Source organism: Colletes gigas, unplaced genomic scaffold, assembly GCF_013123115.1.
Source record: "Colletes gigas isolate AHSC1104 unplaced genomic scaffold, ASM1312311v1 Colletes_gigas_Sc00016, whole genome shotgun sequence".
Lineage (NCBI taxonomy): Eukaryota > Metazoa > Arthropoda > Insecta > Hymenoptera > Colletidae > Colletes > Colletes gigas.
Genome location: NW_025106645.1, coordinates 150,279 through 216,522, shown reverse-complemented (window position 1 = coordinate 216,522; position 66,244 = coordinate 150,279). Strand labels below are relative to the sequence as shown.

The window sequence follows — 66,244 nt, the reverse complement described above, 5'->3', positions numbered from 1 at the left end:
ACAGGCGTACTAATTGGAATTGGAAAGTAAGTAAATAATATTTCGTATCGCTGTGCCCGATAGCAATGCTTTTACGACCTTCAAGGTTGGTGATTACGGCGTTAGGCGACGATTCGATGGACTTCTATGCGATATACGCTCGCGTCGAAACGAGGATCAGGAACGCGCATCCAATGAAAGACAGTCGAACGTCAACGTGACAGTTTGGCAACAGCAACGTCCTTGGCTCCGCCCATTAACCCACCGCGAAAGGAGTGGACCGCTGGCAGATGGAGGTGGAGCGGCTCGAACGACGTTTTTCCGTTCATGTGCACGCAACGACGCTGCTAATCGCTTGGATTTATTTTTCAAAACGGAACTTTTCGACCGATTCAACGAAATAACTTCGAGCTCTTTACAAAGAGACGAGATACATTCCTTCGTTTTATAAAGACATTTACAATCTACCAGTTGTTGGTAACAAGTAGAATAGCAATAGTTCCCCATTAGGATCTTTCGTATAAATTTGATTTTTGTACCACATAAATTACATACTTAACACGTTCACTGCCAGATCAAAATCGTATAATATTCTGCTAAAGTAAAATTTTTATTTTAGACCATTTTAAGGTACATAACCTAAAATTTATTTCAGTACTTATATTTGTAACCTTGTTAAAATTCTATCCAAATTTACTTTCCTCAACGTCTTAACTTGAGAATTAATTTTTCTATTATCATAGTGGTAAATCCTGTCACCCATATATGTGTGACGTGGCAGTCAAAGTGTTAAATCTAGTTTTCAACTCCTAACTATTAGCCGAGATAGATCCTCAAAAAATTGTCTTACGTTAAATATTTCCATTTTCGTTCCTTGTTTTTGCTCCGTACGTTATTTACAGCTTTCTCAGAGGGCAGTTTCGAAACAAGCTGAAAATTGCATACCGCGAAAGGGTGTACGGCGCGACGCAGCGCGACCTAAATTTTCTTCGAAAGATGCCAATCTCGTGGGTGGTTGTATTATAGGTAATAGAATTTTTTATCGGAACAATTTCGCGGTTGGTATAGGAGTCTGGTAGCACGGACGCCGGAGAAAATTTACGAAGGAAATTTTGTAGCGTCGCGACAGGCGGTTTCGCTGATCGTATCTTCGAATGCAGCACGGTAGACAGGTGAAGGCGCGGAAAGGATCAGATCCCGTTCGCGGATAATCTGAAGCTTACCAGCCGTTCTCGTTCGCCCACCAACAACCTTTGTCTTCCAGCGAACGATTAATTTAATGTAAATAATTTCGCGTCTATCCCCCTGCAATTTCGCTGCTCGGACGAATGACTTCTGTGTACGCCACGGAGCAACCATGCTTCGTTCGCTATTATATTGTTCACCGATAGGGTGAACGTCCCAATTTCTACTCGTGTCTTGATTTTTACCAGTTTCGCTTTCTATAATGCTTTTTAAAATATTTTCTAATAATTGATCGCTACCGTTGCAAAAATCACGAGAAAGACTCGGGAGCCGAAGCGTACGCCCGCTGTCAGCGCGACGGGCCGCTCAGTGTGGGGACATTTCTTCGGCCGAATGATAATTACGCCTAATCAGTCGCCGAGCACGATTACCGTCCCCGACCACGGGTATCGTTCGCAATGATACTGGTTGCAGGGATAATATCCCGTTCATTAACATTGCGTCACGTTCCAGCGGCGCACACCTACTCGATGCTTCAATTACACGAATATTTATTCCCGATAGAATCGTCCGAGCACGTGAGATTAATTACACGTCGTTGGACAATGAAAACCACGGAAGAACGATTTCCAAGTAAACAAAGCCACCCGCAGGACTTTACAGCTATTTGGACGCGCGTACAGGGTGACGCAGTACAGGGTAGAATTTTCTAAACGATGTCTAGTTCTTTACTCTTTAGACCTGCACGAAAATAGTCTTGACACCGTACAATAGTACTGATGAATAGTATTGATGGTGTGTACAAACAAAGGGGGTGATCGCCAAGCAACAAGTAAGATTGGATAGGACAACTACTCGACGAATACCTCGATTATTACAGGAATTTTGATTGAAACCTAGACGCGAAATTAAATGAAGACTCGACATTGTACAATAGAATCTCGATAATTGCTCGAGAGCCTCGATCGCTGTAAGGTGTCTACGAACAAAGGGGGTGGTTGCTAAGGAACAAGTAAGATTGAGTAGGTCTACCACTCGTCGAACACCTTCGATTATTGAAGGAATTTTCAGCTCCGATTTCCTGCAAGTCGAAGAGCTGGAAATAATAGGGATGAAATTCAGGTTCAACAATGAGAGTTGTTAAAAAGTAAGGTTAGGGACCGTGCGAGAGAGCAACGAATTTTTACCAGTGGGTCAGAAGCTCGAGGACGACCAGTCCCAGCCGCGGAATCGTTATCCGTCGATGGAGAAAACCGGATGCAAAAATAACTGACGAATCGCCGGCGGTGGAGTACTTAAAATCAAATTTTTCTACGTCTCCCGAAGAAAATCACTTCCCTCTTGGTAATACGGGGGTACAGATGCGCCCTCAGGTACGGCACTAGGCCAAAAGAGCATGGCACGCTCTTACAGCGCGAAATTACATTGGGGGGCTAATTGCACGGCGGCGGTAGCGCAAACACGTGTCATCAGTTGACCACCACTACCGCCACCACCGCCGCCGCCACCACCACCATCGGCAACGGTATGACCATCGCCATGCAGTGTCTATGGTGGGTAGCTGCGCGGTCGGTTGTGTACGGTGAATTACGTAATTGAGGTAAATGGCGGCTATCCAGAGTGCGGGGAACTGTGCTAAATAAAATGCTATTCAATTAGGCGTCGAGAGGGCTCGCGTCGACGTTGCTCGCCGCCGCCTGCGACCAGTCGCCACTGAACTTCCCTAAAGCCGATAGGTCCTCCCTGTACCCGACAAACTTTCTGCTTTAACCCTAGAAAGACTTACAAGGGAAGTTTCGAACGCAGACCTTACCCATTTTAACACCTTTACTGCCATGTCATATATGGGTGATTGGATTTTCCTCTAGGGAACTAGAAAAATTATTTCTCAAATTGAGACGTCGAGGGAAATAAATTTGAACGAAATTTATAAATCTTAATTTAGCAAGATTACAAAAATAAGTACTGAAACAAATTTTAGATTATATAGCTTACAACGGTCTGAAATTTAAATTTTTAGTATTGCAGAATATTGTTTTTTGATCTAGCAACGAATGCATTAAAGAAATTTTACGGGGTGATGGATCTAGCATATCTGCAGTAAACATTAGCAATTTTAAAAAGAAAAAACCTCGAAATTATGGTTTTGTATAAGAAGAAATTAATAAAAAATAGTCAAAAAATCGCTCCTTGAAACGCAAATGATCCGGCCTGGAAAAATTGATGTTTCCTCCAACGATTTCTCAACACTCTTCAGGTGTCTTTTTTACGGTTGAATTTTACATTCTCGTTATCGAGAGGGGAACACGTTAGCGATAGTTCCCCCGACGAAAAGTAGAATATAAACAGGAGCAACGTGGAAACTCGGGGATAAATTGCCCCGGCGAAATGGCGGTTCTGTTCCTAGGCTCTCGTTTCCCGACCAGAACGAGACCGACGTAAAAATATTTCTAAATTACAGCGCGAAGCAACACTTTTATCGCCCGGTGTAATTGCGTTTCGCATCTCGCGAAACAGGGACTTTCTCTCCGCCACTGGATTTCGCAGTTTCCGTGGCCTTTCCCCATTCTTCCTCGACGATCGCATCTCGATCCTTGCATCGAATTTCTCGAAAACAGAGGGTGTGTCGCCCTGTAAAATGCCACGTAGACACGTGTATTTGTCTTTGGATTGCAAACTTGATTAACGCTGTTAGAGAGCTCATGGCTTTCTAATGATGGGGTCAATCAGATAACATACTGATTAGCATCGATATACATATATCGATTTCCAATCATTGTGTTGGACTCTCGAACAGCTAACGTTATTATCGTTCCTGTTAGTACGATACGCCTGTCATTTTTAGTAATATCGATACAATTCAAACATAATGATACTTTTTGAAATCAACGTTCAAAGTTGATAGTTGAAAACTTATTAAATTCGCATAAAAAGATTAGCTACTAAAATTTTGACGGTAATCGATCAATTATTACGCGATTACTTTCGAAATTCATTGACGAAATTAATCACGATTAACTGAAACGGGACCTTTTCAATTTGCAATCGTAAATCAACAATTTGTAATTATCGAACGAATGACCACTTTACCTCTTACCAGCTTCTTTTTAATTTTGTATTATTAAATTATCGATCATAATTAAAAGCGTAATCATTTTGTCATTAATGATTAACGAGTCGACGGCGACTGACGAGTATATTCGCTTCGATTATTGATATTAATCATTAATAATAGTTATCGATTACTCGGTAATCGTAATGATTAATCGCAGGCTTTATTACGTCAGATTAGATTTTGCCCAATGCAGATTGCAAATGTATCTAAACAGGTATCAAACTCGATGTAATTGATAGGTATCGGTTACGATAGTCGCGTGTCTCGATGAAGTCTCGAGTCGTTTAAAGACATTCCGTGGAAATGCTCGATGCGAGAGTATCAATTTACAAACGTAAATGCATCGATGGTATCGAAACGCGTCTCGGGCCCATGCAGTGCGGCTTTCCTTTCGATGGAAACGTTTTCCATCTGTTTAATTTACATTTGTAATGCCACGTCTTCGCAACGCACGCCAGAATTGCGAGGAAACTTTGGGGGGACAGAGGCAGCCCCGATGGCGGATCCTTTTTAGAGAGAGCTCCTCGACGCCCGGAGCAGTGACAAGCTCCGATCATAATTTTCGTTCTTTACTGCTCGGCAGTAAAAGCTGGGGCCAGTATGGGTGGGCGTTGCCCGCAAACAATGTGTTTGACCGTGTTCTACACGGAGTATTACCACGCCGTCCGAAATCGTTTCCTATATTTAGCTCGGACCATGTCCCACCCACCCTATGGGCTCCCAGACAACAAACTCGACGCTCGACGTCGCGAACCTGGCCAAAAACCGCCATAGGCCACTTAAGAATTTTACAAAAAAGTATACTTGTCGCGACTCATTAATTTCAAGTACCTTTTGTCTCCATTAAACAAAGTCTCGGCTATTTTCTCGACTTCGTTCTTACCATTTGTCCTAAGTAAACAAATGCCACAAAAGGTATGGTATAAAGGCAAAATAAAAAGGAATCAGATGTAGATCAATTTTCTAGTATTCGAATGAAATGTCTATTTGCAAAAATTCCACTTTCTGGACGAGTACCAAAAATGGTCATCGAGCATCGTCCTTTACCCGGAGCCTGACGTGGTAACAAATAACGCTCACGAGTTTCATGCTCTTTATACTAGTTTACTCCTCCTTTTTTCACTTCGCTAAGCTACCTGGTGCATGCAGGCATACGGACATATGCGGGTATGAAATTACAGATCAGGTGCACCAGATCGTACGAACATCCGGCTCATTAGAATTTCAGTTTCGTTTAATTTAACGATGGTACGCAGCTTTGCGGCGGATCTCGGGGCAAGAAAAACAAAACAAGTCGCGCAGAGGAGCGCGCAAGCCGCGTGTCAAGGATGACGCGTTTTATCACGGCTAATATTCAATGAGGACGAATACCGCCTTGTCGCGCGACCGTCGATCGTGTTGTCGATACTCTCGATAAAATAGTATTCGAGACCCCATACTCGAAGGAGAATACGATGCACAACAGGTATTTTCCAAGCTTTAAATATACTCTTTGAATATACTTATCGATTGATAAGTTACCTTCCACTCAAAAAAACGTGGACTAATATGAAAAAAATTTTTAATTGCCAATCAAATATTATATCGAAGTTAGCTAAAATTATTTTCCAACAAATTCGCTCGCGGAACGCTTATAAACGTACGACCGTGTTTTCACTGGTCGTCGGTTTTACAACAAAAAAATACTTTAGAAGTAACGTTGCCAAGAATAGCAGAGTAATGGTCTAGGTTCAGCGATTAGTTCGCAACTATTAAACCTAACCCCGAGTTGTGCTATTATCACCGCGATGAATTTTTTTCCACCGTACACGACAACAACCTATCACTTCCTATCTACCATGCATTCAAATACCACAGTTTTACTCCTGCTTCTTCACAAATTACTATAACTCGCTGACCCCTCGATTCGCTCCTTATCAATCTTTAACACCTCCGAGCGTGCAGATATTACGTTCGTTGCTATACATTGCTGATAACTCAATTCTTTCTCTGATTTCACATTTTCTTTCGATTCTTCGTATTGCTTCTGCCTCATAATTTTCGCAAAAGAAAGTAAGACTGCTTTGTATGTCGGAAACGAAGTCTCAGATTATAAAATAGTAAAGGACAGTGCGCCCCAACATTTCAAAACGCCCTGTATATTACAACCTAATATTAGGTCATCCCATATGTTCGAGTTTCGTACTACAACTTGAAGCAATCTATCAAACGTATCATGGAATTACATGAAAAACAGTAAACCCCTTCTCGTTTGGCATCTCTCTTCTTTTTCTTCGACAAAACCCTAATATCGTCGTTACAAAATTTTTTAAATTTTGTATTCAAATTTAGTTCAACGCTGTTCCTTAAAATGTTAACACTTTTTAACTGATGTACAGTATTCCCTTGCTAATGTTCGCTGGCTCGATTCCGCGATACGAACGTTATCAAGGGAGGTACTTGAAAATAGTTCATTGTTATCTCTGTTAAGCTTGATCACATTCTAAACGAAAGTGAGAAATACTGGGAGAAAGTGAAATAAAGAAAAATGTTCAACGTTTATTTATGCTACAGATTCTAAAATCATTCAGAAATAACAAATAAACAATACTTTTATTGGTATTTTTCAGCTTACATATAATAAGAAATATATTAATTATTTTGCATTTCTTTTCTAATTCTTACCAGTGAGAACAAATATAATCTTGTTTGTTATTATTTCCATTAGAAAAGCTTAACAATGCGATTAAAATAACTTCACAGTTGTACATTGGAAAATATATGTATTTTATTTTTGTTCTTTCGGTATTTGATTCATTCGTAGTTGTGTCATTATTACAGTTATAGGAATTGGTGGGGATGATTTCGCGAACAATATCGAGGGAAAAAGTAACGAACAATACCAAGTATATGCTCCATTTCTTATCTCCAGTTATTAAGTTTAGGGAAAATTTCGTTGTGTATGAACCCACACTTCGAACTTTCTTGAAATGTTAACGTTTGGAACTTCGGAAATCCACTGGACCGACAAATTTTATTTGTTTCTTACTAAGTTACAAATTTTATCCTCGTTAATTTGAGAACGTCGAGCGGCACAAACTTGTGGGACGACCTAATACTTAACTCAGTTTCCCGCGCTAGTTTCGAGCGGGAAAAGGAGCAACATCCGCCGGCACCCGTAACCTCTCATTGAAAGGATGCTCGTGGCGGTAGAAGGGCGCGCCACACCCTTCGCGGTAGAGTTCTTTCACCCCCTCCAAGATCGTCACTTTTGACGTAGCCGATGAAACGCGGCGTCCTTTTGTTTCAGCCGTCCATTCACCGTGCGGACGACCACCTTAAGAGTGACTTTCCTTTCCTTTTTCCACGTATTTGGACGAAGAAAGAGAAAAAATACGTACCGATCGGTGGTAGACGGAGGGGGAGCAGATTGGAAGAGGACAAAAGGTACGAGAATGGAAGGGTAGGGGACAGAGAGTAGGAAACGGTCCTGTATAATTACAGAGGCGATCTTACGGGAGACCCGCCGTAGATGAGTGACAGTGGAGTCCACCTTTCTCAATCTAATGGGTCTTCCGCAAAGGAAGTGGCGATCCAAAATTAGCCTGGAAAAATTGGTTTTCTTCGAACCACCGTAAACAAGCTGAATCGAAGTAGAGACGAGGGGTAATTAAACTTGCACGTCGACTTGACTTTTCCTAATATTGCTGCTTCAAAACATACGCAGCGTTTAAAATTACACGGTTGGGCAAATTTTATTTCCACCGAATGAACATTTTAGACTCGTTAGCACCCCCGTTCGCGTTTTATTCACAGACCAACCCTGTGGGTGCTATTCGTTGGAGACGGAATATTCTACTTTAGTGCAAACACTGTTAATAAATAATAAAATTTATTGATAATTCTGTTATGGTATAAGCATATTCAGGCAAAAAGCTACCGTTCTAAGGCTGAGAGGCGGTAAAGTGACCAAAGATTGAAATCGACGACACCTGTTTCGAATGTTTCTATAAAATAATGAACGCGAGGATGGTTTTGGGGCGAAAAATATCGTTTCTGAGAGGTATGTGGGGGGAAAGGGCGAATAGTGGCCAGAGAGGCCGAATGAGTACGATATCATCCGGTAGCCCGATGTCGACTCTACGAGGAAGGGTGGCTTCGCGGCCGCGTACAAAAGCGTGAAGACAATGGGAGGGCGGAAAAGAGTGCGCGCGACCGCGGAGAAGAAGGGGGCGGTCGTGCACGTAGGAGAAGAAGAGAACGCGAGGGAGTGTATCGAGAGAGAACGTCAGCTGGCCGCGTTCTCGCGTGACGACGTTCCCGTACCCGTCGGCTTGGCTCCCTACGTCGCGTCGTGGAGGAAGACCCGCCTCGTATCTCTGTCCTTCATTACTATTCCATGTGTCGTGGCGATGGAGGGGTTCTACCCGCGCCACCGACGTGTGTATAGACAACAACGGGCAACAATCAGGTCGTGTGCGTGCCTAAGCCGTGCGTGCACGCGCTCGCGCACGACCGAGCCTCTAGCTTCGCTCCACGCTTGTTCCCTTTTTCCAGCGAAACGCACGGGGTGTTGCTCGCGTGTGCGTGTTCCAAGCCACGAGGAGAGCACCAGAGCCACGCTAGCCCGCAGCGCTCGATGTCAACTCGTTGCCATGCATCTGCCTAACCGGCCTTCGGTCGTCACGCCATCCTCCGCATCGAGAAACCGACCACCGATTTCTCGCTAAAACTCTCGCTTCGACTATACAAGATGGTGCGATTAGATTCTTAAATACGTTTCGATTTCAAGTGAAAGACGTTTGTTCAATTACAAATTTCGTGACGCACGCTAAGAACGATACAGTTCGAATCTAAACAAAATTTGGTGTCTATGAAGACTGATTATAAACACTAAAAATAAAAATTGTAAGATTACTAGACTACTGATTGTACAGACAATAATGAATAGGATTAAGAAAACATGGACAATTATATAGCTTACTAGATAAACAAAAGTAAACCTGTAAAGCGGAAGTCATCCTAAGCCTACTAGACAGGGATTAAATAGATAAAATAATGTAAAATGTTGCAAAGAAGGATCTGAGGATTCAAGTTCTTACAGTACTATTAAAACTCCTCTGATGGATCCTTGTGTCAATTATGAACTGCACACTGACGAGGGATATGTCAAGTACTGATCTGAAATTTTGCAAGCTTGTAGGCCCACGTGTACAACAATTACCGGAATTACAAACGTAGGTGATCAGTCAATTGTAAATAAGACAAGTGTGAAATTTGAAAAACCTGCTTCATCAGATATGTTCGAATAGTAGTGTTTCCCCAGGATGGTTTGGACAATTTTTAATTAAGAATCTTTTTAGGCATAACATTAAACGTGTACTCCATTTTAGCTTGAGAAACTTGCCTCGCATTCCCTGCTATTCATCCTTCATAGAATTATATCCTTGATGGCATTATATTTAGCAACATGGGGATAGTTTGTACAGACGAAGAAACTTATGACGGATAGTAGACGTGAAGGTACAGAATTCGAAAAAATTACAGAGTTACGAAGGTTCGTCACCTGTATCATCACTTTCTTCAATAGATTGAATGAAATACAGAAAGGAAACTCCCTCGACTCTTTGCATATGTTGTTTTCACTGGAAGATCACATAAGAACTTTGGCATCTATCTAAAGTATCCCCGAGTCTGTCTATTCTAACTCCTTGCATCAAAGAAAAAATAATACTGCTTGGTTTTCACACATCGTTATTTACCCTCAACAATACTTCAAATAAATTTCTAGGAAATTCTTACTCAATAAAGTACGTAAACCATAAGAATAAGTAAATGAAAATGTAATATCAGCTGATTTGACGTAGAAATGAACAGAAAACAGATGCAAAAATTGCTCTCATTGTTTTAATTTAACAAATACTCAGGTAAATAATTACACAGAATAAAAACGTTGCAAAAAATCCTCAATTTTTTACTTAAAGTTCCAAAGGACTCTCTTAATTCTAAATGGTTTGAAAAGTTTTACAAAAATTCTTCCTCCGTTCAGAGACTTTTAACGAATATACGAGTAAGATCGATTTTATTCTAATAATCTTTACTTTACGGCGATCGCCGCCGGCACGAGGCACAATTTATTCTCTTCGTAAACAGCATATTTGAATACAAACAAAATGTTTCTTTTTTATTCTCTATTATTTTTCTTTTAATATAGGCACACGAATACGTACGAGATGTACAATAAGTATCACGAGAAGTAAACACTTAACTCCAATAAATCAAATAAAATTCAAGAAAAATGGCCGATTCGCAAAAAATTTCAAGAACTGGAATAACGAGATTCCCCCCGTCCCTATCTACTTTCTAGCGAAACCACTGCCAAGGGAACAGGCTTGGAAAAAACAACCAAGAGAGAAGAAACGTAAAAGAAAGATGAACGACCTGTCCGAAGCAAGCGAGCGAGCAATTTACAATTAGTTCCCTAGATAGCTACGCGGAGAAGACACGCGGGAAATTAATTTCGCAAAAATCAATCGCGATCGTTCGTTTACAAAGTAACAGAAATTGAAAAAGCAAGGAAGTAGAAGGTGGTCATAGATTTTTGAATCCTAAGTACCGAAGGAAAAGAATCGCGAATATTCGTTGTGTGGAATTCGAGGGTAAAAGGAACCGCGTAGAGGGTTAATCCTGCGGACCCTAACCAAAATCTCTGTGGTGCTTCCTCCTCCTCGTGCCAACATAATTGGCCCTTGCGCGCTCTAGTCTGGTGCTAGAAGGGATTTCTAGGAGTCGATGAGCGAGTCCAATTTCGGCGGCGTTTATATTCCGCTAGAAAACTCAGAGGACGTTTATCGGTGATCTAATAAAAGTCCAATTCAATATCCTCGCTCGTTATAACTACGACTGCTCCATTGTGCATCGATTTAGGAAGCGTAACGAACCGAGGTTAGAAAATGGTAGGCGTGTCAATTTTATTGATCGTACATTTTCCACCGTATCTGTTATAAAATGAAACTGTCGTATCCCCAGTTACGCCTTCTCGACTTATAATGCTTGAAACATACGGACACTTTGAAAACCATCAACATCCACTAAAGGTCTGCCTCTGACATCACAAATAATCCGGTCAATGAAACGACGAATCATTTCGTAGAGACATAAATTCTATCGAATGATAGCGACCAGAGAACAAAGGAGAATTAGTTGGAAGGGACAGAAACGAAGCCGATGAGAGGGTAGCCAAAATAATTAGCGGTAAGCATCAAGAAGGTCGGGCGGAAGGTCGTGGCCAGGAAGCGGCGTGGGGAGTCCTGTGATCTTAGGGAAGTCACGGGTCAGCTATGTGTGCTTTGGCTCGTTTTTGCTGGCGAATATTACCGCGAGCAATTAGCCGAGGCTCATTAGTTACTGTCCAATCAATCAAGCCACCAGACGGAAGGAAGAGACGTTCTTCTGAAACGGCTAGATGGAAATGGACGCGACAAAGGCCAACGATCAACCTAGTTAGGCGATATAGGTCTTCTAAGAAACAACTTTCACATTTTTATTTTCTATTCGCAACATCTTTCTAGCTGTGCATCGCGAGAAGGTCTACCCAAAATGTTCGATTCACCGTAAAAATTAATTCTTTACTCGGACGCGATGCAACGATAACTGTTTTTACTATTCCACGAATGGAACCGTAACGGAATACTGAAAACGGCTAGCATCCATCTTCCTCAACTTCTGCCGGATGGCCCTTTCCACGGAAGTTTAAACGAAAGCCAGGCAATCTGCCGGGTGCTTGGATCCCGCAGGTTCATTAGTCAAGAGACTAAACAGTGTTGCCCCACGCTACTAAGTAAGCTGTAAAGCCCAGGACTATCGGACTCAGCTAAAAGGGACAGTGGCGTGAAACTGGTCTCGATTGATCGTCGCAGGATGATTGTGCGGAAATCGCTGTCACGTGGCCGTTAGATTCCTTCCAGCGCCACTGGCAGGTGTCCTAATGGGGGCCACTTAAAAATCAATTAATTACACCGAGAAAAGAGTGAGAGGAAGCGATGCCCATCGACGACCGATCAATCTCCAATCCCACGCTCGAAAATTAGATACAACATTTTCCTACGTACGAGTCTAACTTATGCATCGCCAGTTTTATAGCTCGCAATTCTTAACGATCGATTTAAAGTACGGATGACGTCTCGTAGTATTTATAAGCCGCGTCGAAGTTGAGTCTACAGCATCAGTTTGGAAGGAATCCCAGATTATAGCAACCGTAGCGTAAGGGCGACTCGTCGTACGCATTGTCATTATTGGCTGAGTCGATCAAAATTGCAATCGTTTGACGAAGGACGCGAACGAAACGTATCGAGCTAGAGCAGGATAGAATCATATTGAACGACATTGGCGTAGCTGTAAGCTCGGAATATTTACGAATAGAACGAAAAACTTTCCCAACATCTACTACTACTATACGACTGCTAAGCTAGAAGTGGGGGTTTGTAGATGCTTAGGCAATGAGTGGTCTCTGGGCGATACACGAGTACCTGAAGGAGCGTAGTACCAACTGAAAAGGTAGCACGTGGTTAGACGCAACACCTAGGGGGCAGAGTACAGGATGGTGATGTGTGACGCGGGCTGACACGATGTCGGGCAAGGTCCCGCTGGTCGGGTGGGTACATCGTGGTCGTACATGATGTATATGGTGCGCGGGAATAGGGGCGGGGCGGAGACAGATGGGCGTGCGGAGGATCCCTTTGAGGCTGCCGCATGCGGCGCCAGTGCCTCTGCCCAGAAACTTCTTCTTTTACCTCTTGCCCCCTTCGAAAACCTGTGGACGACGCTTCGAGGCCTGAAGAAGCTCGAGCACCTTCGAGCCTTTCCCTGGCGCCACTTCGAGAGACCATCGAATCCTTTCGCCGCGAGAATAACGCGTTCATCCGTCATCGCGGATAGCGTCGACGAAATTTGTTTTCGATAACTACATACGGCTTAATAAAAGGGAAGGGTAAACGTTGGCTCTTGCGGTTCCGACGCTCGGTAAAACGGTCGCACCAGCGTTTGTAATGCGAATGTAATTACTCAATTCATCTTGCGCCTCGGTTAATTGCACGATCTACGTGATCGCGATTAGTCGGGCCAGCTTAATTGCTGCGTTTAATTTTATGATTCCGCGCGACTCGCGTGTCCTGTAATCAAACCTCTCAGGCTCGACGAAAACAATGATTACATACGGAATCTCGTTTGCTTTCAGCTCGTGTCCGTTTATTTAATAACGCTCACCAATCTCGGAGCATTAACGCGTGCTGAACACGAACGAACGCGTACGACAATTCGTTCATCTTCCACGGGCCCTTCCGCGTATTTGATAAAATTGTGTTTATCGGTTACGTAATTGTACATCGACGAGCTAAGGATCCAGCGCCCCTTTGATAAATAAAAAAAGAGACTCCGAACGAGGATCAACGTGGATGAGGCACGAGACGAGGATGCTACGCCTAGGGCTACGAGTCGCTTTACCAAGAAGTAGAGGAGCCTGGCTAGAAGAGAGCCAGGAATTTCCCGCGAGGCTCGCGTGTCCCGGATTTCAGGATCGGGCCCCCGTGAATCCTCGGGGCGTCCTCGATCGTCTTGAAAAAAGGCCTCTTCGAGGGGTTGACCGAGCGTCCGCCTAGGATACGTCGAGGATCACGCGAACCCTGGGGCGACTCAGAGGTTAGCACGGAAACGTCAGCTCGCAGATCTTTCTTCTTCTAAGGTTTCTAGACTGGGTCTGCCTCAAAACTGAATTACGACCACTGATTATTGTCGTTGGTTTATTCAGCCGTCGACTGACTCGTTTCATCGGCGCACGGTGGCGTTCAACACAGGTAATACAATTTTTCCGACGCCTCGAACTAAAACTAACTCCGATATCTATAAGACGGCCGCTGACAATTTTACCGGCGAACCTGTCATCCTTCGCCTCTAAAAGAAATCCAGTAGTAAATACGTTCCCAATTTGTTACTCTGTTCGAGTCCTCTGTCATCGGGGGTCCGCCACGAGGACCTGTCTGATTTACAATCCCAGCCGGTGAGCAGGCAACGGGGGCATTGTTGTCGCGTGGCAGATCGCAGGAAAAAAAAAGGAAAGATTCGCCAGGTAGTCCAGCGACCAAACGTCACGAGTGTCTGGCAGAAAAGTGTCGTCTAGACAAACAGACAACCATCACCGCGACGGTGGTACACGCCACACCATCGGTTTAACTGGCGAGCAACCGACTCTGAGGAAGACGGGATCGGTTACCAGGAACGGTCTGAATGGGTTTAGCACCCAATAAAAATGTGTAAATATTTGATGCAAAAAACGTGTCTTCCCTGAAGGCCCATGCCGGATGAGGGCATCGCGCGGGTCAGTCGGTGTCCTTTATAGAAACGAGGTAGGTCTTTTGCTGCGCGTAGCGGCCAACCTTTGTAGTTCGACCTAACCTCGTTTGTGAAACAAGCCGACTACAGGTACGCGAGAGACAAAGACTCCACGGCTTGGCGTCCGAGGGTATTTAGGGACCTGGTTATAATTGCTTCCGAGGTTCCGAGCGCAGTGATACTTCGAGCTGGTGTGTTCTCTTATTATAGTTTCCGTCTTTATCCCTCCACTCCACCCCCATCCCGACCCGTTCAATGAATCAAAATCGACAACCCGGTATAAACGTTCCGAAAGCGAACCTTCGGTCGCCCAGCCAACTTACACGGTAGTTTCGAATTTACGAGGAACAATGTCGATAGAGTCTAAGAACGATTTGAAACCATGTATCTTTCGTACTCTTTCGGCTCGATTTGTTCTAGTAGAGTAACGATTCATAAATTGAACATCGTTCCGGGATTGCTACGTTCATTTTTCAACAGATGTTTATGCACAGCGATATCGTTGAAACAACCGAAGAAAAGGACTGAAACGTTCAACTTACGAATCACGTGAGGAGTTCATTTTACGAATCATTACTAAACCAACGGTGAACCGATCGATTTTCGACGCAGGACTGTCCCGAAACCAACGAGAAATTTCTTACTCGGCGAGCAACAAGCAGAAATCATTGGTTAATCCAGTTTTCACGGTCTTCCTTCGCCCTTTTACCCTTTACGAATTGTCGAACCCTTTTCCTGGCCCCGAGCGCCAGGCGCCAGCGTTTCACGCCTCCTCAACGGCCGACAGAAACTCTTTTTCTTTCTTGCCAGTGTAGTTAAGGATCCTGAAACGTCGTGCCGTTTACTGGAGTTAATGATTTTGAAAGCCAGAGAAAATTATATCCCTCCTCGATGCTTGTCTAACGAAAATTAGTAACAATGGGACCGGTCGAAGGTTTCTGGCTCAATACAGTTCTGAATTTAATATGTAAAACGAAAGAGCTGAAAAATGGTAATTTATAATTTTACTATTTCCTTAGTTTGTACTTTGTATTACTTTCTTTCTTGCCGTTCTCGCGGTTAGAAATTTACAAATTGATAGGAACTTTTGCGATCGACTGTACGCATCTCCGCTAACTATGTAAGAATGTAACGAATCGTGTGGCTGAAAGTATCCAAACAGCAGTTTCGAATTCATATCCGCAAAGCGACGTTAATAAAAATATCGCACCGAAACAAATTATTCCCTCCAATATATTGCCTTTCGATGGTTTACCGTCTTCGCCCATCTCGTCTGTATCTATCTCTCTCTCTTTCTCGCGCGTCTGCTCGTTCGTTTCGAAGCTCGCTCGCTTCGTTCATCCTATTCGCCGACCATTTCGGTGCAAGTCATTCCAGAATAATTTATAACCCAAAGGATCGGCCGAACGGGCCGACTAACTAAACTAAACGCCGTGTTAATTTCATTTAACGCCCGTGCCTGTGTGTTGGCCTACCGCGGGGGGTTGTTTATAGTGTGTCCATCGTGGCTCGTGGCCTCAGCCACCCCCTTGCCGCTCGTTTCGTCGCGCTTACCCCACGCATAGTAGTCGAAAATCTCTAAAGTTGGCCAAACACAATTTTTTGTACTTTGAAATCCGACATCGGAAACGACAGTGGTTCTCAAACTATTTCAAACGCCCCCATCTTCGAAACAAAAATAATATTTAACGGTACAAGAAAAATATATTTCAACAATTTCAAATTTTTCTTTGCGATCCCCTTGAATATCGAGACACCTTCCGCTTTGAAAAACACTGCTCTAGTCTATTAACAATAATTGTACGGTGGAACTTGCTTGTAACGAGTGTTGAAATTTATCGTTGGTGTCGTTTATCCTATTTACCAGTCAACTGTACCACCCTTTTAAACGCAAAAATACTCGCATTCTTTACCCTAAAATACGTATCCTCGTAAATTACGACTAGCAAGATTAGAATTTTGACCATCGCCGGCTCTTCCAGAAACTGGAATTTCTTTATTCGGTTTTGGGCGGTATCCCGATTGGCGCTTGTAGTGCCGGTTCTCGTAAGGAACTGGCGATTAAGAAGGGAAAAAGGGAATCCCGGTGTGGTCCCGATAGGCCCCTTTCGCCACGGCAATGAAAACGAACTCGATGGCCTCGTTAATGTCCGCTTTTATCGATTTGGGTCGAGCGTAAATTCCGCGAAACGACGCGTCCTTCTTTCTGTCACGACCGAAACGCCGTTTTCTGACGGAAACGTGCACGGCTTAACACCTTCTACCTTATGGCACGATCCTATTGAAAATTACGACGATACCGAGGCGCGTCTACATTAAGAAATTTGTTCGGCTTCCGACTTTATCTCGATCCACTGGTAAATTACGAGCCAATTTCTTGCACGCTCCTTTCGCCTCTATAAAGAAGATATTATAGTCTAGCGCTTTCAAAAAATTGATTTTGTTGCATTTCCTGGTAGCTCGAGATCGTTAAAATTTGCTCGAAAAGATTTGATTAAAATTCATAAAAACAACAAAGCAACGAACGTTTAGCTACGCAGGTGTCGGTTAGGATTTACAGAACTTTTCACCCTTGCAAAATAGGCCAAAGGCTTAGTAAGATAAAATGGCCGGAATTAAAATTGTTATATTCTGTAGAGTTTCGAAATAGTAACTGAAACACATGTTTTCTCTATCGTGGACTCTACTTGAATGACAAGGTGAAGAGCAGTTCTATGTTCTATTTCGTGTTTGTCCAGAATTCCTTTTCTAATTACATCGTTAGATGACGTTACTGTCTTCCTAATGATGCCATCGACAAAAATTTGTAGGGATATGGGACTAATAATGGGAAGCTTGGAGAGATAGGTGGGGAAGCAACCATATAGGATCTCCTCGTTTCTTGCGTTCGCAACGGGAAATTGCCCCGACGATGACGTTTCCTATTCACCGGTGACGCACGAGTCGAATATCCTGTCGAGCGTTCGTACCGATTCTCATTGGTGGATTAATTACCGCCGTTCGATAATATCGACACCGGTAGCTTCGTTTTGGCCGACACTTTAATGGCCGACATTGATTCGAAGAACCGAAAGGAACAGAGGGAAGAAAGAAAGGACTAAATAGATACCCCGGAGGACGGTAGCAAGGACGTCCTTTTATTTCCTTCGACTCTCTCGGTACACTACCTGGAAACGGGTCTTTCTCTTCGTTCGTAGGAAGATAAAGGATGGTAATTGTTTTTTTCCTTTCGTTTTCTTCCCCGCCGGTTCTTCTCGTCGAGTTTCTGTTCCACCTCGAGCAGGGCGTCGCGTTGCCTTGCCGTCATTACACGGCATGACAAGGCGCCTCTGTTCCAGGCTCCTCGACTTCTCGCCACTTTTTCTGCTCCCCATTCTCGTACCACCTTTTCACACGCTTCTGAACGGCAGAAAAGTGACTCGAACACGGGAGGAAGCGACGTCTCTCCGTCTTAGCGCGGCACGATAACCTTTCAACCCTCTTCAACAACCGTCTGCGCATTGTGAATGGTGATTGGAGCTACGAGGGCGAAGTCCGAAGCAAGCACCGACGAAATGTTATCTCGCGATTATAATTATGCTTTCGCTGAACGCGATTTCTTTTCGCTCGAATTCTTCCCGCTCGATCTCTCGATGAACAAAAGGCGCCCGGTACTATTTCGCGAATAATCGACGTGGAATTTTTCTGGTCGATGGACGATCACCGGCGATTGATTTCATTCCGAGAAAACCATCCCGGAGAGCCCTCTTACCCCGTCTGCGCTTTTTGCCGGTTCCCGAGGCGCGGATTCGACTTCTTTGTTTTTTCACACGATTCGTATCCCGAGGGAAGTCTGGAGTCGGCGGGTCCCACTGGTTTACGAGGTCCTACACTTGTACATCTCGCCTAATTGATCCGTGGCCGACCGTCTGTTCTACCCGCGGGGATGAGAAGGCGGCACACGGACGGAGACACGGCCTCCTCGAACGTACACACGCAAGAATATCAGAGTGAAAGCCGCGGGTCTCAGGGTGAAGCGGAGCAGGAACCAGGAACAGGCCCTACATTTACTGCCAGCGAATTACCCTTGCTGGAAAAAGCTCACGTTCTGGGAAAGAGGCGGATGGCTCTTCCCCTCTTTTAATCGACGAGTTATTTCGAATACATTCTTAGTATCTACAAATGGTACGCTGCAATAATTTGTTTAGATCTGCGTTCAAAATTGCAATCTTTTCCTTTTTAGTACTTATGCAAATTATTTGCGTACCGCCATTATCAATGATTTCGAAACCTTTCATTTTAAACATTTTCCCATGGAAAAAGAAACCCTGTGCCAGCTATTGAAGATGTTGTAATATGATTACAAAGAAACGATAAGAACCTTTCATCTTACACGATACGGACAAATATATTTCTAGATAACCTTACTGAATCAAATACGCGTGCTTACACCTTGACTTTCGGAACAAGAAGATGGAAGGTTTGCGATCTCCGGAAAGTGAACGTCGGCAACTGCATCGCTTGTTCCACAGATGTCGCGATTACATAATTTATCGATTACAGATTCATCATTACCGATCGAGAGCGTACTAAATTTGTGTGGATAAGACAGACGTTACGCCGATACGTCAGAAACGATCGTCATTCGAGCGTGAGCGATTCCTTTCGTTCTCTGTACTGAAATATGTACATATAATTCAGATTCCTCTACCCGTTTACTACCTTAGATAGCACAGAAGAAAAACCAAAAATAAACATAACGCCTCAAGTTAGTTTCTCAGTAAGTTTTTTCGAGTGACCATGATTTTCACACCCTCCCACTGCACATTAGGCTCGATCCCAATCCCTTGGTTCGTCTCTCTATCGACGATGTTTCGACGATCAATTCGCTCCCATGTCCACGGTGCATGCGAATCTCGGCGCACGAGTGTCTCGCGGTTCCCAGTCGACGATCGTTTCGACAATGAGAGGCCAGTAGGTCGAAATGTTTGACGACTCCGTGGCGAGTGTACGGAGCGAGAAAGAAGAAGAAGGGGGTCGGAGTGGAGCGATTCACAGGATGGCAAACAACGCGCCAACAAGTTGGGCCATAATAGGTCGCCGATCGGGCGGCGGTCTCGCAGAGCACACGGCCGCCAGAGGAGAGAGCGAGCCCGTTGCATGCCACAAATTGGCTCAAATATTTACGCAATTGGCATGATAACCGCATTACGTGATTATGTACGGTCGTTGCGCGCGATCCCGATGCTCACCCTCTCGTCCCATCATCGCCACCGCCACCCCCCTTCCCGTCGCTCGACGATCCGTTTCCCCTCCGTCGTTCTCCATGACCTCCCGTATAAACGGCGAATCAGGGTTATTAAACGACCACTCGCGGGACGCGCGCATTGTTCGCGTTGCCCACGTAACTTCCGCCTCGGAGTTCTTCCTGTTCTTTTCGCTGGTCGCTTCCTATTCATTCCGCGCGTTCCTGGACTTCTCCAGCGTTTTCTCGCGATCTTACCGCCCTCCGGGGTGAGAACCGACAAGATCCGACTCTTATCAGTGAAATACTTGGCGTACCGAGGCTAGGAACCATGAATTCTTCCGATTCGAAGGTCAACAACATCTTTCTACCCCCGTCAACCCTAAAAATATCGTGTCATCGGTCGCTACGCGGAAATATAAGAGAAAGGGAGGCATTTACAACGTTTATTAATTTCCTTAGAATTTTTTACTATTGTAATAGTTTTGTTTTTGCCTAATCATAAAGCCTAATAATTGGATAGTTTTCAAACCATGCGAGACCACAATAGCCACAAAGATGGGTGAACCATATGTTTGTTATTATTATTATTTTATCAGAAGTATAAAACGATCAATGCCTGGAAAATAATAGCTCTATAATCCGAAAACTTCTTTAATCGAACAGCCGTAACTCGCAATTAATTCGAATAATGAATGGAAATGGATGGCGATCTCTGTCGATGGCCGTCGATTCCACGAACGTTGCATTTGCATTTTTCAGCGATTAGATGCTTACAGGGGTATAAAATCTACGCGCAATTCCACGCGAACGAAATGTATTTTCTGCGTTATGTGTGGACGGAAAACGGTAGTTTACCACTACGTTTCCAGATGTGGGAATGACAAAAAACTGATCCTGGCTCTGATACTGTGATTAGAAGCCATTGGAATTCATTATAAAATGCGATCGAAAACGGAGCAACGCGCGGTTAACGTAAAAACGTACTATGTGTTTAGAAGTAATAAAGAAATTATAAGCATCGTTTGGCAAAAAATGTTGTTACGTTTAGTTGCGTCGAGGCTTGATGTTTGTCTTTTATTACGATGTCCTTAGTCAGCTGTACTTATTTCTACCGATCTTTGGTCATTATGAATGGCATGGTCTGGGAATTTCGTAAAAGCAATGGTAAAAGTGATGTTTTACTAGACAAACTAGTTTTTCTATGCGTTTTGTAGGTGTTTGCTTCGGTTTGCTTGACTCCTAACAAGTCGTTAATTAGATTTTAAACGAAGTTATTATTCCATTACTAGCTTCCAAACGGACACGTTTAAAAAATCTGAAAGAAACAGTATCTAATTTATATAATTTTAGTTGACAGTAATTAACGATACAAGCTCCAATAACGAATAAATCACGAGACTCGATCTAATAGCTCTGAATGCATTAAATATAATAAGTTTATTAATGTTTTTAATAAATAACTAGTTCTTCAATTTCAGCGTGGGATGTGACAGGCAATTAAAAATGAAACAAAAAGAAATATTTCTTCAATTAAAAATAAGGAAACCATAATATAATCGAGAAGCTATATTAAAATCCGAAAAATTATGATAGAAACAAGAGCACGGGAAGACTACGGGCTGTAGTTCACACGGAGTGTCTTCAATCTTAAGAATAGCTACAAGTTTATTACAGCAAGACAAATCGCAAATCAGACGGTAGTAGATGAGCCGTGGTAAATCGGAATATTTCGCAGAAGCTTCGAAGGAAACCACGACTAACCAAGAGCCACGTGGAGAATAGAACGAAAAGAAAGACATACAGACTGTTTAAAAACGATAAGATACGCTGGGGCATGCAAATCCATCCAAAGATCGAACAGTTCTTTACCATTTAGCAACCTGAGAGTTCAGTTTCGATATTCTAATAACAATTTATCGGCTACCTGCGCATCGAATTAACGAGGAAAATGTTGATGCACGACACTCGGTAACCGCAAATGACCATTGAACTCTGAAACGTTTAGTTCAAGGAAGGAAACAACGTAACTATCCCATCTTCTAATACCGTGTGTATTCTTTCATCTTTAGCTGAATAAAAACCCTCTATCATCATCAGTGAAACGACAGCGGAGTGGTTTTTCCCCGAACGAAGTCGGTCCGTGCCCCCACCCCCCTGAGCCCGCGACCGTGCAACCGTCGGTCAGACGAGCAAAAAAAGGGGCAAAACAGAAACGAAGAGCGCGCCATCGTCCCGGAGGCGAAGTTCTGCTTCGTGATTTCGCCGCGGCCGCGAAGGAGGGAGGAGGGATCTTCTTCTTCTTCGAAAATACAGTTACTCTGGCCGACGATCTAGCGCCGATCCGTTACGTAACACTCCGTGGAAACGCTAGCTCGTGTCGGACCTCACCGTCTCTCCGCCTCCTCCGCCGCACGGAGAGAACGCGCGTTACGTGCGGTTTCCGTAAATTGCTACGTGCAAACCAGTCAGAGCTCGGGCCAGGCCAGAGGGGGACCCCCAGAGTTCAGCGGCGTAGTAACATCGCACCACGGCAGCGCCGCGTCTTTCTTGACACATCTCGTGAAGATAACACGCTTCATGGCCTGTAACAAACGTGTATGCGCGACTGTGTGTGCACGTTTCCGTGTGTGTACGTTCTCTTCGGCGAGGTTACACGGAAACGCGTGCTCGGGCGAAAGTATCACGGCGAAAAATCGACGGAACCGCCACGGAAAGGAGCAGAACGCGCGTCGTACGTGCGAATTATCCTCCTGCTGGATCGTACCAGCGTGGTATGGAAGAGGGGCGAAAAAAGATGATCGCGCCGCGTGGATGATCACGGATCGAGACGTTTCTCGATTCGGCTCTGTTTGTTACGGCACCCGTTCACCGCGGTAGTCATTACGCGAATTAAATAATACTCGGTATAATCATTTGGAAAGTTTACGGCGAAAGATATGGGGTTGCACGTCCCCGAGGAACACTCGAGGCTTTTAATTACGCGTGGCTGCCAAGCAACGCTTCTCCGGGAAGATTGCGCGCCCGTCGTACGGACCCTCCAGGAGTAATTAACCGATGTTTAGAAAGCCGCTTCTCGTCTATCGATGACGCCTCGCGGTTCGGATGCAGGACGTTTAGGGAAATGGGAATCGTCTCCCATTGTTCGCCCCCGGTTGTGAGTTTGATTGGGAACAGAGATAGCGAACGACCATTCTCCGTTGAACCGGTGATTAATTAAAATTACTGGTTACTCGGCTGCCTCCATGTAAACACGAAGCATTGATTTGAACACCGAGATTATTGTAATTACGACAATTTATTGTTTCGGGAACAACCATTAGGGATCGGTGTCTGCAAGGAGTCGATGGCGTCAACTGACGGAGTGCCCGCCAAGTATGTTTTAGGGCCCAGACAACCAACGCCATCTACTAACCGACTGATTTATGGAACAAAATAATGATATACTTTTTTACGAATACTTTGAAGAAACATCAATTGGAACAGATTTATAAATATTCGCAATCATCTCTATCAAACTATTACATTTAAATTTATTCAAATAACACGGGAAGTTGTAACATTTACATAACTACCAACGAAATTTTATTATTCAGAATGCATCCTGCTCGAAAGGTGCAAGCTTTGGTGCATCAGAACCTGCTTACCGACAGCAAATAAAAGAGACATTCAAGAATTCGAATAAATATATCGACCAATGCATGTTCGTGTTACATAAGTCGGGAAAGTAGGTAACCAATTTAACATTATTCTATCACACGAGTTGTCGAGCCACAGACGAGGATAAGTCACAGACGAGGTATACGAGTAGACCTTTCACCACAGACGAGGTATACGAGTAGATCTTTCACCCAATGCATTTTTTCAGCCCATTTTTCTAGGGCTCTAGAGCCCCATTACCATTTTCGTATCACTCGCAACGTTACCAACAGATTCAGAAATAAACACAAGTGGAAGTGAGACAGAAAATGAAATTACAGAAATTTTAGTATTTTTTAACGGAATGAAAGCTGTACGGCTCAGAATTGAGCATCAATCGATTAATTTCGTTGGAGTAACTAATCGAATAAAATTATTTAAAGATATCAAGATTATTAAAATACGTAAGGGTATGTAAGTACTTCATTGATAAGTACACCGTAAATCCTCTATTTTTTATTTTAAATTGTAATATATCATTTATTTAAAAAATAACTCTGCAGAAACGTATTTGCGACTCGAAATCGGTGTTATCAGACCGCGCACCGGGGCGAAGAACATATGTGAAACCACAGACGAGGTATATGAATAGACCCCTTTCACCTAATGTAATTTTTCGGCCGGAGTTTCTGGGGTCCCGGGACCCCATTACCATTTTCGTATCACTCGCAACGTTGTCAACAGATTCAGAAATTAACACAAGAGGAAGTGAGACAGAAAATAAGATTACATAAATTTTATTATTTTTGAACGGAATTAAAGCTGTAGGGTCCATCATTGGACATAAATCGATTAATTTCATTGGAATAACCAATCGATTAAGATTATTTAAAGATTTCAAAATTATTAAAATACGTAAAGATCTCATTGATAAATACACCGCAAATCCTCTATTTTTTATTTTAAATTGTAATATATTATTTATTTAAAAACTAACTCGGCAAAAACGTATTTGCGACTCGAAATCAGTGTTATTAAACCGCACACCAGGACGAACAAGGTATGTGGAACTATAAGAAGAACGCAGCCATTAGCTCATATTATTTGCTATGTAATTAATAATTATATTAATTACATAGTAAATAATATGACCCGGGTCTCACCGCGTGGAGGTTGCTGCGACTGGAGACCCACCCTAGCCTCGCCTCAACCACCCTTCCTTTGGCGAGAAATTCGAATACCTATCTAAGGTAGAAGCTATCGAAAAGTTAGAAACGAGCTAGAAAAGGAGAGTTCTTAAAAGAACTGCCCAATCAAGAAACGAAGAACCTAACAAAATGTCAATACATGTGAGATGATACACATGTTTTCTAAAAACGAAATTGAAATGTGCAACTGCACGCACGAACTCTGACAGATGAAGAGATGAAAAACCTAACAAAATGTTGATACATGTGAAATAATCCATCACATGTTTTCTAGAAACGAAATTGGAATGTGCAACTGCACGTATGAATCCTGATTACTAAATTATCAATATGTACTTTATTATTAATTGTTCCTTCTTAAATAAATACTTGCATTATGACAGTGCCTAACAAGACACTCGTACAAAACGAAGAATGGATCCTGAAGATCCAACCAGAAATGTGCAACTGCACGTATGGACCTTGCATATTAGAATACTAATATGTATCTTAATATTAATCATTCCCACTTAAATTTACGCACACGTTGCGGTAATATTTAATAAACGGCAGGAGAACGCTTTTTTATCTTATAATCTATATACATTTGTACTTATATTCTAACGCAATCTGTAGAAACATGAAGAAATATGAGGAAATATTTTCTTCTCGGTGTCTTCATCAATCCCACGATGTTTTTCTAAAACATACACTCATGTACAATAAATATAACCGACATGAAACAAAGAAATATGACAAGATATTTTCTTCTTGGTGTCTTCGTCACTACCACGATGTTTTCCTGAAACAAAAACTCATATCCAATAAAATATATAACTCATATAAAACAAATAAATATGAAAAAATATTTCTTCTTGGTGTCTTGATTAATCCCACGATGTTTCTCTGAAACATAAATCAGACAATAAATAAAATTGTATGAAATATTTCTCTAAAAGCGATCAAGATGGAATCCGTGTACCATTTCCAATTCCATTCTTCGATGATATTTTGTAACAAGAACTTGTTCAAAGGATTAAAAGCTGAAACGAAAGTGTATTAATGAACACAGAAAAAAATAATTATATACCGTCAAGATAGACTAATGGTAATCGATCATAGAAAAAATTGATATTATGAAATTAATATTTGAGCTTCCACGAGTAAAAATTGATATTAAAAAGTTTAAAAACATAAATATTACGTGAAATTGAATGAAAATTCGCCTCAGTGTTAAGATAAATACGAAATAGATTGAAAATTTTATTCATTTGTTACCGTAGATTTTATGTTTCAAGAAAAATATTTTCAAGACGTATACATTGCAATAATTATATTTTACTGTATTGAAAACTAAATTACGTTCATACAGAAAAAAGCAATAACGAACGAAAATGTCGATTCTGTGCGGAAATTAATTCTCAATATGAAATATCGAATTGCAATTTGCATACCCTCTTGATGCAAGCATTCTATTTTCCATCAATTAAAACAATGATCGCGAACAAACTTTGATTTATGCAAAAAGTACAGAATATTTATAAAAAATTCGCTATTTATAAATAACAATTGGATTGCAAACGTTATTATATCCCGTAAAAATGACCAACTCTAAGAATGAATAATTAGTGATATAGATATCTATATAGCAATCATAAATTCAATCTACAATAAAATTAATCATAATATAGAATTTTTAAATGCATCACAAATCTGTGATGAAAATACATTCCCATATATTACAGATTTTAACACGTTATGAAGAATAAAACAATTGGTCTATTCGCAACAGTACTTTCAAGCAGTATTTCTTTTGAGAATAAACTCATAATTGGAATAAACGTCCACTCGTCTTAAATTCAAACAACCCGTGAGTGGACCATTCTTTCTTTCGCAACGCTAATTTATAAAATAAAAAACTATACGCGAATGGTGCTCGTTATTCGTAAAATGAACCATACAGGGTTCCTTTATTAATTAAATCGCGTGCACCTATATTCAATCATGCGCAACACTAATTTTAATAATGACGTTGAGCCATTCGAGGCTTTGCAGAATCCCAGCTTGCTTCTCGATGATCCTGGTGCAGTGAGCAGCGTTTTGACCAGCTTTTGGGCATTGGATCGCAACTCTGATTAATAAAAAACGCGACAAGATCGCAACGCTAGGTTATAATAGAAAAATTCCAAACGCGATTTCTAACAATAAAAGCAACCGCGAATGGTGATTATTCGCAACGCTACCCTGAAAAGTAAACGCGAAAAATAGTAATTCGCAACGCTAAGAACAAACCGATCGGTACGTTCGCAACGCTATTCTTAAATAACAATAAAAGCAATCGCGTATGGAATTCGCAACGCTACCCTGAAAAAGAAATGCGAAAAATAGGAATTCGCAACTCTACGAGCAAACGCGATTATTGTATACATATACGCGACTCTATCTTTAATGGAAATACATTTATGTTTCGCAACGCTAATGCAAATCGTGTTGCCCAAAAACGCTGGATCAGGTGCTGGCGTCTTCAGTTGTAGCTATAAACATATATGCACAAAATAAACTAACTACGTCAAGCTACTTCAAACTACAGTAGAGTGGCACATATGGGGATGAAGTTAGACGTTTTAAATATCGCAACACTACGGGGCAACAACGCGATAAATCAACAATCGCAACGCTAATTTATAATAGAAAAATTACAAACGCGATTTATAAGAATAAAAGCAACCGCGAATGGTAATTATTCGTAACACTACCCTGAAAATCAAACGCGAAAAATAGTAATTCGCAACTCTAATTCGCAATCGCGTTTACTAAAAATTCGCAACGCTATTTTTAAAGCAAACGCCCGGTTCCTAGGTTTGCATAAAGACAATCGCGAATCGTATTTATTCGCAACACTGATATATCAACGCGATAAATATTTGTTCGCAATTCTACGAGCAAACGCGAACATTGTATATTATTCGCAACTCTAACTTTAATCAGGGGCTATTGGTACATGTACATAGACATGTACTGGCCACAAAATAAATTAACTACTACTAGTACTACAATTGGGGTAGAATTTGGGCATTGAAAATATCGCAACGCTAAATAAAAAATCGCACGATTAATCAAGATCGCAACGCTAATTTATAACATGAAAATTACAAACGCGGTTGACATCCATTATTATATATATAAAAGAGTAAAAAAGCAACGCGAATCGTGATTGTTCGCAACACTACCCTGAAAAGCAAACGCGAAAAATAGTATTTCGCAACTCTACGAGCAATCACGTTTATCAATAATTCGCAACGCTATTTTTAAGCAAACATTCAGTACCTAAGTTTGCAAAAAACCAATCGCATATCGTGTCAAGGCGCAACACTGCCCTGAAAAGGAAAGTCGAAAAACAGTGATTCGCAACTCTACAAGCAAACGCGATTATTGGATATTCGCAACTCTACGTATATCATAACCGCAAGTTATGGGGAGGGATGGCTGGCATGTATGGTGCAATCATGTACCATCAGGTACATGCATACGTGAGCCAGCCAGAAAAATAAACTAACTACAACTACAGACGAGTTAAGTGACAAAGTAGTAACAGGAATGACTTTCCATTCTCATCCGAGGATGAAGATGAAAAGCCATTTGTTGCAGTCCACTCTTGAGACAGTTTGTCAGGGCCTCTTCAGCTCATTGAGAGCCTTTTCTTTCTTCGGCGGTCCTGCCGATGCCTGAAACTTACGAAAGACCGGGCTCGAGATTTTGTGCAATACGTAGTCTTCCAACAATATACGAATTGTTGCAAGAGCATACGTGGTGAATCTCGAGCGGGACGAACGTTTCGAAAGGGACCTGATCACGATCGCGAGCGCGAGAGAGCGACTTTAAGAGTCGCGCGATTCAAGGAGTCGAAAATAAAGCCGAAACAAACAGCACAAGTGCACCGTTTGAATCAGCAAGGTTTCTACTCTCGAAATCGTAACTACAGAAACAGAACTGCCACGCGAAAACGCGCCTACCCGAATTACTAATGTGGACAGTCCTGCCCTGACCCTACCTACTTAGGTTTAAACACACACACCAGAGAATAAGTTACTTACCTACCTAACCCTATATTTAAAAAATTGCAAAACTCAGTCTCTCAAACAAACACTCCACGGTTCTCATTCTGAATGTCCGGGCGCGACCTAAACTAGAGAGGACTCCCCGGGGTTCCTCCGACACCCGGACACAACCTCATTCATACTCTAATTGTGTACGTACCAGTTTTTGCAGTGGACTGACAAAGCTAGTGCCTATTGCGTACTTTTATTATTTATGTAAAACATTTTAATATATCTGATATAGTCTTTATTAAAATATACTCTATACATATATGATTATATAAGATTGAAAAGCTAATTCATTATGCATTTAACAATATCATTGACGTATATGCAATACGATCAATTGCCAAGTAAATAATAACTATAAGTTTAATATTATTATTACGATTGTTATAAATCTAATGGTAAAAAATTCTGTATCTGAATTGTAATGAACTTTTGATACGATGCACTTCCACAACCTAACCACAAACACACATATGTGGACAGTACATCGTGCACGAGACACTAGTCAGTCGCACGGATAAATTATTATTGTAAATGTTACAAACTAAGTCATCGTGCCCCGTTACCTTCGCTCGTGCAAATAACACTTGGGCATGTGCATGAACTTAGGCAACGAACACGCAAAAGTATCCTGAAAATCCTGACTAGAACAACTGGTTATTAATAATTAACTAAACGGTATCTATTCTCAATTAAAATGACTCGACTTGTTATATGTAATATATCAACGACAGAGTACGTTAATATTGAAAGATATTATTATTCAAGAAAAATTTGTGACTGAAACTTAATTGTTCAAAATGTAAGACTTTAATAAAGATTTCATGATAAAATAAGTTACTTTGCAAATTGAAATAAATTTGTTAAATTATTATTCAAAATATTCAATTAACCTTGGTCGATTCTGTCGTCAAAGTAAATTTAAAAAAAAATAAAATTAACATGAATGTTCCTTTGAGTTGAAAATCGACCAGTCGCGAAACGCCTTCTTGCACATAAAATACATCGTATGATGTATTAATTAATAAAACGAATATTTAATAAATATATTAATGATGTAAGATATTTTACTCAATCATACGATTAATATAATGTTTTCACATTATATTAATTCATATTCTACTGAATTATTTAATTCATATAAAGATAATAAACATATTTCATATATTGTATCAAAATTGTGTAATAATCATATTGTGTAATATTTATTGATAACATTAAAAAACGCGAGTGCAAGAAGACCCTAGCCTGCACTAAAAAAATATAACTCATGGGTATTTTTCATACCCGCGGTCACTTAACTCGTCAAAAATACCAAATATACAACTGGTCACCCGTGTTGATTCGGATCTTTCATCCTACAACATGGTTGGGGACCAGAGGAACACAAGTAGCATGCGACTCACGAATGATGAACTTGTGCCTCTGGGATGACTGCATAATGATGCTGCTGCTGCTGCCCGGTGGAAGTCATCAAAGCCCCCTGCATGGTCCTGCTATAAAGAATAAGAAAGCAATTATAATCTATTGTTAAAATTATAGAGATCTTCAATTAACAAATTTCAAAGTATAAATTTATACTTACGTTGTTTGTTCGTGGTCCACCGCCCGATACTCCCCGAGTACTGCTGCTGGTTCCCAGGATCATGTTCAGAAACTGTAAGAAAACTGTAAGAAAACAATTAGAATCTATTGTTAAAACTGTAGAGATTTTTAATTAAAAATTTCAAAGTATAAATTTATACTTACATTGTTTGCTCGTGGAGCATCGCCCAATATGTAGTCCTCTTCGGTGATGCCCTGACTCTAATTCCGGTAACGGGGAGTTTAAATTTCAAATTGAAAAAATAATTAATTTGATTGGAAAGTATTAAATTAGATTACCGCGGCCGAAGATTGAAATCGGCGAACAAATGATTCTATTATCGCGATTCAGAAAACAGAAAGAGCCACGATGCCCTGGAAATAATTTAATACTGCGTAAGAAACACTGCTTCTATTATCGAGTTTGCCTAATACGTAAACGACTCGGGGTCACTTTGCCCCGAGAAACAAACTTGTTGCTACGTACAATCACTGAACCTACCGGCCGCATTGCGCGCGGCCAACAAATTTCCTGGAAAGAAAAGAGTTGAAAAGAAAGGGACAGGAGACAAGAAACACAACAAGCACACCTGTGCTTTGCCTATCGATTTTCTTTTTTCTTCTTACAAGAGTTCGTCAACAGAAATACTGCTTTACTTAGTACTGTTGTATACATAGTTTGTCCCGTACAAAATCAATGCCACGAAGGCGAAATTTTCTCAATCAATGAGAATTTCAACGATAAAATATTATCTACGAAAATAATTACGTACAAGTAATTATTCAATTTATAAATATTATATCACTAAATTTCATAGTTAGAGTTGTAAGCATGATTATGTTTACTTTCTCGAACGTTAGAATATCCCGTAATTTTTATAAATATTCCGAAATTTGCAAAAATTAAAGTTCGTTAATTATTTATGCTTTAATAGCATATTCCAACTACGTGGTTTCTACGTTTTCTTAAACTTGCATCGAAATATATGTGCAAATTGCAATTACAACAATTCATAAAGAAATATAAACAATCAATTAAATAAATAACACTCGGAAATATTCAATCGCGATCAGAATACAGTTAAATATAAACTATTCCAATTTATCGTCGATATCTACCGACGCCATTTCTGTATACTTCGATATATGTATATCGAAGTGGATAAAAAGTTTGTCAAAGATTTTCATAATTTATCTTAACAATGGCCGATTATAAAATTATGATCATGCTTGCATCGAATAACGTAATAATGAAATAAAAATATATAAATATTGATATGGATATTAATTTTTGTTATAATTGTTTAGAAGTTACCAATATTCCCTCCAAAATTTGTCGACTCGTCTGCCATCTGTTATGGTGTCGTTTACGCGCCAATGAAACTTTCCATAGCGTCGAATTTCAATCCGAGACTGCAACAGAAATGAAATACAAATTAAATCATAATTAAACAATAATTGATAATAATGAAGAAATATTAAAAGGTTAGAAACACGTATGTACCTCGTTGGTCGCGAAACGCCGACACGCTTGGCAGGTTCCAACAAGTCTTATTACATATTTCTTAATTTCGAGTTCCAATAAGAGACTGTAACAGAAACGAAATAACGATGCATTAAAGTACGCAAACGATTATTACAATTAAGTAATGATTAAATCGAAACCGTATTGCAAGAGATCGTAAGTAGTAATACGCGAGTAGTAATAGTGGAAGGATAAACAGGTTAGAAATACGCACCTCGGTCGCGAAACGCCGATACGTCTCGACACGTCTTGCTATGTTTATTTTCAAAGTATAAATGATGGCCGTCCGCTGTGCTCGGCAACGCTCGCGAATTAGGCGGCGGGGTGGGGGAAGCTCCGATGTCTCGCGAAGCTTGTATTACGAACCCGAGGGATGCCTCAAATAGAAACCGCGGATAGACTGATTTTAGCAAATTATTTACAACTTTAACTAGTCAAGGAAACGCGAATAATTCGTACTTTTCAACTCGTATGCATTTACACGCAACTAGTCTGCTGCCTATCACACTAATTTAGTGAGTTTCTCAACTGACCGCCATCCATGAGAAGAGGCCGCTAAAATCACCTCCGAATTTTCAGGTCGGTATGGCAGTCAGATTCGGCCACGAAAGTCCATAAGGTGAAAAGTCTACTCACATACCTCGTTTGTGGTGAAAGCACGAGGTATACAAGTAGATCTTTTACCCAATGCATTTTTGCTAGAGCCCCATTACCATTTTCGTATCACTCGCAACGTTACCAACAGATTCAGAAATAAACACAAGTGGAAGTGAGACAGAAAATGAAATTACAGAAATTTTAGTATTTTTTAACGGAATGAAAGCTGTACGGCTCAGAATTGAGCATCAATCGATTAATTTCGTTGGAGTAACTAATCGATTAAAATTATTTAAAGATATCAAGATTATTAAAATACGTAAGGGTATGTAAGTACTTCATTGATAAGTACATCGTAAATCCTCTATTTTTTATTTTAAATTGTAATATATTATTTATTTAAAAAATAACTCTGCAAAAACGTATTTGCGACTCGAAATCGGTGTTATCAGACCGCGCACCGGGGCGAAGAACATATGTGAAACTATAAGAAAAACGCAGCCATTAGCTCATATTATTTGCTATATAATTAATAATTATGAGACAATCGATTCGGCAGTCGCAATTTGAAAGACCAACGAGCGATACGTAGGAGAGAGAGAGTGTGATTTCAACCTATTATTATTATTATGTATTTCTTTTACTTATAATAAACTAATTCCTAATCTTGTAACAATATCAGAAGTGGGATATACATAAGCCCGTTGTCCGATCTGAAAGGCCGATATAAGATTTGGTGAGAAGGAAATCGCTAAGAACATTATTGAGAATACGTGGTTTACAAACGCGATCGAGTGCCGGTGAAGGAAGGCTGTGGACATTGATGGAAAATTGCGACTCGTGTGTGTCGACGGAGCACAAGTGTGAGAATTAGTTGCTGAGGGAGCAGCTAATTGAGGAATTGAAGAAAAATTGTTGGTCGTGCGCCATTATCGCACGTATGAATACCAGGAGCAAGGTAACGGAAGATTCGAGTTTCGAACAGTTAAAGGCAAGCGGCAGAAAGAAGGAGAGACAAGAACGGAAGGAAACACAAAGTTGGAACGAAGAAGAACGTAAACAAACAATTGAAGGTGAGAGCACACGTGGTTTCAGTGAAAGAGAAACTACCTCCGACGACGAAACAAGCGTTACAAGTAACGAAAGCCGAAGTACGACTGTGAGTATTACAAATCGAATTGCTAATATGAATGATCAAAACGACGCGCGTAATCTGAAGGATGTACATAAGATTTTACCTACCTTTGATCCCGTGAACTCCGCGATAGATATAAATGCATGGATTAATAAAATAGAAGAATATGCGTTACTATATGAATGGAATGATGTATCGAAGCGTCATTGGGCATTATCAATATTGACCGGGGTTGCGAAGAAGTGGAGGGCCAGCCTACTTGCACAAGGTGACACGCCGCGTACGTGGGATCAATGGAAGGAATTGTTAAGGGAGGCATTTCCATGCGATGAAAGTTGTGTGAGGAAGCGGTTAGAAGCGCAAAATTATTCCAAAAAATCGAATCAGGATATCACCGAGTATTATTATGAAAAACTGGCAAAATGTAACCAAGCGGGAATGACTAACGCTGAATCGATGGAATGGATAGTCCACGTGTTAAATAACCTACGATTCCGTGATTATCTGGGACCATTGTACCAATATGACAAACTGAGTAAATTATTGCCTACTTTAAAAGGTGCTACGCATTTGTTACAGGATCAAATAGCACATTTTAAAGGCGAAAAGAGACGATATAACAACACAGGCACGTCGACAAGGACAACATGCTTTAACTGTAGAAGAGAAGGACATACAGACAAACAGTTTGATAAGCCGAAAGGAAATCGCTGTTTTCGTTGTAACGAGGTAGGACATTATGCCAAATACTGCAAGACTCTCACAATTTCCAGGCCATACGTAAACAAAGAGCAATCACCGAAAGAGAAGGATAGTGTTTTACATACAGGGTGTTCGGCTACCTACGGCAAAAATTTTAATGAGCGATAGTAGAGGCCAAAATAAGACGAATATCAAGAATACTAATTTCTTGATGGAGGCTTCGTTGCAAAGTTATTAACATTTAAAGTTCCGCCTGTAGAATGACAACCCGCTAAACAGCTGCGTTCGCGCGGACGGTTGCGGCAGGCCAGTGCTACTGGTTCTCACGCAGCATGAAAAATTCTACTTACCGACATTATCGACAGCCTTAGATTATTGTCCACTTATGGGAATGCGAACCTGTCTTATGAAAATCCAGAAGGGCATATCAAAACTCGCCCGACGAGATTTTCACAGAGAAAGGGTGAATGCCAGTTCCAATACACAATGTTGTGAACAAAAATCACCCACACGCGATTATACACGCCCCACGATTGTCCACAGTGTCCACAAGTATCCACAAATAATCCTTTCAGGCACTAACCACTATGCAATTAAATAAACACGCACCGCGATTATGTTATTCGTGAATGTCTACGTGATGTGTATCACGATTCTTCTGAGTTACTTACGAATAAAACTGTTATTAATTTTTCAAATAATAAATGTTAATAACTTTGCAACGAAGCCTCCATCAACAAATTAGTATTCTAGATTTTCGCCTTATTTTGACCTCTACTATCGCTCATTAAAATTTTTGCCGTATGTACAATAGCCAAATTATAAGTTATCGCGGCCTGTTAATCGGCCTCTACCGCAACAATTAAACCCGAAGAAAGGACCATAGTCCTGACGATCGTTTTTGTACTCGGGGAGACGCTCCTTTTTATACGCGCCACTAGTGGAGTGGGAAACCTCCCCTGTGCTCCAACCCCCCTATAATACCAGGAATAGCCGGTGGACTCACCGGCGGAGATTTTGCGCCCAGGGACGTTCCCGTGCTCCTCCTATCACCTATACCGGATGTAGATTACATTCTTTAACTCATTTATCGCACCCGGTTAACAGCTCGCTTCAAATATAGAATTAATTAATTAATTAACTAACATTAATTAATTAACCTATACTAACCACAATAATTAACAACGAATAATTAATAATTAATTAATACATGAAATACAATAATCAATGCCCGAACATAAAAACTACCAATGACTCAACTAGTTACGCTTAAGCCTGGTCTACAACAATCTAGTTACTTCCTATCTGGTATGTAACTATGCCTAACATAGGGCCGAGGGGTCGGAGTGAGGAGACGTACGCTACGCGGACGTTACAATATTTTTTATAAATAATTGTTTAATCACCAATTAGGTATTGTCTATACCACCGATTCAATAAGAGTTTATGTTTATAGAACGTATGGATTCTAGTACAATTAAACTCGGGAATTTCTGTGGATGTTCCTTTGCAGCGTTTATTAAAATATGCAATCACGAGGGAAAAAGCCTAGGTGCTGAATTGCGCACCCGGTAGTTATTTTCTAATCCGGCGGACTGCCACACGTGTCGTCTCTCCTTCCGTGCTTGACGAAGAAGACAGGACTTCCCCGTCCTTACGCAGAACAAGCAATTGTTTCCTAGGGCGGCGTGACGGTCTACTCCCTAGATCTGCATATCGCATGGTGACCGGTGACGGTACTACAGCGTGGTCAGAAACCCGCGCTGCATACTGCCGAGACTGCAGCGCCACATGTTCTAACGAATCGAAACACTGACCACTTAAAAAATTAGTAGTTTTACAGTGCACTCTATCATTAAGAACAATGACTCTAAGAATCATATTTAATCCGATCATTGACGTCGGTAAGGTCAACAAATTCATGAATTTTGCTTCTGACGCGGCATCGATAAAAGTTTTGATAAAAAATTATTTACGTATTATACGGTCGTATGATTCTAAAGTCAAGATACTTTTACATTACTCAAATTAGTCATGAACCATATGATACATCAGGGCCCGATCCTCAAAATTAGGATCTGGAAAAGCAAACGCGAAAAGTTCTCATCGTTCGAAATTTTAAATGGAATTGTACGATACAATTAATTCAAATTATTTGAAATTTTAACTAAACAAAAAAAACGTGAACAATTCGTAACTCGCAACTCACATATGTATATCTACACACAACCACAGACGAAGTATACGAGTAGACCTTATCTACGTACGTACATAAGAAAAGCAAAAAAAATCTTTGTTTTAATAGTCACAATATGATCAAAGAGTCTTAATACTTATACTTCCGCCAAAAAAATTTGAAAATTTTTTTTCATTATGGTACTTTCATTACGAAAGTCAATGCACTCAATTATGCCAAATCTGGCCGCACTGTCACTGTGTCACTGCCTACCCCTGGTCCAGAATTATGTTATTAAGTTCGTGTATACATGCAATAGTGTAGGTTATGTTTCAAAAGTCGTGGATAATTGTGTCGACTTAAACAGTATTGTGGTTTGTTCATTTATAAAACTTCATTGCAAGAATCTTTTCACATATATTAATTATCGAATGAACAAGATAATTTTATAACCTTCATTCCGATCTTGCATACGAATAACTATATAACCTATGAACATTTATTTGCTTTCTTTAAGATGCGAAGATAATATCATACAACATTTATAAATAAGAAAAAGATGTGCATTGTTTTGCACATAATTTTACAAATTTATGTATATGAAAACACAATTTATAAGTGTTAAAAACAATAAATTATAATAACATAATTTTACGTTTACATGAATTCGATTAAAATACAATAATTGTAAATATATAAAAGAAAAAATGGCTGCAAAAAGAAAACCAGATACACAAGTACCAGCTGAAGAAAGTGATTTATTATCGATTAGGCCGCTTGGTGCAGGCCAAGAAGTAGGAAGATCATGTATTATGTTGGAATTTAAAGGAAAAAAAATTATGTTAGACTGTGGTATTCATCCTGGTTTATCCGGAATGGATGCATTACCATTTGTAGATTTAGTAGAAGCGGACGAAATTGATTTGCTATTAATTTCTCATTTTCATTTGGACCATTGCGGAGCGTTACCATGGTTTCTACAAAAGACTAGCTTTAAAGGACGATGTTTCATGACACATGCCACCAAAGCAATATATCGTTGGCTATTGTCCGATTATATAAAAGTAAGCAACATTGCAACAGAACAAATGTTGTATACAGAATCGGATTTAGAAACTAGTATGGACAAAATAGAAACAATTAATTTTCACGAAGAAAAAGATGTGTTTGGAATAAAATTTTGGGCTTATAATGCTGGACATGTATTGGGTGCTGCTATGTTTATGATAGAGATAGCAGGTGTTAAAATTTTGTATACTGGAGACTTTAGTCGGCAAGAAGATAGACATTTAATGGCTGCTGAAATTCCAAATATTCATCCGGATGTTTTAATTACTGAATCCACATATGGTACGCATATACATGAGAAAAGAGAAGATCGTGAAGGAAGATTCACAAATCTAGTTCACGAAATTGTTAATAGAGGTGGAAGATGTTTAATACCTGTATTCGCGTTAGGTAGAGCACAAGAACTTTTACTTATTTTAGATGAGTATTGGAGTCAACATCCTGAACTTCATGAAATTCCCATATATTATGCCTCTTCGTTGGCAAAGAAATGTATGGCAGTTTATCAAACTTACGTAAATGCAATGAATGATAAAATTAGAAGACAGATAGCCATTAATAATCCTTTTGTATTTAAACACATTTCGAATTTAAAAGGTATTGATCATTTTGAAGATATTGGACCATGTGTAGTAATGGCTTCTCCTGGTATGATGCAAAGTGGTTTATCAAGAGAATTATTTGAATCATGGTGTACAGATGCAAAAAATGGAGTTATAATAGCTGGTTATTGTGTAGAAGGAACATTAGCCAAGACTATTTTGTCAGAACCTGAAGAAATTACAACTATGTCTGGACAAAAATTACCATTAAAAATGTCCGTTGACTATATATCATTTTCAGCGCATACAGATTATCAACAGACATCAGAGTTTATACGTATTTTAAAACCACCGCATGTTGTGCTTGTACATGGAGAGCAAAATGAAATGGGAAGGTTAAAAGCTGCTTTACAACGCGAATATGAAGATGATCCTAGTACAACAATGGAAATACATAATCCCAGAAATACAGTTGCCGTGGAGTTATACTTCAGAGGAGAAAAAACTGCTAAAGTAATGGGTACATTAGCAATGGAAACACCGAAACCAGGACAAATATTATCTGGAGTTTTAGTCAAAAGAAATTTCAATTATCACATGCTTGCACCATGTGATTTATCAAAATATACAGATATGAGTATGAGTCAAGTTATTCAAAGGCAAAGCGTGTACTTTTCAGCATCGTTACCAGTATTAAAACACCTTCTAATACAAATTGCTGGAAGTTTAGAAGCAGTCGATGATAAAAAATTACGTGTATTTAAAAATATTGACATAACAATCGATGGAAAAATTGTAACTATGGAATGGATTGCAACACCTGTGAATGATATGTATGCAGATTCTGTTTTAACTGCAATATTACAAGCCGAAATGATGGAACAACCACCCAAAGTGTTACCAGCACCTACAAAAATGGATCGAATGCATTTCAAAGAATGCTTAATAGAAATGCTTCAAGAAATGTTTGGCGAAGACTCTGTACCTAAAATTTTTAAAGGAGAAAAATTATATGTTACTGTTGATGGAAAAAAAGCACACATAGATTTACTAAATTTAGAAGTAATTAGCAAAGAAGACGAAATTTTTCAACAAATAGTACAAACGGCAGTAACAAAATTACATCAATCACTAGCACCACCCTGTGATACAATTTAGAAAACATTATGTTTACAATAATCTATAAAATAACATTTGTTAATAAGTTTACTATTAAATACGTTACTATAAAATATTTAAATACTGAAAATCTTCCTTTTATTTACTGTACAATTTAATAGTACTATACAAATCATTTCATTTATACATTTTTATAAATACAATAGTATTATTGATATATGAAATATAAAAAATAAATTCCTATATAATATTTTTCATACAAACTCCTTAGATTTTGCATTACATAGATTAATAGATCAATGATTTCCAATTTGATTAATCAATATAGTAAAATTTGACATAATACTGATTTTGAAATTTGATCAATACTGTGAAGAAATATTTGTTCTACTTAAACTTTATAATTAAAATACGTAATTCATTATTTTAGCTCACAGTATAAAAGTGTATAATAAAAATATATTGTAAATATATACAGTTCATGTAATTACGAATAACACGATCAATTGAAAATCTATATTAAAGGACATAAATATAAAACTTATATTTGCAAGTATTACTACCATTAACGATAAAACTAAATAGATCAATGTTGAAAAGTGTATTCAGATAGATCCCCCCATGCAGGTCCAACTTTTAGTTTTACAGGTAATGGTACTGCAAGTTGACATACTTGCTCCATTGATTCTTTTACTATTGTTGCAACTTGTCGTAAATCTTTTATATTTACCTAGAGTAACATTTTTTTTTTTATATTTCATTAAATATAAAAATTCATTATTCAATGTCTTGTTTATTACCTCATACAATAGTTCATCGTGAAGTTGTAATACCAAATAACCACCTCTTTGTTGCGCTTCTCTACTATTACTTCGTAATTTACGTATAGAATAAACAGCAGGCATAATAGTTGCTGAATTTGGGAATTCAAATCGCATTTTGTCTTCGATATTTACCATTGCTTTTTTTGCAATATCTGCTGCAGAACCTTGTATTTTAGTGTTCACTGTTTGACGTTCCGCTTGTGCTGTACAATAAAGAATTTATTCGTAAATGCTTTGAAAATTTTTATCATATAAATCAGCGTTTCTCAAAATTCACTTTTCCAAGGATTCTTTCGATGAACGAAAATTTGTGGTAAATCTTTTCAAGTAAAATCAAATTTTTGATGTATGAATACTTTTTTTCTTTTGAGGGTTTTTAGAGTTCCCTTAACACGTTCGCGGACTACAGTTTAAGAAATGCTGATATAGATCATGTTATAAGTTATGAAATAAAATTGTTTCTAATTAGTAAATGATTAATATTGAACACCTTACTACCAAAAAAGAAAATTTACATTTTTCTGTTGTACTTGTGCTTGCCAATCCAGGAACCATTCTACGTCTTTCTAAGATTGTTGTTACGTATCCATTTATACGTGCTTCTTTCACCACACTGCTTAACCATATAGATATACCTGGGTATGTGTTCATAAAAGATTCTAAAAATTCTTTAGCTTTAATTTCATCTATGGACAAATTTTCGGCTAACGATTTTACTCCCATGCCGTAGATCATTCCATAGCACAATTGTTTTGTACGTTGACGCATTTGATCATCCACCTATTAGCAAAAATTTATATAAACTAAATCATTGAAATATATTTAGATCATAAACTATACTTTAGATATTTCGCATACCTGATCTTCAGATGTATGATTCCATTTTGCTGCAATGCTTTTAAAAATATCACCCGGCTTCCGCATAATATCACACAATATAGCATCTTTTGAAAAATGAGCTAATATTCTCAATTCAAGTTGACAGTAGTCTGCTGACAATATAATATTGCCTATAGCAGGTACAAACGCCATTCGAACGCTTATCATAAAACTATTATCTTCAGAATTAAAATCTTTTGGCACATTTTGTAAATTTGGTTCGTGCATTGAAACTCTACCTGTTAATGTACATGTAACACAATTACCATGAATGCGGGAACTGTGTTGGGCCAAGTTCAATATTGGGTATACAATCTATGAAACAAAAAATTATTCAATGAAGTAAAAAATTAGAAACAAAATTACGAGTTTGTAATTAGTTTTTCTCTTGATAGTTCATGTAACAAAAGAAAAACGTTAATCTTAAAACCAATAAATAAGTACTCTATTTACTTGTTTACTTACATAAACATATATAATACTTAAATAATGAAATATAAAAGTATCTAAATTCACTTTTTCATTATTTTCTTAGTTTTAAACAAGAAATAGCGTTTGTTTGTCAAACCAGATGTACAAATCTTAATATTTTATTTCAGTTTCATCATTGTGGTTGGTTGTTATTAGAATAACAAATGGAAAGAAAATAATAAAGAAATGTAATAAATTCTCATTTTAAGAAAGAGTTTTTATTTTTTTTTAAATCTTTCCTTCGATATACGTACTTTAGAGAGAGTTGCATTTAATTTACGCCATGACATAATTAAACTAGATATTGGATGATCAGATTGTCCTAATACAACTTTGTTAATGCTAACTTTTTTCCCTTTGTATAAACCTAAAATCTGTACCATTGAAAATTTAACAATTAGATTAAAATACTTGCACTAATAAACATGTATTTTAAAAATCAATTTACAAACCTCGCCAACTTCTTTAGATGAAGAGAAATTGAATTTTTTTCCAGACAATTCAAATGCTCGTTCTTGCAATGATATCATCTCTTTGTGAATAGCAGAAGACAAATCTTGTAACGACTTTAAAGACACACCAAAACCAGTTAATTCCATACGCGCTAGTAAGGTCACTATTTCCATCTCAATGTCTAACAAGTGATTTAAGATTTAAATGAAATGGATAAATATATAGAAGTAATACATTGAAATTAAATATTAATAAAGGCAATATATGTATAATAATGTAATTACCTTTAAATGTATATAGTAATGTTGGACTTAATTGTTCTAATCTTTCTAAAAGAGTGTCTGTCATGTACCATGTAAGTACAGCTTCTGCAGATGCTCTGAATTCTCCTGGTATTGTGCTTTTGATGTTTAATCCAGGTCCTGTATCATAACATGCACCTATCCGTTTTGTTATGAAGCATCCTTGTGGAAAATATTCTTTAACCTATTTACACATTAGATATTAATAATATTTACAATACGATACAATACTATGCAAGTTTAATTACGCTGTAAATAATATTAAACATTATACGCATTCATTACCATTTCATTAAACGTTTTTTCATAAACTGTACCATCATGTAACCAGGTTGCTATTTTCGGATCCAAAAATTTGCAACTCGCAGATATATCACAGCATTCATACAAAGTTTTAAATGTTTTTTTAGTTGCAAAACATTTTACATTTAAATGTTCTTTTTTAAGTAATTCATTTAATAGCTTCATTTGCTCTTTGCTTGGAACTTTTATATCTGGAGGAATATTATTTTAGTAATCTTCAAAAAATTAAAATTTACATTAACATAAATTTTAATACCTTGCTCATTAGAGAAAGAAATATAATATGCAATATTGCTTTCCCAAGAAATAGCCACACCACACAACTTTTTATCTGCATAAATATAATTGTCTACTTTTTTAGATCTCTTCCTTTCGGTATTGGTGGAACTAATAATTCTAGAACCTATACTATTTGTATCATTGTTATACATTTCGCAATTTAAAGCTAGAGCAATATATTGTTTTTGCATTACTTCGCGTTTAAATAAATTAAATGTTCCTCTATCACTTCCGACTTTTATAATATTTAACGTATTCCAATTCACTGTTTCGTTTATCTTGTTAATCTTCTTAGTTTGCAAGCATGTTTCTGGAATTTTTTGTTTCTTTTTTACGGTATGTTTTGATTTTTGTAAAATCTTTGGAGATTTTATAAGAGTATCTTCGTCTGAATTTGAAATTATACTATCTGTACTACAATTTTTACTTTTTATTTTTGTTGCAAGTATTTCCTTTATTTTAGGCTTAATTTTACATTTTTCAATTTGTATCGTGTTTGAAACAGAACTTGTAAATTTTGTAACATTATTTGATACATAATTGACAACTTTTTGAGTGCATATTTTTTGTTTTCTTCCAGAATCTAACTTTGCTTGTGACATAATACCCGTAGCAGGTGAATTTATATTTTGTGAAGCAATAATAATATCATCTGAATCCGACTTGTTCGAATCTAATGATGTTGTACGATTATGGTTAAAAACAATTATATTTGCCACAGGTGATTTTTCAGTTGACATATCTTTAAATCTACGTTTATACAATACTTTTTTGAAACCGTCAGGAATATCCGTAGATTTTTCAAACTTTATATCATATCGTTTTTTCATGTCTGGTGTATTATGACTAGTGTCAGCAGTTTCCACAATATGCTGTATATTTGCATTTTTTACATGTTTGATATTACGCTTGGTAAATATCTCGTTATTTTTATCACTAATTTGATTCAACTTTTCTGTTAAATTAATTGGTACGTTCCAAGAATCATCTTCCCAAAACAGTGTACTGTGTTTTGCTTGTAAATTTGTAAAATCCATAGAACTTTTATTTATATGTTTATCTTTCAAAGCTTTCTCTGTTTGTGTTTCATTATTATCACTTTGATTGGTTTGTAACCTCGGTATTTCTTTACTTTCCATTGTCAATTTGTGTTCAGACAATTTAGTCTCCTCAAATTCTGAAAAATCTAAGGAATCAATAATATTTTGCTCGAGAACATTACAGATTTGTGTGTCAAGATTTAAACTATCATCAAATAAACTGGGACTTTTTGAAACTCTTAGTTCTACATCTTTCCCAAAACTAGATGTTCGTATAATCCCATTTGCACAGGCTGATATTCCAGTATCTATTCCATTTGAGGTTCTCATCTTTTTAATCAATATATTATTTGTGTTTTCAGAATTTTGTATGTCGTCTACTGGATGTTTAAAAGTAAAATTTTGAGTTCGATTTTTCTTATCTTTGAAACTAATCAATGATTCACTGTCTCTTTTTTTTAGCGAATCATCCATCATCCTGAAACTACTGTCTTCAAAGAAATCAAGAGACAGTTTTTCGGTCGAAGTATCTAAAATTTTTGGAACATCTATTTGCAATAACTGGTCAGTAACTTTTATATCATCATTCTTATTTTCTTTAGTTAGATCCTTTTCTAGATTATACTCTGAAACTATAACATTTATATTAACGTCACATTTTTCATTTTCCAAATAACATTTAGAATTTTTAACATTTTCCACAGTTAAATTATTGTTACGTATTTTGTTTTTCAGATTACATTCAAAATCTTTATCATTTTCTGCGGCATATGTATTAACTTTACATTTTTCGTTCTTATACGACTTGTTACTTAATAAATCTTTTTCTTGATCAACGGAAGTAATAGTTTGGGTATTTATTGCACACGAGCTCTGTGAATGTTTATCTCGGAATACATTATTGTCTGCATGAACTTCAATTTGTGCGTTGTTATACGTAGAAATTTTAATGGTTGGTTGTGCATTTGTACATTCTGTACTTTGAAATGTATCTTGTTGTATTTGCAAACTTGTTTCAATACGAGATTCATTTGTAACAGATTTTTGTTTCCAGGACATATCCTGCAACTTCAATTCATTCTGTAATTAAGTAACAAAATTATTTAGCTTTAAAATAATTCAAAAGTAACTATTTTTAGAAATAATAATCATATACCTGAACTAATACTCTAGCTTCATGTACTAACATAATTGCAGCTTCATGAGGCGTTAAACCATCCTTTCCAGTAACAAATACTGTCCTCATTTTATTTCGTTTTATTGCTTCTGATTCGTGTTCACCATCTTGTTCTTTTTCACTAAAATATAATTTTAATAACATAAAACTTTAAAAACTACTGTTAGTAATAAGATATTTTCATAAGTATTATAAATATAATTCATAATATAATTTATTGTAAAAACATAAACAGTTATTACAGAAAACAAGGAATTCGCGTACACAGTTAACATAAAAGAACACAGTAAAATATAACTTTACAAATGTAACGACATTTGCATTTTTCGGACCACAATTTAGAACTAAACACACAAAAAAAGAAACTTTCGTTTACGTGTTAAGGTCTCTTTTATATACTAATATTATAATAAAGATCATAAACAACCTTTGACTATCACTCATCGATGTCTAATACGCCTAACATCAGCTTTGCACTCAAAGTAACTTATTTTAACATTAAGTATACCTTTCAAATGGAAGTGCTTTATAAAGTGCACGTTCAACATCAAGTTCATTAGCAATGGCTAAATCTGCTACACATGTGATTCCTTGTTTATAAAGACTTCTAGCACGCAATCCATTTAACATTGGAAGACGTAATAAATCCAATAATTCTCTGCATACACCAAATTGTAACCTCGTTTGAAATTGGGAAACTAATAATTCCATACAGTCCCAGCCCAGTTGCTTACAAAATTGTGTGACCATCCCTATGTATAAAATTAAGATAGCGTAATCTGTACTATATAAAAAGTATGAATATAGAAAATATTACCAGCAAATACAGAAGCAGATTGTTGTAAGCTTTGTAAGACTCCACGGCAACAGCCATATTTTGTACAAACTGTGTTAAGAGGAACTTCGCGTACCAAATCGTGCAAAGCCAGTGCAGTATAAAATCTCTTATGTATGTTAAGCTGAAAGTAAAATATTGAAATTCGTCAATTCGTATAATTCCAAAATAATTAAATTATATGCGGAATGATTGTGGTCACTAAAACCAACTGTAGCTCTTTTCTAAGTATAGATACAAAAAACTGATACAAAAAAAATGAATTTGGAAGAATTTGGAATCCCGCAATGGGGATCAATTTTTGATAATGTAATTTCTCGTTTCAATCAGTTCTCCTTATCAAATGCAAATGTATTCTGCACTTGTACCGTTGCACACAAAACATTACATCATCAAAAAATAGTACTCAATGCGAAATTCAAACTTTTTCTGTATTTTTACTTAGAAAAGAGCTTACAGTTTGTCCTAGTGTTTAGAATCATCCTGTATGTTATTTATAAAATAATTTACTGATTTTCCCGGTCGTACGATGCCCTTAATAGCCGAAGTTAAAAATCGTTCTTCAACACCAACGAGTTCACCAACTCTACGTTCACTTTCTGAAAGCATTTTCCATAGTTCCAAAAAGGTCATCCAATCGATGTTTCCAATTTGATTTCCACAACTGAGAGGTGTTACTAAATATATTACGTGTAATTCTGTATCCAATACAAAGCATCGCCTTGCTTTTTGAAGTTCTTCAAGTAAAAATAAACCATCTCTAGGTGGTATAGAAGCCGCTAAACATGCTTTTCCAAAAGCTGTAGCTACCCATCTGTGCCCATCATCTGTTTGTTGTAATCTACATAATATTATGATATATGAAATATAACATAATTAACTAATATGAAAATACATAAATCATGTCTACTAATAAACATACAATAAGAATTCATTGTTTACTAAAAACTTAATTGCTTCTTTTGAAGAGTTTTTTGGATTAAGTTCGTCGCTCAAATTTATTAACATACATTTAGTGTACAATTCGAGATCTGATGCTGTATGCACAACTTCACTAGCTATAGCTTCCAAAAAAGCTCGAATTAAAGGTCCCGAGTTTTCAAGACAAGAAACAATAGGTTCCAATGTGGCTGATAATAACGATTCGGCTGCTTTTCTTTCATTCGATTTACATACAAGTATACTTTCGCCTATAGAAATAAATCACTTATATTTCGAATGTACAGAACAAAATTTTGTTTGTTTTCTTATTTATATCTCACCTGCTGTATCTTTCCCCATTCTACCTGCACGTCCTATCATTTGTTTATAAGTAAGATTGTCCAATAATCTACCAGCGAACATTGGAGATCTTACAATTACCCTTCTTGCTGGTAAATTTACTCCACTGCTTAAAGTTGATGTTGCAATAAGGACTCTCAAAGATCCCGATCTGAAAGAATTAACATTTAATACACATTTAATACACATTTAATTTCTACATGGTAAATACATTTCATAGAATACTATAAATATCACACTATTAAGATCTTTTTGTCTGGACTGTTGTTAAATTGAAATTGTATAAAAAAGCATCGTGAAAGCTTTTTGAGTAGTAGTATTTGAAATGAGTAAATAAAATACCTAAAAGATCCTTCTATAATATCACGTTCATCCATCGTAAGACCAGCGTGATGAAAAGCAATTCCAAACGAAACTGTGTTTTTTAGCACTTTATCTAAACCTATAGAACTACGTTTTAATTGCTCCAATGTTTCGGAGATTAATGTAGAATTTAATTGTTGTCTTAAAGTTTCACCAAGTTGTGTATTTTTCTGACCTAAAAAGCATAATACATATACATATATCTAATTTCAAATTTTTAAATATAAACTTTTTTAGTTGTATCATCATCAACTACATTAAAAATATAAATTTTGTATTTTTGAACAGACCTAGTTTGGAAAATGCAGTTGCTATTTGTTCAGCTAACTTTTCACACCAATTTTTTGTTGGACAAAAAATCAGCACACTGTGTCCATCAGATACTGTTTCGATGCACAAGTGAAGAATATCATCCGAATCCATGGTTAATTCTGCCATTGGTGTTAAACTTCTGATAAGATGTAATTTATTGTCATAAATATTCTTACCAATCTAAAAACAAAGAACACTTATTTATTAATTTTGAGTCGCATAATAGTTACATCATTATACAATGTAGATCCATACTTTGCACTGTTCGTTTAAAGGTACTGGTCTAAATTCTGTTTTATATAATTCTGCATCCAACCATTCTGCTAACATGGATAAATTTGGAAGTGTTGCAGACATGCCAATCAGTTGTATATTAACATTTTCACTTCTATAACAAGTTATAATTGGTAACGTAAATATAACATAATACATTTATTAAATTAGTAACAATTTCATTAGTATAATAGTAAATTAAAAAGTATTAATAAATGTGTATTAATTACCTAAGGGTCATATACTTTAATTTTGTTAGAAGTAATTCAAGAAGATATCCTCGATTAGAATCACCAACAAGATGTAATTCATCGATCACTACAGCCCCTAAATTGATTAACTCATTTTCTTCCATTAAACGATTTATTAAGGAATTTGCTTTTTCAATCGTTGCTATTGCGACGTGAGTAGCTGTAAACCCTCCAGGTGGGGCAATACCACCCATAAATCCCTCAACTCTAATACCACTGTCAGATAACAAATCCTACCAAATTATATTGACAAAATTAAAGTGCTTAAAATTTCCTAAATTCAAATATGAATAATTATAAATAAAAATCATACTTGAAAATAATACATTTTTTCTCTGACAACAGAGACAAATGGCAGAATAAATATCACTTTTTTGTGTGTTTCTAATACTGTTTTTATCATAAGAATTTCTGCCACTAATGTTTTTCCTGCTGACGTTGGAGCTGAATACACAAGATTACGTTTCTCTTCAAGTACTTTATGATTCGATAAACATTCGACTTGCCAAGCAAACATATCTTTTATTCCTCGTAATTCATATTTCTGTAAGGATGTAATTATCATTATGTATGGTAATAAGTAGTGGAAATTAGAAAAAATATCATATAATGAATATAAAAAAGAAAAAAAAGAAATATTATTTATACTTTTAAAATTTATCTAGCTTTTTTTAAAACAAAGATATAATCCAACAATATATATTACCTGAAGAATATTTGGTGGTAAACCCCAAGAAGCCAATTTGTGTCGCTCTTGAGTACAGATAGTAAGGATAGAAGGATTCATTTCTGATGATTTCTCTGCTTTGCTTTTTGTTACATTACTGTTAAACGATTTTATATTGATTGTACTTGGTGAAACATCATTTCTTGTGCAACTAATATTGACATCTTTTTCTCTTATTTTACACAAACCATGCTTCTTCTTTAAAGAAGTAATGCTTCCAAGTTCTAACTTGCTTGGTGTATTGGTTTCATTATTTATACTTCTTTTTGTGTTGGAATCTTCCGTAAGTTCTTTGAATTCTGAATTATTCTGATTTAAACTAGTTTCTGTGCCCATGAAGGCACGCAATATATTGTTTTGTTTTGATTGATTTATTCCAACAACTTCATTCGACTTATTCGTTACTTTGCAAGAAAACACATTATCCACAAAATACTTTTCCATATCACCGTCATTATAAAGAACATGCGTATTTTTAACTTCAGCCTCAATACAGGCATGTAAAGTATCATCCCCGAAGGGTGTTATTTTATTAAAAGATTGCATTTTGATAGATTTATTTCATTTGTATAAGATCATGATTTAAAAATATTAAAGACAAAGCTTAAAAGAATGATATAATTTCATTACATTAATTTTTTAAATTACTTATGCATGATTATAAAATAGAGTAAATCTAATATAAATATAATTAAATAATACACACTAAAATTCATTACTTTAATATTACATAAATAATTGTCTAAGTAAAAATTTTATTTATGTAGAAAATTATTCATGATTCAATATTTGTGTTAGCATCTCAAAAGCTCCATTTTTCCTTGATTAATTAACTGCTCCACAGTAAATAATTCATTATTATGTAAATAAAAACAAGTAAACAAATGGGCATTCATTTTCATAGTACTTTCTCCACTGTTTAAGCTTTTAGTTTCCACTTAAAATTAAAACAACGTTAGGTACGGCTTGCCAACAATAATTCGAATTTCAGATATCAGCTGTATCGAGAGCGACTGAGAGAGAAGAAAAGGCTTGCATTCGCCTTCTTGCTCTATTCCCCGAAGTTATACGAAGTATCGAGCTTACGTATCGTATGCAACCATAATATGTGCTACTTTCCCCACTACTCTGCAAGGAGCTATAACAAATTCATCGTCGTTCGTCTTGTTTTTGATAAACTCCATTATGCCCGATCTGGCCACACTGTATACAACGAAACTCTTTCTCTTATCGACCATTCCTAAAGATGGCTCCGGTGAGTTGTTTGATCGCAAGAAAAACGAAAATAATTCGAAAATATGTAAAATCTTTCAAAAATACAACGTATGCATGAAATGTCGTGTCGTTATGATTAATAGTAATATAATTGCGTTTGTATTTTTCAAACGATTACATGGATTTCAGTGGATGTAAAATAGTCGTTGTAAACATCACGTGTATCTGCGACAAACAAGACAATTTTCTGACTAAAAGGTATTCAAAATGATAAATTGTATGGTTTTAGACCGTCGCAAAGAAGCCCAAAGGGCCGACTATGAAGAAACAGGCTTTGCGAGGTAAAGGACAGAAGAAGAAGGTATCCCTTAAGTTCACTATTGACTGTACACATCCTGCTGAGGACAATATTATGGACGTAGCAAATTTTGTAAGTTTTCTTCAATGTTTGTATATTTTGCCTAATTACATCCTACATCCTTAAGTCGATTTATCTTGGGTTGTTTCATGTTTTTGTAACCTAAGTTTCATTGTACACATAAATTTTTAGTCTGATCTAAATTCATGCCTGTCGAAGCATAACATATAGTAACTCATTTTAAAAGTGTTCACAATACTAAGTAACATTTTCATCTTTGTAGGAAAAATACCTGCACGAAAGGATCAAAGTTTCAGGTAAAACAAACAACTTTGGTAACAGTGTTACATTGGAACGTGATAAGATGAAGCTCTCTGTCAATAGTGACATCGACTTCTCTAAGCGGTGGGTATTGTCCAGTACAGTTGTGTTACAAAAATTAAAATGAAAAACTATTTTTGCACATAAATAATTCTGAGTTGACATTATTCTCAACAATATTACCGATATTTGCACTAATTTAATAACGTGTTCACATAGGTACCTCAAATATTTAACGAAAAAGTATCTGAAGAAGAATAAATTGCGCGACTGGCTGCGAGTAGTTTCAAAAGACAAAGAAACGTACGAACTTAGGTACTTCCAGATTAACAGCCAAGAAGATGATGACGAAGAAGACGCAGAATAAAATTTCTCTTTATTCTACACACAATTACAGAGGCATCTGTACATATTTCTATTAATAAATAACTGTCTGACATGAATTTTACCTTTAGTTCTCGAAAACTACGAGTTTTTATAAAAATCCAGAATTTTCGACAAAAACAAAGTAAAAATATTGGGAGTTTTCCGAATATACTAGTGTACAATATATTAATTGTTTTTGGTCCTAAATAGTTATAAATTAATGTCAAAGTTTAAAAAAATGCAGATATGTGTAGTTTCTCCATATAATTTTTGTATTATCACAAAAAATTTATGTATCTAACATGAAAACTACTTTCACCTTAGAAAGAAGATAGACGATAGAAGAATCTACAGAAAGATAAAAATGTATGACATCTATTCTCAATTAATAGCATCAATTTCTGCTGTTTTGTTAAAAACAAAGCTTTTCTCAAACTCCCCAAAAAAATGGATAGCTATATGCAAGAATCTTTTGCAATTATCTTCAGAATTTTCAAATACTAATGACCAGCATTGTATCTGCAGGTCTATGTAATCGTCCAGCTTGGGAAACTAGTATTCATTATGGAACCAAAAAATTCGAAAATTTATTTAACCTTCGTAGGACCATGGTTAAAAACCAATGTTAACGATTGCGTGGGGTATAACAATACTCTAACTCTATTTTTATTCTAATTGTTACTAAACATACATATACATGTAAATTATAAACAATTTTTTAAACAGTTATAATGTTCGAATACCATGTCGCGTACTGTGCCAATACTTAAGTCCATTACTGTACGTCATGGTACATCACCTAATGCGTAGTAATAAAAAACACGTAAGTCAGTCATTATCATCGTCAGAATCGTATCTATTCGATGCTCCATTAGGTCCCCGACAATTCAAATAACCCAATCTTGTTTATTATTATCGGATTAATTGAACCGTATCTATTTTTGATTTCACAAAACTAAAGAAATGTAATATGTAATTACAACTTAAGAACCCGAAAGAAAGAGATACATGTATGCACAATATACCAAGTATTAGTACAATTTATAAAGAAATTATATATTTTTTTGAAAGTATAATATTCGTGTACGAAGTTTATTTAACAGTTCAATATTGCACGTTTTCGTCATTCTATAAAATAATATTAAAGGAACGTATAAACCGTGGGCACAGTGCTCGTAGAGACGGGCCTGTTTTATCTATCAAACGCATCAGTAAACCATTCTTCCCTCATCAAGCAGACAATGCGATAACACTTGGTACTACCACATTTTTGTAGCTCCAATATATTGTTCGAGAATATCATTACGATCTCAACGTTCAATTCTCTCCCTGTTTCGCGAAGAAAATTGGACTACTTCGCGGTGGCGCAGAGAGTGTGACCGTATTGCGTTGCGCAGACGACTGACGCACGGTGATTGTTGTGACAGAAGTGTAGAAGAGTATCGTATCGTCGTCTTTCCAATTCGGAATCAGCAAAATCCGTGCAAATCGATAGAAAAAAGCAATCGCCAAGAACAGAAAAGGGGAGCAACTCCGTTGAATTGTGTTGCTCGTGCGATAGCGCGAGAACAATGAAATTTCTGTACAAGGAGGAACATCCGTTTGAAAAGAGGAAAGCCGAGGGTGAAAAGATACGACGAAAATATCCCGATAGGGTTCCTGTAAGTAGCTCGTTCGGAAAATGATCGTTCTATCGATCGACGAAATTTTTTTTTCTCGACGTGAACAATTGTTAAGGGGAATAACTGATTCGTTAGGGACAATTCCGTTTGGCTAGCATTATCAAATGAGTTTAATTCGTAGCGAGTCGAGTCGATCGTGTGCCTAGGATTTCCTGGGCTGGAATGGGCCAAGGTCGGCTTTTTGCGCCGTATTTCGCTTGTATTTCGTATGGTATAAACTTTTCCTTTTTAATCGACGGGCCAATGATTAAATTGAACGATCGTGTCGAATTCCTTTGTACGTTTACCTATTACCCAAGTTTATTGATCCTGCTACGCCCATGGCTATATAATTCCCCGATTGATAAAACGTAACCACAGAACAAATATTCTCTCTTTTTGATTCGCTCGAATACGATTCCATTACGCGTTTCGATTCACTTTGTGAATTTCGTTATATTGTACGGAACGAAGCGCTCGAAAATGTAGATCAGCTGTTACTTCAGGGTCTTGGATAAGTGTCAAACGTACAGAATATTAAACACGGATTTGAAACTAGTTTGTGATCGTGAACTTGAGCCAAGATTTATGTACTTTATGCTTTGAACAGTGATGGAGGAAATTTAGATCGAACGATTTATTAATTTGATGTTTCCTATCTTATTGTAAAAACATTCGTATTTAGATAATTATAAATTCAGCGAAGTTTAATAATACGTGTTCATTAAGGACTCTTACTTTTGTCACAGGTAATTGTTGAAAAAGCACCGAAAGCTAAAGTTAGTGATTTGGACAAACAAAAATATTTAGTACCATCTGATTTAACTGTTGGACAATTTTACTTTTTAATCCGCAAACGAATTCATCTTCGTTCTGAAGATGCTCTGTTTTTTTTTATTAACAATATCATTCCCCCAACAAGCGCCACTATGGGTTCTGTCTATGCGGTAATTATATAATATGTAACTCTAAATGTGTACAAAGTATACAAAGATAGTTATATTTGTTGTAATAATTATTTTTTCAGGAACATCACGAAGAAGACTTCTTTATGTACATAGCGTACAGTGATGAGAACGTGTATGGACACTAAATTACAATAAAGAAGATAACATTACAACAAAAGAGCAGACAACAAAAATTTGCCACCTATAATGTAGTCCTTTTAGAAGCTTTTGGAAATGTTAACAAAATTATATCTTTCAATCTTTTGAGTGAAACTTCAAATCCTAGCACTGCACACAAAACTAAATTTTGCTTCCTTCAGATAAATTAGATATGTTCGTCTGCCAATTATATAAATGTTTTACTTTTTTATTCCATTGCTCGTTGCTAGCTTGAGGAAGTTATGGGTAATAGGGTATAAGAAGGACTAATCAGAGCCGAGTTACACGATCATGCATCAATAGTTAGTCTGACACTCAAAAATTGGAAAACAATTCTGTATCTTGTGAAGAGTGACTAACTTCACCATTGCTACGATTATTATTTACGTGCATTAACGATCGTTTGAAAATAATTATTCCTCAAAATTAATAAATTCATGATACTATGCAGATGTTTTATGTGATATCATTTTCTTTTATTTAGAGTAGTGTTATTTTATGTACACAATTCGATGTTATTTAATGACAAAGAAATGGAAATAAATTGTTAAATATGTATTGAGGTAAAAAATTGTTTGTAACGGCTGGATGTGGGCCAATAAAAAAATATAAAAATAAATTGCGAGGAAGTGTACATTTTCCATTTTCTAAATTGTTCGCTTTCACGATCTTGTGAAACTACAATTTCCCTATAGCGATAGAAAACTGTTAGAACTCCATGCCATACATAATTAATATGTTTTGACCGTGGTCTATCCATTTTTAACATGTTTTTGTCAAGAACAGTACTTTCTCTAGCTATAATCTAGTTAATGCTTGTGCTTTGGTGAAGAAAGTTTCCATTTAATATGGAAATAGAAACTAATAACACAAATGTTACAAATAGTTCAGCTGATAATACATACACTGCTTCTGCATATAATCTTAATCAAGAGGACAGTAACTGGATTGTGACAAATTCGTTTATAATTTTTACTATGCAAACTGGTAAAATTCTTTATTATGTAGTTCAGAAAAATAACAGTAAATTTCATTTTTCGGTTTACTTAGGTTTTGGTATGTTAGAATCTGGATGCGTGTCTTTAAAAAATGAAGTAAATATTATGATGAAAAACGTAGTAGACATAGTTCTTGGTGGATTGACTTATTGGGCATTTGGTTTTGCACTAAGTTTTGGAACAGACAGGTTGCAGAATCCTGTTATTGGTATGGGCGACTTTTTAATGGATCCTTTCGTATATGATAAACTTATGGGTCCAAAATGTGCTGCATTTTTATTTCAATTAAGCTTTGCAACTACCTCAACAACTATTGTTAGTGGTGCTATGGCTGAACGGTAATTATGCAAAGTAAAGGAATAATTTGATTTATATCACTTTGATATTAATGTAATTACAGGTGTAATTTCAAAGCATATTGCTTATTTTCATTCTTAAACACAATTGTGTATTGCATACCAGCTGGTTGGATATGGGGCGATCATGGCTTTTTAAAAAATATAGGCGCTGTTGACATTGCTGGTTCAGGAGTAGTACATCTTGTTGGAGGTAGTTCTGGTAAATGTCTTTCCTTCGTTTTGTGCTACAATTTGTAAACAAATGCTTTAAATATCATTTTTATTATAGCACTTGCGTGTGCCATTATGTTGGGACCACGGCTGGGCAGATACGATAATGGAATTGATCCGTTACCTCTGGGGAATCCTGTCAATGCTATTATGGGCTTATTTGTGCTTTGGTAAAATAAATAACTAAAAATTGATAATTTACAAACTAAAATTTATGTAGTATACTAATAAATAATGATACAAGGTGGGGCTGGTTAGCATTTAACAGTGGAAGTACGTATGGTGTTAGTGGACAACGATGGCAGTATGCCGCAAGAGCAGCAGTTTCTACTATGTTAGCAAGTATGGGTGGTGGTTTAATTGGATTAGGTTTCAGTTTAACTAATCCAAATGGAATTGATATTCTTAGTCAGATAAATGGTATTCTAGGTGCTCTAGTTGCAGTTACAGGTAAGTTACGCAACAATTACAATTTACATATATTAATAAACATTCATTGTTATAATGTTACTTTTGCAATGTCAGTTAGGTGGTTGTTTCCTTTTTAGGGCCTGGGAAGCTATAATTGTTGGAATGATCGGTGCTTATATTACATGTTTTGTAATGCCCTTGTTAGATAAAATGCATATTGACGATCCCGTTGGTGCCAGTGCAACGCACGGTTAACTTTTATTCGACTTTATCATTTTAATCTTTGTTCGATTTTCTTTCTGACAACATTTTTTTTATACAGGAGCAAGTGGAATTTGGGGCATCATTGCTATTGGTTTATTTGCAGATAATCCACACCCTCTTGATACAACTAATGGAAGAAAAGGGTTATTTAAGGGTATGCTGCAATTAAGTTATATTTTTGAACAAATAAATATTACAAAAAATGTCTGTTTTTACAGGTGGGGGATGGTATTTATTTGGTGTACAATGTTTAACTGTTTTATGCTTAGCAGTTTGGAGTTTTTTTACATCTATTACTTTATTATGGGTAACTTGTATTATATATTATTAAATATGTACAATACAGCATCTTTTTCCATTGAACTTAGAATTCAATTAGTATTTTACTTTCCCTTTAGATCATAAACAAAGTTATACCGATTAGAATGAGTATTCACGATGAACTGTTTGGTGCAGACTTAGTAGAACATCGGATACGACACATGCAGGTTTATACTTACACTAAACTGTTAATTATACATATTTCAAGAACTTATACATTAAAAAATTCATTATTTACACTTTTAGATAGGTGTAAGTAGAGCTATGTCTGCTCTTCATCCAGTTCCTCAAGAACACAAATTAAAAACTGTACATCCAGTTGGAATAAATCCTGGTAAGAAACAATAAATGAGGAACTTTTGTGAAAGCTCAATTAATTATGTAAATTGATTTGTAAATAGGTCACGATTCCTATATCGAAAAATATAATCGTAAAAATCGCATGAAATTTGGAAGACGATTATCATTCAGAAAAAGGTCGTCGAAAACTCCTCAAGCTAATACGATTACAAACGCAGTATTAACCGGACAAAGTAAACCGAATTTCGTTTGGATGGACTGATATTTTCAAATGTTTTTTAACAATTTATTGAATGTAAATTTATTAGAAACGTATAAATGTATTCGCATACACATTCTAATGCTTTCACACATTACTGTAACACATACAATGCACACATTCTTTGATTAATAATTAAAATTTTACGCAATATATATATATATATATATTTTAAGATTTAAATGTTTTATATTACATACAGTAGTTGAACTTAATTCTGATCATGGTACAAAAGATGCATGGCTAGCTCCAGCAGTTAATTTTTTATCCTGAAAAATTAAAGGTTCTATTGCACATTGAGTTACCTAATTTGGAAAATAGCTGCTACAGGTTTACTTTTTTTATGATGGTTCAAAAGCTTATTCCTTAGCTTATTATCAGATTTATTCTTTATGTAGAAACGATCTCTTTGTAATCTATAAATACGTGTTCAAACAATACAGAAATTTTATCTTTTAAACAATATTTACGCATTAAGTGATATCTTTTAATAAGATTTAATAGATTTTTTTGTCCATTATCATTTCTTTCTTCAATTAGTCTTTCACAGACAACTTTATTTCTTAACTTTACTCCTTCCCAACAAGAATTTTCAGAGAATATGTCAGAGAAAAATTGTAGTCTTTCCTCATAAAAATCCTCAATTAATTAAATATAGACCCTTAACTATCTTTTTATTCTGGAATATTTTCTTGCTTCGATTTGATTATTGTCATCTTTAATAGCGCTTTTTAATATATCAAATAGTTTATTGTAATTATGATCTAAACCAGATTCTATATCCATAACTCATTGATCTCTATATTTTCGTTATACAAACATAAAAGATGTCGATAGTCACAACGTAGCGACAATATATTTGAAAGTCATTCAATGAATGGTACAAAAGAAGTTGTTATTTATAATATATTTGAAAATCATTGAAATCAGACAGGGGGTAGGTAATCGAAAACTTGGCCTAAAAGACTTTTTGTTCGCAAATGATGATACAAAATGGGTTAGTTTAATGTATGTATGTATATATATATATATATATATATATATATATATAATTACGGACACCAGTATATAACCTGTTGGAAGATCACAGACACAGTAAATACATGTAATTTGATATTTATATCTCAAGTAACGTCTAACAGCATGGTACATATAAAGATATTATATTTATTATAGTTCAGTTTTGAATAAAATATTTTTATGAAAAGTTACTTATCCTTTTTTATTCATTAAGGAGGTAATATCGGACGTTTTCTCATGCTGTCAGTAGCAAGAATAAATCTCTGAAGACGGTATTGATAATCAAGCACAAAATAACAGATTCGTCTATCTTATTTGTGATTCTCAAACATTAAATCTATTTACATATTCATGACAACTCCGTACAGTAAATGCAAATGATGAATTTACTTTTCAAAACATGTTATGTAAGGTATAGTAACTTTTAAAAAAATACTTGACATTCCTCCAACGTTAAGTCAATCTGTGTAGTTTTTAGTTATGTAAGCAGAGACCTATGTCAGTAAATATCGGTTGTACTGTTACAGTCCTTACAGAAACCGAAATATCGAAGTACTGGGATTTAATCTATATTTTTTTAGCATAAAACTTTTTTAATTAATAATATAAAACCGATAAATATTATTTTCGATAAACCTTACGTTTATGGGAGGCAGCTCCGATGACCTTGACCTTGGTAACATATGTCAAGGTCAGCCTCCTGAGTAATATCCAAGAGGTTTTAGCCGTCGCTCATTTTTTATTAAAAAGTTATTAGCATATAAAAATCATAAATATTTATTATATTATATAACATAATTATTGAAATAAAACGATTATATTAAATTATATTTTATTAAAAATGGGTTAGGTCTGGGTTAGTGTAGTTTTTAGGGGGGGTCTTTTAATTTAATATGATACTATACTACTCGTGGGGAATGTTTTATTTTATGCTCTGCAGGTCTCGTGGAACGAAATTCCATATTCTTGTTTTTTGTTTCTGGTAATTTTTATATATCAATAATTTTGTAATAAAAAACGAGAGGTAGTTATAACTTTTTAGGAAATGCTCAAGAGTGTGACCTTCATAAACTGTGTGAACATCAAGATCACATTGAGTATAGGTATACGCAGACTAGTGTAATACTAATAATACATTTTTATTAATAATTTTTTAATAAAAAACGAGCGACGGCTAAAACCTTCCGAGGGTCATTTGGGGGGGTATGACCTTGACAACATATGTCAAGGTCAAGGTCATCGCAGCTGCCTCCCCTAAACATAAGGTTTACCTTATTTTCTTATCATGCATGTGTTTTTAGTTTCTAATACAGAAACTGATATGGTACCGAAATCACATTAATGTTGAAAATAAAATAATTAACAGTACGTTATATTAGTGCACTAAGTATCGTAGTACATTGTATGGTTTAGTGTGAAAAACTCTAATGTTCGGAAATGGGACATGACGATTTAACGACAATCCGATGATTAAGCTTGCGTGCTACAGAAAAAGATTTTTGTAAATACTGAATAATTACTGAATTATTGGTACTTTTAGCTTTAATTATACTAGAATAAACTATAGTATTAATTGTATTTAATATATTAGTATTCGATTCATATTTCTATTTGTACAATAGAGATATTGAAATAATACCGGTATTAAGTCTTTGGTTACGCTTATTGTAGGCAAGGTCTTATACCGGTATTTTTCGATTATACCTTTATAACCCTTATAGAAATCGAAATACAGAAATACCGATATATTTTCCTATATTTACCGGTAATGTTTTCGATTTCTCTATTTTATTATAATCTCAAGATTTGTTTTAAACAGAGACCTAAAACCGATACTATTTCCTTACCGTAATTATGTTACTAGTCTCTACAGATGTGGTACCGAAATTGTCGTACTAATACCAAAACCAAAATAATTACCAACTTTAGAATGAGATAGCAAACTTAGTACTAAAGAGGATGTGAAATATAAACAAACGAAGATTGATCCTTGAGTTCGGTGATAAAAGTGTGAATACTCAGATTGACAATTTCTACAATTGAAATACCGAAATAATATCGGTATTTGTTTCGGTTTTTGGTAATATATCGGTTTCGGTATAACTTTACTGACATAACATTGGTATTAAGTCCCTGTATGTAAGAACACATGCCTACAAAATGAACATGCACAATGAAACATTTGTACAAAATGCAGTATAGGAAACAAAATTCCGTGTTTCTAATAAATACTTGTAACGAATAGGTTTTCAATATGAAATAAAAAACGTTTTAATACGTTCTAATATTAATCCTTTCCATAAAAGTTTATGGAAAATATGAATCTGAAACTTGCTAGCAAAATATTTTGTTAGTTAAAATAATAAATGAATGGTGCATTATAAATGCAAATTTTCATAGCATTCGCAGTTTCATATATGAGCTGTCGCTATTATATGCTGCTCAAAGACCACTGAGACACTTCTGTTGGCAGTCCAGGGTAATTTTTCACAGCTTCCATGACTTGTTGCGGCGTAAGTAAAAATTTATAATACTGATATTCTTTTTCCACTTTTGAATTAATACCGCTCACCGGCATTATGATCTCCAAGTTCTGTAAAAATTTTATTCGTGACCTTGTTACCCAAACAAAAAATGCATTACTTTATTTTCCTTACCTTAATATGCTCGAAAGCCTTCATGATAACAGGCCTTTGAACACTTTGTATACTTGAATTTTGATTAGCAAATTTAATATAACGATTATAAACTGTCTCAAAATTTAATGGTTCTCCTTCATAAATTTCTGTCTCGTGTTTCATTGCTATTATCTGAAAAAATGGTACAATAAAAATATGATTCGTCACCATAAAAGAAAAAAGCAAAAAATGCACTTACCAAGCAAATTTCTAAAACAGATAATCCCTCGAGCATTAGAACCTTATCGTCTTGAGAGAATATTTTACTTGCTTCTACGAAATCATTTACTTCTAGTCTTTGATGTTTCTCTGACAATGTAGATACAGCAACTGCCAGAAAATTTCTAAAACTTCTTTCGCTTACATCAATCTGATACATTTTCTTTAACAAATTAACCATAGTAGCATTATTGATTAAAGTTTTTATATACTCATTCCACATAGACCCAAATTGTGGATCTATTGTACAATCGTCGTATTGCTGTTCTATCCTATTAACATTTTCATCGTCAGGGAGACTGAGAAGATGTTGTAAGAGTTCTAAACGATCATCAAAACCAGACTTTGGTTGCTCCGACGATGATGTATCACCAGGAAACAAGAATATTTGACGATGAGAAAATCTTGATTTAACTCTTTTTTCTAAAAGTTCTATAACATCCAATCTACAAGTCATTCCTAGCACACATATTGGAGCCTAAAAGAATAGAAAAATTTATTTAAATTAAGATCAAAATAGATGATGCATAATTTTTGTCTATACCTACTTGCGCAGATTGAGTAATATCAAATAGATTATACAGCAGTGTTTGATTATTGTGGTTGCAAAACAAGTCAAATTCGTCTAATATAAAAATAACTGGTTTCGAACGCTTCTTATCGCCTGCCTTTAAACAGTCAAGCAGAAAAGTCAAATTCTCTGCAAAAGTACCAAACACTTTGTCGCCCACTACATTTTCTAATTGCATCTGACGAGTAGCATCTTTCAATGCTAAACGGTCATCAGTATGTACAAGACCATGAAGATTTACTATTAAAGCATTTTCTTTGAAACTTTTTATAGACGACAATTCTTTTAAAACACTATTTATTAGCTGAAATAATAAATATTTATAAAAAACCACGAATGCATTAAGCTAGAAATTTTAAATTAAACTGATGAATATACATACTGTTGTTTTTCCACAACCCCTAGGACCAACTAATAAAGCAGAATTACTTTCACCCATGTCGACCGTACGCTTTAATAGTTCCAATATATGCAAGCGTTCTTTCACATGATGCCTAAACTTTGTTTCAGGGCACATAATTTTACGTTTTAAATATTTCCTTGTAAACAATATCATATTATCTTGAAAATCAATGGCCATATTTTTTTTTTTATTCATATTATATTTTTTCTGAAATGCGTTAAGAATTTATTGCTAATTTATTTGTTGATTTTCTTTTACATATAAAATATATATATTGAGCAATAAATAGTTGACTAAACTTTGTTGATTAAACTTTTATATTAACAAAATTATTATTTTCCACTTGTACAACGATCATTACGAAAATTATGTGTTTTATAGTTTAATAAGTTTTTATAGTTACATTAAGCTACAATTTGATAAACGCATAGCGTCTCTGATTAGTCAAATATAACCTGTTCATTTTACGAAATAACATACGTGATATCTTTAAAACATGTTTGAACATTTAATTCACTTACATAGATACTGTATTAATTGATAGGGTGAAAGGGCATGTACTTTCAAAAATTCTAAATTAATAGAGAAATGTCAAATCTTTGATTACTAAAGCGTTGGAACCAGGTTGTTTACAAAACAAATATGGAAGACGCAGAGTTCAAAACGGACGAGAATAATTGTACGTTTTCATTTAAAAAAAGAAAAATACGAAACACCGCAGCCAGGAAACGTAAAACAGCGAACTATGAAGACGGTAACTATGTTCAATAAGTGTCGAATCTATCCTTACTTAAATAGCCAGTAATTTCATTATATAAATTTGATTATCGTCCTCCATAGGTTATGTATTTTAGAAATAAATTTTAATTTATAATAATTCGCAAAAGTGTTCATTTTGTTCAACTTAATTTCATTAGTATTTACATTACGTTTTTTTCGAAACATAATTACAGTGACACACTTGTACTATTTTAAAAAATAAGAACTTTATTTTAATTATGTGTAAATACATTTTGAAAATAATGTTATGTAAATACTAATAAAAGTTGACTACATTCTATTCTCGTATATGAACACTTTTGGGAGTTACCATACGTATCAAATATATTTTTTAAACAGAGAGCAGCGAAGACGAAACTACAGTGATTCAAAAAGAGAGGAAACAAAATGATAATAATCCTATGAAACAAAGCGTAAGTATAGTACAAAAATTTGTATATAATGCTTGTTGTAAGGTATTTTTAGTTTGTGGTCTATGAACTCCTATAGGGTCAGAAATGGATAGTTGGAAGTTCAAAAACTTTTACATAGAAATTTCAAACACTTATTTTCACTGCATACATTATGCCTAAAAATATTAACTTTATTTTTTCAATGTTTCAATACTATAGTACTTTGCAATATTCTTTTTATGAAATGAATTTTGTAACATCTCAAAACACTGCAGAATCTTTTTAACAATTATTTTTTATTTACTGTCTAATATAAATTCTATCAAAGATGCAGACTTAGCCAAGGATAAGCTCGATCTAAAAATAAAAAATTTGCTAGAACTGAAACTAAAGAGATCTTTAAGAATTCTGTTGTTCCTTGTAAGTTTATTCTAGTCTTATAGAGCACTTTGTGCAACTTTTTATCCTGCGTGGATGAAAGGCATTGATTTAATTAATACATAAAAATGTTATTTTGAGGAACATTGCATAGAAAGAGTTCGTGAGCTCCAACCAAAGTGTTAATTAAGAGCCACTGTTGTGAGGTTTTATTTATATTTTACAATAATTCAAGCATTAATAAAAATGGAAAGTTTTGCAAATACAGTATTTTGTAGACTAATAAAAGAAGATTTAAAGATAAAAAAGAAGCCATAGATGTCAGCAGCGATGAAGAAAATATTACAATTTCTTACAAAAGTACCAGGACTCCTATGCCAGCTGGACCAAGCGATCAAGGAGCAACAGCAATTTTAGAAACAGAGACAGAAAAGGATAAAGATGCCCAAGCTTTATTCGAAAAGTCCCAAAAGATAAATGAGGTAAACAGACGAATGTCTCTCAAAGAAAGAGCCCCAACTGTACCACCATTGATTTTGTCAAAATTGGGGGACTAGCGAAATGGTATGATTGGGGCCTTCCCCTTGTAAGAATAGCATGAGTTAGTGCAATATAATTATTTTTAGGAACGTGAAGGGAAAGAAGATGATAAAGTTTATAGAGGTATAAATAATTATACTCAATATTATAAGAAAAAGGATACTGCTGCTGGAAATGCTTCCAGTGGTATGGTACGTAAAGGACCAATTCGGGCACCAGCTAATCTTAGAGCAACTGTTAGATGGGATTATCAGCCAGATATATGTAAAGACTATAAGGAAACTGGTTTTTGTGGATTTGGAGGTAAATAGAATGAAAATAATCATTATTGCAACTAGTGAACTTGTAATAACTGTGATTTTATTTTCAGACAGCTGTAAATTTCTTCACGATCGTTCGGATTACAAGCTAGGATGGCAATTAGAAAGAGAAGCCGCTACAGGAGAGTATAACAATAGCGGGGACGAAGATGATAAAAAGTACGAGATTGATAGCGACGAAGAAAGTCTTCCGTTTAAATGTTTTATTTGCCGAAATAGTTTTACCGATCCTGTCGTTACAAAGTATGTGTAATTTTTGTACAGCCTTAACCCTTTGCAGACGATCGAATAACTTCTGAAGTATACATTCTACAAAAAATACTTTTTATACAAAAATTGCATGGTTTGAAGAGATATATTATGCATTGCATCCTTTTTTATAAGTGATGGCGTTTTGGAGATTAGAAGATCAATAGCGTTTTTTTTAGATGGATTGCTATGTTTGTTTTGACATTAAGTATTAAGAAAGTAATATGATAAATAAAAAACGTATTGTTTTGAATTGTTCTGTCCGCAAAGGGTTAAAAGATTTGAATTTAGTCGGTTGATATATACGGTAATTTTATATTTCAGATGTAAGCATTATTTTTGCGAGAAATGCTCGTTAGAGCATTATAAGAAAAGTACCAGATGTTACATATGCAATACGCAGACCAACGGTGTTTTCAATCCAGCTAAGGAATTAATTGCACGGGCAAAGATGGAGGACAAAGGAAGAACAGTCGAGGAAGACGAAGTTTTTAACGAATAATAAAGTATATTTTTCCGACGAAATAGTATTTTCTATCGAACAGTTGCAATTTTATTAATGTATAGATTATGATGTCGCGTAAGGTATTAAACGAAAATTCTATATACTGAATTTTTCACAACTCAATTTACGGTGCACACAATATTCTTTTCGACCTTCCCTTAGATTCTTCTTCAATTACTTTTAGATTCGACCGCAAAATACTTGAAGAAAGCGTATTTTAGAATTGGTTCATAACGATGTTAATAATAACGTTCAAGCGAAAATGAAAACTTATACAACGAATGGAATGACAAAGTAGTTCGACAACCCTTTCTAGCAAAAGGTCTAGATTTGGGAGATCTCGCGTATGAACCGTTCCGCAAACACTCGTCGAGTTCAGAGATGCCAGAAGTGCACCGAAGGCACTGTCTCACACTATGTCAGATCACGTGTTACGTGAGCTTGTAAAGTTTCGGAAAGTCGACAAAGACAAACTGACGCATGCCCTCTTTCTCGATTCTCCGAAGCTGCCCGAAGTAATTTCGAACCGTCTCATGGGAGTCGAGAGAGAAAGTCTCATATTTGCCTTCTCGCTCTTAAACAACTGAAATCCGACCTCCCGTCAACGGCATACGATTTGGAATCTCGAGCCGAGATTCTCGACTGCCCAAGCATTTTTACTTTCCGACCTGTGTAGGCGCACATAAGCAAAATACTCATAATGTAAAAAAAATTTTGTAAAATTTATTTTACGGAAATACACGTTTTAAGACACCCTGATCATATTTTAATTATTGAAAAAAAAGAAATTTTTTTTTATTATTCATATGTATGAGCGTACATATGTATATTATTAATACGATTTTTCAAAATCAAAATACTTTAAGATTGAAAATTAATAAATTAAAATGAGAGTCCACTCTTTGCCAGTATCGTGCACGCTGTGGCAGTTTTCGATAAGAAGAGTTCTTATTTTTATAACATAAACAAAACAGTAGAATTAATAGTTGCAGAAATTAATTAATAATGATTTTCCTCGATAT

General features: G+C 36.4%; 7 protein-coding genes across 8 annotated transcripts; 5 read left to right on the top strand and 2 right to left on the bottom strand.

Moving 5' to 3' along the window:
- Positions 1 to 37,191: 37,191 nt before the first annotated feature.
- LOC122400140 (cleavage and polyadenylation specificity factor 73) lies at positions 37,192 to 39,287 on the top strand. Its single transcript, XM_043401421.1, has one exon. It carries the CDS (start codon positions 37,227 to 37,229, stop codon positions 39,285 to 39,287), a length of 2,061 nt encoding a protein of 686 aa, XP_043257356.1. The 5' UTR covers positions 37,192 to 37,226.
- Positions 39,288 to 39,673: 386 nt separating this feature from the next.
- On the bottom strand, positions 39,674 to 49,518 carry LOC122400269 (DNA polymerase theta). Its single transcript, XM_043401633.1, has 22 exons — positions 48,998 to 49,518; positions 48,605 to 48,835; positions 48,271 to 48,524; positions 48,023 to 48,155; positions 47,746 to 47,947; positions 47,435 to 47,630; positions 47,074 to 47,243; positions 46,734 to 47,001; positions 46,322 to 46,652; positions 45,794 to 45,935; positions 45,485 to 45,728; positions 44,956 to 45,097; positions 44,519 to 44,879; positions 42,737 to 44,395; positions 42,463 to 42,671; positions 42,160 to 42,361; positions 41,875 to 42,056; positions 41,677 to 41,796; positions 40,931 to 41,266; positions 40,588 to 40,852; positions 40,049 to 40,275; positions 39,674 to 39,978 (listed from the first exon to the last, which is right to left on the bottom strand). Exons 1-22 carry the CDS (start codon positions 49,460 to 49,462, stop codon positions 39,835 to 39,837), a joined length of 6,483 nt encoding a protein of 2,160 aa, XP_043257568.1. The 5' UTR covers positions 49,463 to 49,518; the 3' UTR covers positions 39,674 to 39,834.
- A 603-nt stretch (positions 49,519 to 50,121) lies between these two features.
- Positions 50,122 to 51,355, top strand: LOC122400270 (60S ribosomal protein L22-like). The gene is made up of 4 exons (XM_043401634.1): positions 50,122 to 50,273; positions 50,523 to 50,663; positions 50,875 to 50,996; positions 51,132 to 51,355. Exons 1-4 carry the CDS (start codon positions 50,265 to 50,267, stop codon positions 51,277 to 51,279), a joined length of 420 nt encoding a protein of 139 aa, XP_043257569.1. The 5' UTR covers positions 50,122 to 50,264; the 3' UTR covers positions 51,280 to 51,355.
- A 1,172-nt stretch (positions 51,356 to 52,527) lies between these two features.
- On the top strand, positions 52,528 to 54,041 carry LOC122400268 (gamma-aminobutyric acid receptor-associated protein). Its single transcript, XM_043401632.1, has 3 exons — positions 52,528 to 52,939; positions 53,689 to 53,886; positions 53,967 to 54,041. The coding sequence occupies exons 1-3, from the start codon at positions 52,850 to 52,852 to the stop codon at positions 54,030 to 54,032; spliced, it is 354 nt and encodes a 117-aa protein (XP_043257567.1). The 5' UTR covers positions 52,528 to 52,849; the 3' UTR covers positions 54,033 to 54,041.
- Positions 54,042 to 54,177: 136 nt separating this feature from the next.
- LOC122400267 (putative ammonium transporter 3) lies at positions 54,178 to 57,279 on the top strand. Its single transcript, XM_043401631.1, has 11 exons — positions 54,178 to 55,032; positions 55,096 to 55,381; positions 55,444 to 55,601; positions 55,671 to 55,782; positions 55,857 to 56,062; positions 56,142 to 56,273; positions 56,346 to 56,441; positions 56,506 to 56,594; positions 56,686 to 56,775; positions 56,855 to 56,942; positions 57,010 to 57,279. Exons 1-11 carry the CDS (start codon positions 54,894 to 54,896, stop codon positions 57,168 to 57,170), a joined length of 1,557 nt encoding a protein of 518 aa, XP_043257566.1. The 5' UTR covers positions 54,178 to 54,893; the 3' UTR covers positions 57,171 to 57,279.
- A 1,789-nt stretch (positions 57,280 to 59,068) lies between these two features.
- Positions 59,069 to 62,693, bottom strand: LOC122400068 (origin recognition complex subunit 4). The gene is made up of 6 exons (XM_043401273.1): positions 62,580 to 62,693; positions 62,038 to 62,265; positions 61,633 to 61,959; positions 61,065 to 61,562; positions 60,845 to 60,997; positions 59,069 to 60,780 (listed from the first exon to the last, which is right to left on the bottom strand). Exons 2-6 carry the CDS (start codon positions 62,251 to 62,253, stop codon positions 60,619 to 60,621), a joined length of 1,356 nt encoding a protein of 451 aa, XP_043257208.1. The 5' UTR covers positions 62,254 to 62,265; positions 62,580 to 62,693; the 3' UTR covers positions 59,069 to 60,618.
- LOC122400069 (E3 ubiquitin-protein ligase RNF113A) lies at positions 62,527 to 65,706 on the top strand. Of its 2 annotated transcripts, XR_006259334.1 has the most exons (7): positions 62,527 to 62,812; positions 63,178 to 63,251; positions 63,887 to 64,090; positions 64,235 to 64,451; positions 64,519 to 64,711; positions 65,042 to 65,302; positions 65,407 to 65,704. XR_006259334.1 is itself a non-coding variant. In XM_043401274.1 (6 exons), the coding sequence occupies exons 1-6, from the start codon at positions 62,701 to 62,703 to the stop codon at positions 65,217 to 65,219; spliced, it is 978 nt and encodes a 325-aa protein (XP_043257209.1). In that variant the 5' UTR covers positions 62,527 to 62,700; the 3' UTR covers positions 65,220 to 65,706. The 2 variants fall into 2 exon arrangements, 1 of the variants encoding a protein (XP_043257209.1); XM_043401274.1 differs by having other exon boundaries at positions 65,042 to 65,706.
- The last annotated feature ends 538 nt before the right edge of the window (positions 65,707 to 66,244 follow it).

Excerpts from the sequence above, each read along its gene's own strand:
- LOC122400068 (XM_043401273.1), bottom strand. The coding sequence starts at position 62,253 with ATGAATAAAAAAAAAAATATGGCCATTGATTTTCAAGATAATATGATA. Across the intron at positions 61,563-61,632 it reads ATATTACTCAATCTGCGCAA|GCTCCAATATGTGTGCTAGG; the intron begins GTAGGTATAGAC and ends CTATTCTTTTAG. Across the intron at positions 60,998-61,064 it reads CTGTTTTAGAAATTTGCTTG|ATAATAGCAATGAAACACGA; the intron begins GTAAGTGCATTT and ends CCATTTTTTCAG.
- LOC122400270 (XM_043401634.1), top strand. Across the intron at positions 50,664-50,874 it reads TTATGGACGTAGCAAATTTT|GAAAAATACCTGCACGAAAG; the intron begins GTAAGTTTTCTT and ends TCATCTTTGTAG. Across the intron at positions 50,997-51,131 it reads GACATCGACTTCTCTAAGCG|GTACCTCAAATATTTAACGA; the intron begins GTGGGTATTGTC and ends GTGTTCACATAG.
- LOC122400269 (XM_043401633.1), bottom strand. The coding sequence starts at position 49,462 with ATGGAAAAGTATTTTGTGGATAATGTGTTTTCTTGCAAAGTAACGAAT. Across the intron at positions 48,156-48,270 it reads TTAAAGTATATGACCCTTAG|AAGTGAAAATGTTAATATAC; the intron begins GTAATTAATACA and ends AACTTGTTATAG. Across the intron at positions 39,979-40,048 it reads ACGATGAACTATTGTATGAG|GTAAATATAAAAGATTTACG; the intron begins GTAATAAACAAG and ends ATGTTACTCTAG.
- LOC122400267 (XM_043401631.1), top strand. The coding sequence starts at position 54,894 with ATGGAAATAGAAACTAATAACACAAATGTTACAAATAGTTCAGCTGAT. Across the intron at positions 55,033-55,095 it reads AATTTTTACTATGCAAACTG|GTTTTGGTATGTTAGAATCT; the intron begins GTAAAATTCTTT and ends CGGTTTACTTAG. Across the intron at positions 56,943-57,009 it reads TCCAGTTGGAATAAATCCTG|GTCACGATTCCTATATCGAA; the intron begins GTAAGAAACAAT and ends ATTTGTAAATAG.
- LOC122400069 (XM_043401274.1), top strand. The coding sequence starts at position 62,701 with ATGGAAGACGCAGAGTTCAAAACGGACGAGAATAATTGTACGTTTTCA. Across the intron at positions 64,091-64,234 it reads AGTCCCAAAAGATAAATGAG|GAACGTGAAGGGAAAGAAGA; the intron begins GTAAACAGACGA and ends AATTATTTTTAG. Across the intron at positions 64,712-65,041 it reads ACCGATCCTGTCGTTACAAA|ATGTAAGCATTATTTTTGCG; the intron begins GTATGTGTAATT and ends TTTATATTTCAG.
- LOC122400268 (XM_043401632.1), top strand. The coding sequence starts at position 52,850 with ATGAAATTTCTGTACAAGGAGGAACATCCGTTTGAAAAGAGGAAAGCC. Across the intron at positions 52,940-53,688 it reads AATATCCCGATAGGGTTCCT|GTAATTGTTGAAAAAGCACC; the intron begins GTAAGTAGCTCG and ends CTTTTGTCACAG. Across the intron at positions 53,887-53,966 it reads CTATGGGTTCTGTCTATGCG|GAACATCACGAAGAAGACTT; the intron begins GTAATTATATAA and ends TTATTTTTTCAG.
- LOC122400140 (XM_043401421.1), top strand. The coding sequence starts at position 37,227 with ATGGCTGCAAAAAGAAAACCAGATACACAAGTACCAGCTGAAGAAAGT.